General features: G+C 42.8%; 4 protein-coding genes and 1 long non-coding RNA gene across 5 annotated transcripts; 3 read left to right on the forward strand and 2 right to left on the reverse strand.

Moving 5' to 3' along the window:
- Positions 1–2,755: 2,755 nt before the first annotated feature.
- Positions 2,756–4,726, reverse strand: LOC144711978 (uncharacterized). Its single transcript, XR_013583699.1, has 2 exons — positions 3,576–4,726; positions 2,756–3,114 (listed from the first exon to the last, which is right to left on the reverse strand). It is a non-coding gene; the product is annotated as an uncharacterized LOC144711978 (long non-coding RNA).
- A 20,729-nt stretch (positions 4,727–25,455) lies between these two features.
- On the forward strand, positions 25,456–30,178 carry LOC144712025 (putative LRR receptor-like serine/threonine-protein kinase At1g05700). Its single transcript, XM_078586201.1, has 13 exons — positions 25,456–25,708; positions 25,781–26,309; positions 26,629–27,116; positions 27,462–27,600; positions 27,824–27,895; positions 28,010–28,081; positions 28,164–28,244; positions 28,526–28,671; positions 28,781–29,010; positions 29,138–29,264; positions 29,334–29,402; positions 29,479–29,668; positions 29,770–30,178. Exons 1-13 carry the CDS (start codon positions 25,558–25,560, stop codon positions 30,176–30,178), a joined length of 2,703 nt encoding a protein of 900 aa, XP_078442327.1. The 5' UTR covers positions 25,456–25,557.
- Positions 30,179–41,588: 11,410 nt separating this feature from the next.
- LOC144712290 (Adenine nucleotide alpha hydrolases-like superfamily protein) lies at positions 41,589–47,640 on the reverse strand. The gene is made up of 8 exons (XM_078586524.1): positions 47,321–47,640; positions 45,688–46,030; positions 45,523–45,609; positions 44,256–44,377; positions 44,086–44,164; positions 42,021–42,391; positions 41,818–41,879; positions 41,589–41,750 (listed from the first exon to the last, which is right to left on the reverse strand). Exons 1-7 carry the CDS (start codon positions 47,611–47,613, stop codon positions 41,822–41,824), a joined length of 1,353 nt encoding a protein of 450 aa, XP_078442650.1. The 5' UTR covers positions 47,614–47,640; the 3' UTR covers positions 41,589–41,750; positions 41,818–41,821.
- A 1,353-nt stretch (positions 47,641–48,993) lies between these two features.
- LOC144711944 (protein FAR1-RELATED SEQUENCE 11-like) lies at positions 48,994–53,989 on the forward strand. Its single transcript, XM_078586106.1, has 4 exons — positions 48,994–49,130; positions 49,889–50,030; positions 51,394–53,758; positions 53,845–53,989. Exon 3 carries the CDS (start codon positions 51,395–51,397, stop codon positions 53,597–53,599), a length of 2,205 nt encoding a protein of 734 aa, XP_078442232.1. The 5' UTR covers positions 48,994–49,130; positions 49,889–50,030; position 51,394; the 3' UTR covers positions 53,600–53,758; positions 53,845–53,989.
- A 2,207-nt stretch (positions 53,990–56,196) lies between these two features.
- On the forward strand, positions 56,197–56,942 carry LOC144712297 (zinc finger protein 1-like). The gene has a single exon (XM_078586532.1). The coding sequence runs from the start codon at positions 56,242–56,244 to the stop codon at positions 56,803–56,805; it is 564 nt and encodes a 187-aa protein (XP_078442658.1). The 5' UTR covers positions 56,197–56,241; the 3' UTR covers positions 56,806–56,942.
- Positions 56,943–71,549: the final 14,607 nt, after the last annotated feature.

Below are 71,549 nucleotides of genomic sequence, written 5' to 3' on the forward strand. Positions count from 1 at the left end.
TTGATCAGATATAATCTTATCAACAAATTTAATATTTTCAGAAAGATCCATACTATGTGAGTATTTGTAACCCTGAACATGCATCACAGATTCATCAAACTCATATGATTTTGAAATATCCTTCTCATGTTTATACTCATCAATCTTATCAAGTGAAACTGAAATTAAGTATTATCCTTAATCTGTTTTTCTTAGATTTGTTGAAACCCTAAACCATCCTTCCTATAGGATCAACTTTGAGCATATAAGATCATATTCAAGGTTTTCTGGCTTCCTAACAATCTCTCAAAATCATTCTTAAGATTTTCAATTTCCTTTTGTAATTCACAGTTGACTATGACAGCCATGGAATGGAATAATCATTTGATTCTTCAGCTTTCATTTTTAGTGAAGAATTTTCTAAATGCAATGATGAATTCTTATTTAATAATTCATCATTATTATCTGAAAGTAATTTTACTTTTTCATTAATTTCATTCATAATTTTAGAGCTATCAGCATTTAAGTTTCTATAACTTTCAATCTCATCATTAATCAAAGACAGTTTTTATTTCATGTGAAATTTCTTCCTTATATTTCCTAGCTTTAGTTTTTTTCTTCTTGTACTTCTCAAGTAATTCGGCATCATCATCATCATAAATCATACCTTGTCTTGTTTTTGCCATCATACATAGGTTTGACTTTTCCTCTTCTTTTTCTGATGAACTGACCTCACTTGATTCACTCCAATTTGCCTTAAATGCTTTCTTATTTCTCTGTTTGTTCTTTGAATTCTTCTGCACTTTTCCCTTTCTTCTCTCATTTGCTGCTCGTTCAGGACATTCATCTCTGAAATGACCTGGCCTGTTGATCTCATAGCAAACTTTAGTATTCTTTTGATTGAAAATTTTCTTCCTTATTAATATTGCAATCATCCTAAATATCATATCTATTTCTTCATCATCTGATCAAGAGTTATCATCTTTAGGAGCTTGAGTTGATCCCTTTAGGTTGATCAACTTATTTTAACTCTTACATAATTCATTAAGGCTATCATTATTTGACCCATTTGATCCGGACTTCAGAGTTTTTGAACAATTTTCATAGGAAGAAGTGGATGCCAATTTATTCTTGCTTCATTCAGTCCATTATTAAGCAGGGATCCAACAATTTCACTTAAGGATGTTGTCCTTAAATTCTTGGATTCCTCAATAGCTATTACTTTCATTTTCCACTCACTAGAAAGTGAATTCAGTGATTTGCTATTCATTTCTAGTAATGAATAGTCTTTATCCAAACCCGTTAATCCATTGATTAATGCATTAAAGTGACCAACTAGGTCATGAATATTTTCTCCTTGCTTTTGTCTGAATGGTTAAAAATCATTCACCAAAATGCTCAGCTGAGTATCTCTCACATGTGATGTCCCTTCATGGCCAATTTGAATTTTGTCCATAGTTCCTTGGCCCTCTCACAGCTTGAAATCTGATGAAAAATATTAGTATTCACAGCACCGAATATAAGATATCTAGCTGCACCATTATGTTCTAATTCCTCTACAGTATATGAATCAAATGGTTTCTTAATTCCCTTCACCATCATACTCCATACTGCATGCTTCTTTCCCATAGCATACACCTCCATCCTAACTTTCCAAATAGCATAGTTAATGCCATCTAATGTAGGTGGGAATAAAGTAAAATGATCACCTCCCATCTCTATAGGACTTGCTGACTACTAATAGTTAATAATACAAGTACTAACTTTGATACCAATTAATGACTAAGAGGGGGGTGAACTAGTCTACTTTTGTATTTATGTTAGCTAATTGTCTTCTTAAGATTCCTTATTTAATATTTTCTCTCAACCACTCCTCTCACCTAACCACAGTATTTTACCCTGCTTGGGGGCACAATAGTGCCGTTAATGCAGCCGGGGGAGATTGTCTAGATCTCAGGACAGAGGAGGAATGGATAAAGTCCATTTTTTAAAATTCTTGAGGTCTTGGGTTCAACACCCAAACAATCCTACATATATATTTAATATTTTTAAACCAATTTTATATTGAGAAAAATTATTATTATTTATAAGATCAAATGATAGTAATCTTTTAACTACTTTAGTAACCTGCATCAAAAATGATTAATTACTCATTATATTCAAAATGTTAATAAAAGATTAAAACTTACGTGATCAAAGTTTTTCTCATGAAGATCCAAAAAGGTGAAGATAAGTGACCTAGAGAGATGTTTATATATGGTAAGAATTTAGGATTGAGTTTAAGAGAGATCGAGAGAGGAGAAGAAGGAATTATCTAATTTATAATATCACTATGTTGCTAGATAGGAAGAGAGAGAAAAAGAGAGAGATTAAAATCAAATAAAAAGATTAAAAAGATTAGAGATATATGATATATATGAATATATATGTTTAATTAGGAAGAGTGATTAGAATGGTTATATATGATTATAGTGGAAGGATATGGCTTATATTGGTTTAGTAGTTATTATATAATTATATGTATGTATTTATGTTTTTTAATATTTTTCTATAATTCTTATGAGTGAAAATAGGCATAAATTGATGAACTTCTGTCTACACCAAGAGGTCTTCGACAGAATGCCTCTGTGAGGCCGAGGTAGGAGTCAATTCAATATTTATGTATATTTTTAGATTTTTTAAGGTAGAATTTATTGAAACTTAGAGAAATCGACGACTTACTTTGAATGCAGTCTAGGTGCTTGACGGAATGCCTGAATGAAATCATAATACCAAATTTTGAACAAATCAAGCTTGATAATTGATGGAAATGACTTGAATCAAACTTATAGTATTCTAGTTCTAATTATCAACTTGACCAAGCAAATGGAGTACTGGATCTGCCCTTATTTGATGAGCAAGAGTGGTGACGCAAGTTTCCCTTGTCAAACTTTGGTATGCAGTCTCTCTCACTCTTCTCCTCCGTGCTGCCACAGATCTGAGCTCCCATCGCTCTTCCCTCAAGCCTCTTTGAGCCATATGCACTCTATCGGAGCTGTCACAACACCGCCATATGCTTCAAAGCTCTTTGAGCTCCCTTCATTCGTTCTCTCTCGATCCAATGACTTTTTCAAGCCGTTGGATAACCTTATGATCCTACCCGTCGCCGGCCACCGTCGGCCAGCCAACGGGGACGATGGTCAGGTGACGGGACAAAAATTTGAGGTCATAAAACACAAATTTACGCGTCAAAGTAAAACATGACTCAGAAAAATGAATGAAGAAAACTCAATATAGTGATGAGTCGAGGTCGAATCCATGGGGAAATAGGGATTTTCATATAAGATCTTCACGTACGAGCAACAATTCCATAGAATCAAATGACAATCTGAGAGAAGAATGATGAATAAACGGTGAAAACACGAAGAGAGACGCGATATCTATCCGACGGATCCAAAATTATCAGAATAAGATTAGTATCGGATGAGAGATCGTGAATATAGCAAGTCCGAATGAGATTTCAAGAGTTTTTTTGTGATTTTTGAAGTATAATTCAAAAGTAAAACAAAATTAAACCTACCTAAGCGACGATATTGACAAAACACGTTGGAACTAACCTTGAACGTGCGAATCGGTCGATCAGAACGTGTCGGATCGAGATATTCCTCACTGCGAAATCCCCGATTCAAGTCCTGGCATTTCATCGAGCACGTGGCGTCCGGTACTCTCCCGTCGATTTTCCGCGGTGGATCTCACCGTCGACGTGTACTCGTGGCTCCTCGGCAGTGGATCTCACTGCCAGGGACACACTCGATGACCGGGACCTCTCTTCCCCTCCAAAATCGCCCAGCACAACCCTCGTGAAAGGACGTTTTTTCCAAAAGAAAGATCGATCCCTGGTTTTGTTGGTTTGCCCCTATTAAGGGTAATCGTGGCCTCTCTTGGCCGTCCGATTGCCCTTAAGTGGGGGGCGATCGGCTAGGATTAGACCACGTCACCCCCGAACAAAAACGGGAAAGAGAGGAGAGAGAAATCAAGAGAGAAAATTAGGGTGGAAGAGAGAAAGAAGAGCCGCCGCCCGCCGCTGCCTGCCGACGCCCGCCGCCGCCGCCTGCGGCCTGCCGACGACCGCCGCCGATGCCTGCAGCCGCTCGTCACCGTGCCTGCCATCATGGAAGCGGTCACCGTCGCGTCGCACGGCCGCCGCCGCTGCTACGTCGCGCGGCAGCCGTCGTTGTGTCGCGAGGCAGCGGCCGCGTCGAGCCGTCGAGGCCTTGCGGCCGCCATAGCGGCCACCTCCGCCGGCGCTTGGACCGTCGCCGCCTCCTCCGCTGCCGCCGCTGCCGGCGCCTCCTCGGTACGTGGGGACTCTGCTTGTGAAGCTGAGGCCGGCTCGACCCAGGGCTGATCGTGCAGCTCTGCCCGGCCGCGGGGCTGAGTGCGCAGCTTGGCCCGAGAGTGAGCGCGTGGCTCTGCCCGCCCGCGGGGCTGAGCGCATGGCTCTGCCCTGCGGGGGTGAGCGCGCAGCTTAGCCCAAGGCTGAGTGCGTGGCTCTGCCCGCCTGCGGGGCTGACCACACGGCTCGCCCGCGTAGCTGAGCGCGCAGCTTGGCCCGGGCTCAGCGCGTAGCTCTGCCCGCCCGCGGGGCTGACCGCACAGTTCCCCCCGCCCGTGGGGCTGAGCGCGCGGCTCGGCCCGCCTGGTTGAAAGAGGGGTTCTGCCTGCTAGGCTGAGCACGCGGCTCTGTCCGCGGGGCTGAGCTTCCGTCATTGGCACTCCTATGTCGGAGTTGTTCATAGTGTCTTTTTTCGCATGATGTCGTCTCGAGCAAAGTCCGACGACTTGACATACTAGTATTGCCATGGTGTCATGCTCGACATAAAATGACCGAGAGGCGTTTAATGACTTAACCTGCTCCTTGCAACCATTAAACTCCAAGAAAAATGATTAATTCACAAAGGTTTGACCTTGAGAACGGAAAAAATTGTAAATCGCATCATATTAATGATAAATTCACGAATATAGGTAAATAGGTGATGAAATAGAATGAATGCTAAAATGATAAGAGTGTCGGAGAACATGCATCAAATTCATACAAATAATGCGTTAATATTGGTTATAAATGGAATTAATGCATATCATGATAGCATGTTATCATCAGGGTGGTGAAAGATGCCCTTGCCCCCGACCATTCAATCTCCATATTGATGGGTTGATGGTTGTGATTAAATTGCAGCTGTGGACCCATCTTGACTGGTATACCCCCTTTGTCCATGCCAACTTGCCCTGTCAGCATGCCCCGTAATTGTTGGCCCTCGTGATTCATCCGTTTGGTGCCCCCTTGTCCTGGTCACTGGCGGCCTCAAATCAGATGGCCTGAAAAAGAAATAAAACAAATCATTACATATTGGAAACATATCTAACTGTCCGATCTTCCTTAAGAAAATTGGATGGTTGAGATCATGTCCGTCCACTTAAAAATGGCTTGACAAGAGAGACCTAGCAAAAGATTGCGAGAAAGAGAAAGAAACAAGGAGAAGCGGATAGAGAGAGAGATGAGGAACAAAGGGGACAGAGAGAGAGAGAGAGGGAGAGCGAAGGGGAGAGAGAAAGAGAGGGTGAGCAAAGGGGAAAGTGAGAGTAATGGCGAGCAAGTTAAGAGAGAGAGAGAGAGTGGGCGACCTAAGGGTAGGGAGAGGGGAAGCGAAGGGGAGAGAGCGAAAGAGTGGCTTGGATTAAATATCCGTTTAAAGATAGATGGTCATGATTAAATTTAGATAGAAAATAATCTACCTGCTAAGATCAAAGATAGATAGAGAATAATCCAATGGTCTAAATTTGTCTTAACATAGCTGTTATACTTCGTTATAATGGCTATGATTAAGTGTCACACGGTCAAATTGGGAGCTAGGAAAAATTCTCGAACTTGGCGCCAGCCGGCCTCATTGGTTCGAGCAAAACACTGAGCAGCCTTGAACTCTTGCAGCATAAGTCTTCGCAGTAGATTAAGTACACATAGAAGGGGTTAGAGGAGAGTGTGGGAATGCAGGCCCATCGCGAAATAAGGTCATTGCATTAATATCATGAGGAGGTTACATCATAGTCATGGACAATACATGGGGGAAGATGATGTATAATATCGAAGTAATGAGACGAGGCGTCGCGTGCCTAGGTAGTGCCATCCTAGCACCTTGAGGCCCGCTGATTTGCACGTGCTCCCGCTGGCCCAGCTAACACAAGCGTGCCCGCCAACACAAGCGGCCTGCCGGACTAGGCATCGCATGCCCATGGGCATGGCACTCGGCCCTCTGCCAATCATCCCACCCTTGAAGCTCCACACCCCACAAGCAATGTGATCCGCCCAGACACCACCGTGCTCGGTGCCTCAAGCTAGGCGATGCGCGCCCAGCACTACCCACGTGGGCACCAAGCGCCCGCGCCATCTGGGCTCTCTCTGCGCCCCAATGCCTTAGTCTCATGGAGGAATGTAGCATCGCACTAATGCCTTAGGCTCTAGGCTCTCTCTGCGCGCCAATGCCTTAGTCTCATGGAGGAATGTAGCATCGCACTAATGCCTTAGGCTCTAGGCTCTAGGCTCTAGGCTCTCTCTGTGCACCAATGCCTTAGGCTCTCTCTGCCCGCACCTCGCACACGCGATGCAAGAGCGATGGCCTAAAAGATCAATGTCAGCCGTCAACGCCCATAGTGTGTGTTGTAGCATCGCACTAAAGGACTTAGTCTCCAAATCGTGAGTCCTGCACACAGACATGTCCCCATAGTTAGCATGCATGCCTCTGCGCAAGAATGTCGCATACTTTGGGGACTTACATTAAGTTTTAGAAACTAACTATTGAACTTTTATTAGCTAATAGGATAAATACAAACCAACGTTAATGGATGTGTTTATGGATTAATAACGATCATTGGCCAAGGCACATAACTACTCTTTAACTCTGTCTCTACTCCTCTTCTCTCTTCTTCTTGTTCTTGCACAAGATCTCTAGTTCTTTTATGGTATAGAGCCAAGAGCGAGCACCAACATGACGGGGAAAATTCATCCGTGACAATCCCATCTTCCTCGAATAAGCTATGCACGGCAGGCATGGGACAACTCCCACACTTCATCTCAACTAGGGCTATGGTGCTCACAAAGCTCACTGTCACCAATTGCTGCATCTGGAAAAGCGCAATGTTACCACTCCTTAATGGGTATGATCTTATATAATTCATTGAAGAATTTTTCCTCCACCATTTTCAATTATAGACAATCAGGGGAACATAATCGAGAATACATCATTCAAGAAGTGGTGGAGAACTGACCAACATATGCTTGGGTTTCTCCATCAAACCATATCCGAATATGTCGCCAGATGTATCAACAAAGCAAGATGTACAAAGGAAGCCCGGGAAAGAATAGAAACTGTGTTTACTAGACGGGATCAAGATCGAATAATGGAATTACAACACCAATTTCACAACATGAAGAAAGGTACAACGAGTACTGATGAGTATGTGAAGCATTTCAGGTCTGTAATGGAGGCCTTGGAAGCAGCTGGCCAGCCTCCATATGGGCTATAGCCAGCACATTCTTAAGAGGTTTGGGTGCAGCATATGCCCATTTTTTGTTGAGCATAAATGCTAACTTAGCTCACTTGAAGTTTGAAGAAATTTTCACCAATCTTAAGGCACACGATGCCTTCCGCTTGTTCTCACAAGAAGATGATAACAGTAAATTCCCTCCAGTTGCAAACAATGCCCAAAAACAGATCTCAGCCATCAAATACCTATCTAAGAAGGGAATAGAATCAAAGTCAAGGATCCTTCCAGAATCGTGGATGAGAAAGGAGAAAAAATAAGATATTTCAACTCTGTTGTCAACAATGCTCACAATGCGGGCAAAGGGCTAGAGAGTGCCCGGATCTTCAAAAAAGTTTTGAAGGCTGGAAATCCTTAATTTTTTTATAAAGAAGCTACACATCAGATCCTCCTCAGAGGAACAGTTAGAGAAGATGGCCTCTACTATCTTTAGCCACATCTTTGGAATAAGGCTGCACTAGTTGGTAAAAAGAGTCTACAGTTTCCTGGCATAGCAGGCTTGGACATCCACAACTAGGAATTTTACTTTCTATAAATAGGAAGTATAGGCTACCGACACTCACTCAAAGAAGAATTTTGTATGTGATTCTTGCGATACTTTAAATTCACACAAACTTTCTTTTTCACCCACCAATCATACATCTACAAAATGTTTTGAAATCATTGATTCCAATCTATGGGGTCCAGCCCCTGTTCTTTCACATTTTAGGACATTTGTAGTATGTAGTGTTTATAGACAATTTTAGTAAAAATATATGGCTATATCATCTAAAGAAGAAAAGTGATCTACTTCAAATATTAAGAGATTTTAAAACTCATGTCAAAAATCAGTTTAATTCAAAAATACTTAACCTCCAATCCAACGGGGGTGGAGAATACCAAGCTCTTCACTCATACTTAAAAACTAATGGAGTTTTTCATAGAGTATCATGCCCTCCTACTCCAGAAAAAAATGGAACTATAGAAAGAAAACATAGACATTTCATAGAAACAGCACTATCTTTACTCAAAACAGCTCATATGCCTTCTAAGTTTTGGGATGAAGCTGTCTCTATTTCAGCTTTCCTTATAAATTGAATGATGACACCTATAGTTGAGAATAAGTCTCCTTATGAAGTTTTATTCAAAACAACACCCGATTATTACTTTCTACGGACCTTTGGATGCTGGTGTTATCGTTACTTATGACCATACTCTGTGAATGAGTTTGGCTCCAGATCAGAAAGATGTGTGTTCATGGGCTACATATCCTTACACATGGGATATAGATGTCTCTCCCTGCATTCAGGTAAGTCTTTTATTTCCAGACATGCTATTTTTTATGAACAGAATTTTCCATTTCTTTTTACTTTACATAATAAAAACCAAAGTATACTTGGAGCATGTCCAATAATCTTTCACGCTAATCATAATTCAAACCGTGGAATTGAATTCCATTCTAAAACATGTGAAATTTTACTTATTGACCAGTCTAAATAAGTTGAAGCTGAAGGGTCGAACACTTCAGACATCTCTGATAATCTCACATTAAAAAATAACACATCCAATTTTACTCCATCCATTGTGAAAATCAAATCTGATAGGTTGTTAGATAAATTTCCTGAAATAACACCCACTTTAGACCACACATCTGAAATGGAGTTATAATGAATACTAAAACGCTTCATAATATCTATCAGTCGGATGGTCAAGACCCCAATGAAGAATGTGTTAACCACGGTCCTCAACCTCTTAATGTATATTCTATAAGATGTCCTCTGTCCAAATGTTTTGTATCCAATGTTAAAGAACTAATTGAACCCACCTCATTCACAACTACATCCAAGAACATACATTGTATACAAGCAATGAATACTGAATACCAGGCTTTACCATCCAATAATGCCTAGACACTGGTACCCAGAAATACCAATTTTCATGTCATTGGATGTAAATGGGTGTATAAATCAAAAAATAAACCTACTAGAGAAACATACAAGTATAAAGCAAGATTAGTTGCAAAAGGATACAACCAAAGGAGGAATTTGACTTTCATGAAATTGTTATCATTAGCTATAAGGAGTGGTTGGAAAATTCACCAACTAGACGTATCAATGTGATGCAGGACAACGTCAGTGACGTCGTCTCGAGGGTACCAATTTGATGCTCGGATATCAGGGTGATAATGGATGTCGTCGAAAACATCGTCCCTCAGGTATGGATCTACAGAGATGCGATTATGTGATGCGAAGACTCCTGGGCGGATGTACGTGCAGGCCACAACTCGTGGGTTTGCCAAGCTCCAGGCTCCGGGGCGGGCAACCGATCATGGTAACGGTGACCTCCTGACCCTCGTCGGAGCGACAATGGTGTCTTTGGCACTGAACGGACTATGTCTGTGGGTGCTCTCACGTAACGGACGGGCTCGGCCCGTACCTAGGGAAGATGCTTGGTAGATTCTCTCGTGTCTGTTTATTCTCTCACCTATTCTAACCCGAGAGCGGTGGAGTGCAATCGAGAAGGTATACAACAAAAGATAATGTAACTAGCGGGCTAGTGGAGCGAGGTACCTCTTCGGTGACGTCGTCCCGGAGTCGAGGGGCTTGTCGATGTAGGAACTGGTGGGCTGAGTCGGTGGAGTTGTGCCGGAGGCGGGCACGACATCGCTCGACTGGTGACTATGTCGCAGCGCAGGAGAACTGACGCTGGAAGAGGGTGGGGGATGAAGGCAGGCCTAGGGTGCGCGGGCAGGGCACAGAGCATGACACCATGGGCGGTTCGGAGACAGGTGTCAGCGGTGGCTCGGCGGTAGTCGGCGGTGGCAGTTTGGCAGTGGCTTGACGGCGGCTCCGCAACGGCTCAGGTATGGCTCGACGGCGGCTTGATGGCAGTCGGCGGCAATCGATGGCGGGTCGCCGGTGTTTGGCAGCGGCTCGACGACGGCTTGACGGCGGCTCGACAGCGCTCAGCGGTGGCTCGACAGCCGCATGGGCGCAGCAATGGCGACGGCCCGGCGCGCGGTAATAAGGCAGCTGCGGTGTGACACTAGTAGGTCCCAACGACCGCAGGCAGCGGTTGGGTGTGATCGCCAGCTGCCATGGTCTCGGCCGCATGAAGCAGCTAGTTGCACCTGCTGGTTGCGTTCGGTCACGCCCGAGCGATGCGAATGGTCATGGCCACAAGTCGCAACTGGTCGCGGCTGCTGGCTGCGACAGTCGCGGTCACTGTTCGTGGCCCCAGGCTGCGGCCGGTCACGATCACAGGCCGCCATTGGTCGCGAACGTGGGTTGTGACCCGGTCGAGGTCACTAATCATGGCCGTGGCGATGTCGACCACGGCTGGTCGCTGCAGTCGCGACAGCCGCGACTGTTCATGGCGGCCATAGGCAGTGACTAGACGCGCCTCTTGGCAGCAGCTGGTCGCGGTGGCGGTTGCGACAGCCGCGGCTGAATGTGGCTGCAGTTGCCGCAGCCGCGGTTGCTCAACGGCGGTGGCGGCTGAGGCACCCACGGGGGGGCGCAGGCGCAGGTGAGGCCGTGATGGGAAGAACAACGGCGGTGGCGGCGGAGCGGGGAGCCGATTGTGGTGAGTCAGCAGATCTGGCGGCAACGCCGACAGTAGTCTTCTTCTTCCCTCTCCTTCCCTTCCCTTCCTTCTCCCTCTCTTCCTTCTTCCTTCTTCTCCTCCTTCCTCTCACTTGATCGTGGAGTAGTGGGTCCCTTTCAAAAATTAACTTTGACTTTTTGATCTTGACCGAGTTGCTAGGGCGCCCACTCCATCACATATATGGGGATGGTAATGGGCCTCTTTAATAGAGGTCCACAAGAAGGGGTCCATTAGACATAGGGGGCCCCCTTAAAACAAACAAATAAAACAAGATGAAAACAGAGGTTCGAAAATAAAAGAAGGGGTTGTGCTCATGGATATGGCCCAAAACTTAAGAGCGAGGGTGTACCTTCGCCTCCGCCTAGGCGTGCTGATCTGGCTGGACCCGAGCCGACGGCTGTCACCATCAACGACATGGGCTTCGGTGTCCTCCTTGATGGAGGGGGATCCTGCTCCATCACAATGTCTTTTTGCATGGAGATCTAAATGAGAAGATCTACATGGAGAAGCCTCCAGGATTCTGAAGTAAACTATATCCGCATCACGTGTTTTATTTGCGCAAATCACTATATGGGCTTAAGAAATCTCCCAAAGCATGGTTTACCAAACTCACCATGTGTCTTTCAGCACTCATATTTATTGCTTCCAAATTTAACACTTATTTATTCTATAAATTAAAAAATAATTACATATTTATACTAATCCCATCATATAATTTAAGATATACGTTGATGATATCTTAATGATATGTCCAAATATCTCTGAAATCTATACAATCATGCATCATTTAAACTATCAATTTGCCATTGGGACTTGGGTTGATTAAACATGAAAATGGATACGTTTTATCTCAATCAAAATATATAGCATCAATTTTACATAGTGCAAGCAGGGAACATTGTAAATCTTCTTCTACACTTTGTGATGTCTCTCCTATTTTGGACAATGATAAATCATTCAATAATGTTACATTATGTTGACAAATAGTTGGCTCTCTTAAGTATCTTACTCTTATCCAATTTTACATTGCTTTTGCGGTTAATAAAGCATGTCAAAAGATGCATTCACCATCTTCTAGTAACTGGTAGGCTCTGAAGCCCCTTATATAATACTTAAAGGGAAGCATTCTATGTGGATTTTCCATACATCGTAACTCAAAACTTCACGATCAATGATTTTAATGATTCAGATTGGGCAAGTAACAGCACTAACAAGCGATATACTGGAGCTTTCTTACTGTGCATTGGAATAACCTCTTGACTCGGAGCTCTAAGAAGGAGCCAACAATTTGCTTATTCAAGTACAGAAGAAGAATACAAGGATCTAGCAAACTGAGCCTCAGAAGTTATCAAGGTACAATCACTCCTAAAAGATATTCAAGTCTTTACATAAGATCGTCCTATACTATGGTGCGACAATATTGGTGCTACACATCTCGCTGCCCAACCCATTTTCCACGCAATAACCAAGCACATTGAGACTGACTTCCACTTCATACGAGAACAAGTGTCCAGCAGAAACATAGAAATCAGGTTTGTTGGAAGTGATGGTCAATTGGCAGATGTCCTAACCAAGCCATTACCCAAAGCCAGATTCCAGATGCTGAGGAGCAAGTTCAACGTTTATTTGACTCTGCTGTTGGGCTTGACGGGGGGTGATAACGGAGTACAAAACTCGTAACAACTTCACCTCCAACTCAGCATCAAGACGATTAGGACTTAAGATAAAAGATTAGCTAGTAAAAATAAGCCACATACCCTATACTCGTCATGAGAAATTAGTGGCTTGGATTAAATCTAAGTTCAAAGATATATGGTCATGAATAAACTTAAATAGGAAATAATCTAATGGCTAGGATCAAAGATAGATAGGGGATAATCCAACCATCACGATTTGTTTTAACATAGCCATTATACTAATAGGATAAATACGAACCCATGTTAATGGATTTGTTTGTGGATTAACAACTATCATTGGCCAAGGTTCTGACTATTCTCTCTCTCTCCTGATCTCTATGTGAAGATTCGTAGATCTTGGGCAGTAAGGGAAATTGCAAGAATGATACGAATGAGAGATAGAAGAGAGGAGAAGAGGAAGAAAGGGAGAGTAGACAAGACGATAGGAGAAAGATTGTTGTATTTCCCACAAAGTTTTATGTTTAACAATGGTTTGTATTTATAGTATCAAATAGTATACCAATAATTGAAATTTTCTTGTTTTAATCATAGCCGTTATAACGAGTATAACGGCTATGTAGTAACAACTTGGTTTCCCATTTACGTTTTAATCATAGTCATTATAACTAGTATAATGACTATGTAGTAACAGATCCTAATTGTTAGATCCAGCGACTATGTTTACTATCCACGGTTCAATCCTGGCCATCTATCTTTGATCCTATCAATCTTTGAACCTAGATTTAATCCTGACCATTAGATCTCTTAACGAGTATAGGGTACGTATAAGTTTATTAATAGCTAATCTTATTGAAATCCTATCTGATCTTGTTTCTGTCATGGTGAGTTGATGGACTCTTTCGTCGAGTTGCCTGTTGACTCCTCAATACTCCCCCTCAAGCTCAACTACGAGGGAGGAAATTGAGCTTGCAGCGGAGAAGGTCGAATCGGCAGGAGGAAGAGGTTTTGTGAGTATGTTTGCAAGCTGTCCTTTACTGTTGACGAACTGAATTTGAAGTAATCTGGCTGAAACCTGTTCCACAATGAAATGGAAATCTATTTTGATGTGCTTCGTACGAGCATGAAAGACCGGGTTGGCGGCGAGATATGTAGCTCCTAAGTTATCACACCAGAGAATAGGAGCTGTTGTGGATGTTGAAATTGAGCTCCTTAAGAAGAGAATTGATCTTGAGCACTTCTCCAGTTGCATTTGCTAAAGCCTCATATTCGGACTGTATGTTGGATATAGCAACTGTTGGTTGCTTTTTGGAGCTCCAGGAAATGAGATTTTGTCCAGGAAATCCTCATGTAGATCGTCTGTTGATGAGTCATAAATCAGGCATGTAAATCAACATTCATTAGGAGTTTAAGAAGTCATAAAATGAAAGAATTATGCATTTTTATGTTAAATCCCACCTTTATGCAATTTTTCAGTCATTATGTAAAACGTCATAATTTTAATGGGTTTTTGCGTTTATAAGCATAGTATGAAGTTTGATGATCAAATAAAAAGGAAATAAACAAATTAAAAAATAATTAAAGAAAAAGAATACTAATAATATAAATAGAGTAAATTAAAAAATGTGCCTTAAGAACTGCCAAGGCCAACCAAGCAATCAAGGGCCAGGCACACCGCACGCGCCACCCGCAGCCGTAGCAGCAGGCGGCACGCGCAGCGCAAGCCCAGCCCAAATCAAGCCTCAAAGCAGTCCATGGAATATCAGAGTTAGTGCCCAAGGTAAGCCTGCGTTTCTAAATTCACTATAGATCGAATTGCAAAAATTATATACCGTTTAGAATTTTTAAAACAAATATGGGATTGCAAAATCCCATATCTCAGCTGGGAGCGGGCGGGGCCTGAGATCCGATGGGATTAATCCTGACCCATCGGGCCACGATCTTAAGTGAAATAGAAGAAAGCTAGAGTGGGCTGTGCGCCAACCCGGCCCGAAGCCCATGTCATTTCGGGCTTTCATTAAAAGCACGATTGCAAAATCCTTCGGAAGATCGAACGGTCAAGATCATCCTTATATTTTATCTCTTTTCTTTTATTTTCAGGTCGACAGCTCAGCGCAGAGCGCAATCCTGGACAAATCAAAAGAAGGCACGTGGACAGCCGATGCTGACGCGGCCGGAGCTGACGGAGCATGGTCCATCGGAACTTAAAAGGGTCCACGGTTACAATTTAATCGTAGCCGTTGAACGCTTTAAACAGACGATCGAATGGTCAGAAAGCTCATCGGTCGTCTTCTTCATCCTGCCTCCATTTACGTCGCCGGTGACGTCAATCTGGCGATGAGAAGGCAGATTTCCGTCGAGTCGACGCCGGAGACTATGCCGGAGATATTCCATACCGGTCAGGAAGGTCTTCGGACCACGCCTGACCTATAAAATAGCCATAAGTCATGAAAAACCTATCTTTCGCCGTCGAACTCAAACATTTTTTTGAAATAAAATTACGGAGAAAGATCCTCCTTGTTTGTCATTTTCTTCTGATTCTCTCGATCGACGGCAGTGACAATGCTGCGACCTGAAGGGAAAACGCGAAGAGAGTGATAGAAGAAGAGAGAATTAAGAAAAGCTTACCTGAAGGACGAAGCGGCCGGAGTGGGGTATGGAGCCGTCAGCAACTCCAAGTTGGCGTAGAAATCCAGTAAGTACTTTGGTTTACATTTATTTTAATTCCTAATTCATTTAGTTTCAAGAAAGAACGAATCATCTCATCAAACGTTTTCCTCAAAATCGAATGAAATCGATTTCGAGTAAAACCAAAAAAAACTTCCAAAAACTCTCAGACATTTCTTCAAGCACTTGAATGCAAGTTATTTGAGTTCGATCTTTTTAAAAATCTTTTAAATACTTTTCGACCAATTAAAAATCTCTAAAAAATATAATACAATATGGAAAGATGTTTTTCCTACTTTACCTATATCTTAAGATAAAGGACTTAAAAATTATATCTCGCTCCTTCTAAAAATCCATAAAAAAGGGATATTTTCTGTTAGGCATTTCAACAAACATTTAAAATTCAATATTGTCCTTTGTATTTTCTCACATTATTCGACCTTTAAAAATTCTAGAAATTTTTCCTAAAATTACTAATCTTCTTCCCTTGCCTGTATACAAAATCTGAGGTCGAAATAAAATGTTTAGAGAGGACTTCCTTTATAAATCATCATTAAATTCTTCTTTACATTTCTTTAGAGATGAAAACAAACACCTAGTGATGTTTGTTGACCATCCTACTCATTAGTGAATTCTATCTCCAAGTGCCAATCCCTGTGGAGACGACTTGCTCATCTCTATAAGATTTTGATTAAGTTTGCGTATACAAAATTTTATTTGATCGAAGAGAAAATAACAACGACAAATTAAAACCCCATTTTCGCCTTCATCATCTGTCATCTTGGTCTTCTTCCCAACCTGCGTCACTAAAAACATTTAATGAAAAGTTAGAGTTTTGTGTATTTTTAAACCATATAAAGAGGTTCCTATAAGATATCGAAGGAAATGTTTTAGGAACTTCCGATCTTTAACATTTGGTGAATGCATTTTATGACAAACCTTATTAAGTACAAATGCTATGTCAGGCCTAGTTAACGTAAGATACTGAATTCATCCAACGATTTTCCTGTATAGAGTATGATCAGAGAATGACTTGTATGATGAACATGGAGCTGATAAAGGTTTACATTTTTCTAAATTTGAGGAATGAAGAATATGAGAAAGACTATTTGACTGAGATAGGCATCCATCATTCGTTTTAATTAGTTTGATGCCCAAAAAATAATGAGCTGATCCAAGATTTTTGATTGCGAATTCGGATTGTAGCTGGCTACCAAGAGTTGAAATTTCAGATGAATTTGGGGATATAATAAGAATGCCATCAACATATATAAAACAAAGATGGGTATGTTTTGGGATTTCTTGAAGAATAAAGATGTATCAGTTTTTGATCATATGAAATTAACAGAGCTACAAAATTAAGTTGATTTAACTCGACAAAAGAGTCTGTCAACTTGCCATGTCAGCAGCCAGATTGGATTGGACTTTAATTAGATTAGCTAGTAATAAACTTACACGTACCCTATACTCGTTAAGAGATCTAGCGATCAGGATTAAATCTAGGTTCAAAGATAGATAGGATCAAAGATAGATGACCAGGATTAAACCGTACATGGGAAACACAGTCGTTGGATCTAACGGTTATGATCTGTTACTACATAGCCATTATACTAGTTATAACGGCTATGATTAAAACGTAAATGGGAAACCAAGCTGTTAGATCTAACGGCTGAGATTGATTACTACATAGCCGTTGGATCTAACAACTTTGTTTTAACTAGACGAAAGAGTCTGTCAACTCGCCGTGTCAGCAGCAAGATAAGACAGGATTTTATTAAGATTAACCAGTAATAAACTTACACGTACCCTATACTCGTTAAGAGATCTAGCGATCAGGATTAAATCTAGGTTCAAAGATAGATAGGATCAAAGATAGATGACCAGGATTAAACCGTACATGGGAAACACAGTCGTTGGATATAACGGTTATGATCTGTTACTACATAGCCGTTGTACTAGTTATAACAGCTATGATTAAAATTCTGGTTTCCCACTTACGTTTTAATCATAGCCGTTATAACTAGTATAACGGCTATGTAGTAACAGATCCTAACCGTTAGATCCAACGACTGTGTTTCCCATCTACGTTTTAATCCTGGCCATCTATCTTTGATCCTATCTATCTTTGAACCTAGATTTTATCACGCTAGATCTCTTAACGAGCATAGGGTACGTGTAAGTTTGTTAATTGCTAATCTTATTAAAATCTTATCCGATCTTGCTGCTGACATGGCGACCTGACGGACTCTTACGTCTAATTGGCTGTTGACTCCTCAATACTCTCTTCTTTTTCCTGCGCAAGATCTCGAGTTCTTGCAAAGCGAAGGGGAGAGTGAGAGTAATGGCGAGAGAATGTAGAGAGAGAGAGAGATGGGGAGTGAAGGAGAGACAGAGAGTAATGGCGAGCGAATGGAAGGAGAGAGAGAGATGGGAAGTGAAGGGAAGAGAGAAAGAGAGGACGGGCGTAGGGGAGAGTGAGAGTAATGGCGAGCGAATGGAAGAAGAGAGAGAGAGAGATGGGGAGTGTTAGTGAGATAGGCTAATGGGTCCTGTTCTATTAGCCCATTAGCCTTACCCATCTTCTCTCTCCTAGGGTACAAAGACCCTTCTCGTGTAACCTCTCAGGTATCTGATTCTTGTTCTTCTTCTCCCTCTGGTTTCAGATCTCCTTCCTCCTAACCTAACCTAGGTTAGGATTCCACATGGTATCAGAGCCACATCTCTTGATCCTCCTTCCATCCTTGGCCCTGCTGCCACTGTCTGCTTCGCAGACTCACCAGCCAGCCAACGGATCTGCCATCTCTTTTTTCTTTCTTCTTTCTTGCACCTTCCTTGCACCTTTCTTGCATCTTTCCGTCCACCACTGCCGCAGGTGCCGTTTCACGCCGTCGGTCTCCGCCTGCACTCCGCAGGCGACGCCCGTGAACCCCGGCTGCAGCCCGCGACCGCAGGCACAGCCTGCACGTCGCAGACAGCCCCCGCAGTCCGCAAGCCGCCGCCCACACGCGTAGGCGTCTCTTGCGCCTAGAGGACGCCGCCACCGCCCGGAGGACGCCGCCACCACCTGCAGGACGCCGCCCGCAGCCCGCAGGCGCCGCCCACGCCCGCAAGACGCCATCCTCGCCCGCAGGACACCCCCCGTGTTCGTAGGACGCCGCCCGCGTTCGCAGACGCCGCTGCGCCGCGCGCCGCCTGCGCCCGCAGGCCGCCGCCGCGCCCGCAGGCGCCGCTGCGCCGCAGGCCGCCGTCGCAGCCAATAGGCACCGCCACGCGCCGCGCCGCAGCCGCCACCTGCGTGCTGGTCGCGCCTACAGCCCGTAGCGCCGCCGCACCGTAGGCCGTCGCCACGCCCGCAGGCCACCCCGCAGCCCGCCAGCGCCGCCCGCGCCCGCAGGCCTTCTCCCACATGCGCTGGCTGCGCCTGCAGCCCGCAGGCCGCCCGGCACCGTAAAGGCCGCCGCCGCACCCGCAGCGCCGTCCACGCCGCAGCCGCGCCGCAGCCCGCTGCGCCGCCGAGCCCGCAGGCTGCCGCCGCAGCCCGCGGCGCCGCCGCAGCCTGCAGCGCCGCCGCGTCGCAGTGCCGCCGCGCCGCAGCGCCGCCGCATGCACTGGTCGCTGCTGCAGCCGCAGGCCGCCGCCGCACCCGCACCGCAGGCCGCCGCCGCACCCGCAAGCCACAGCCCGCACCCGTAGGCCGCCGCCACGCCCGCGAGCCACCGCCCGCAGCCCGCCGGTGCCGCCGCGCCCGCAGCCTTCTCCCACATGCGCTGGCTGCGCCGCAGCCCGCAGGCCGCCGCCGCACCGCAGCCCGCCTGCGTCGCCGAGCCCGCAGGCCGCCGCCCGCAGCCCGCAGGCACCGCGCCCGCGTCGCGGTACGCCCGCCGCGCGCGCCGTCCGCACGCGCGGCCGCTGCCGCAGCCTACCGGGCGCCGCTCGCACCGCGAGCACCGCCTCTGGCCCGCCGGCCGCAGCCCGCCGCCCAGCGCAGCCCGCACGCCGTAGGGGTTGCCCCGCGATCGCCGGCCGCCACCCGCCCACAGGCCACAGCCGCAGCCAGCGCGCCGCAGCCCGCCGCCCCAGCGCCGCGCGCGCGCGCAGCTTGAATCCTGCAGTTCGTCGCCGTAGCCAACCGCCGCAGTCTCCGCCGGCCGCCAGCCCATCATGTCTACGGTTGACTCGGGGCCCTCTTCACATGGGACTCCCCCGGTGCAGCCTCCTATCTTCACTGCGGCTGACTTCGGGCGAGACCTTCCCTCTCCGAAGATCGGTCTTCCTCTCCCGCCTGCTCCCGACTGTTGTCGGTTGAGCGCTCCGCAACTGTTGGCCCTGATCAAGTTTGTGGAATCCACGCTGAAGGGCCGTTTTCTCCACAAGCACTTGATCTGCCCACCCCTGCCGGTGACTGACCCGCATTATGGTGCATTCGACGCCGAGCAGCACTTCGTCCACTCCTGGCTGTTGAACCACACACTCTCTCCCTCAGTCTATGACAAGTTTCTTCACTTGACTACTCCGAAGGAGATTTGGGATCATGCCCACAAGTATTGTGGCCACGATGCCGATCACTGGCGGATATTCTCGCTAGTGGAGCGCGCGGGTGCTCTACACCAAGGGACGCTGTCCATCATGGACTATAGCTTGGCCCACATTGCACTTTGGCGGGAGGTCGACTACTACATGCCCGTTGGTGATGCGAACGGTGTTGATCGCCGCCATGCTCTTCGCCTTCGGTTCCTGTCCTTCCTCGACCGCCTCAACTCGGAGTATGCCGAAGTTCGCCGCAGGACTCTGCACACCAAGGGCACTCTTCCAGAGTTTGATGCGGTGGTCAAGGAGTTGATCGAGATGGAGAGCAACCTTCGCCGCGATCGCTCTGCGGTGGTCCCGCCGGCTGACTCTACCGCCTTGATCTCCCGCTCGGGGGATCCCACTGGGTTGTTGCCGCGCCCCTCAGAGCCACATAGATCTTCTACCCCGGACCAGGCCTCCAACCCACGGGACACGCTCGTCTACACCTACTGCGGCAAGTGTCGTCACACGGCGAAGAGGTGCCGGAAAAAGCAGCTTGATCTTCAGGCTGCTAAGGATGCAAAAGCTCATGTCGCTGCCGTCTCTCCCGCCGCTGCAACTCCTCTACCCGGCGGCGCGGCAGTCTCCATGGAGCAGTTACAAGCCGATCTTGCCCGTTTATCTGCACAGTTGACTGCCTTGCAAACCCAGCCTATGGCCTCCTTCAGGACATTCGGTGCACTTCCTGACTCTTCCTCTTATCAGTGGTACTGTGGACATACGGCTCTCACCGCCCCTCTCGAGTCGGATACGACTTAGGTGCTTGATACGGGGGCCACGGAACACATCACCCCGTTCAATCACCGTTTCGTATCCTACGAGCGGCATAGTGGGACTCGGGCTGTCCTCACTGCCGGTGGTGGACGTCTCTGTGTGGCTGGCATCAGGACTATCCATGTGGACGGCCTCGGTCTCATCCACAATGTCCTCCATGTTCCGTCTCTCCGTGCTTTGCTTATGTCACCGCAGCGTCTTGTCGATGCGGTTCAGTGCTCCTTCCACATCCAACCTGACAGGATCTTCTTGTCTAACAAGGTGCGGAGGACTCAATCGATTAGGCGGGACCGGGGGTTGCTGTTGTTCGAGGATGGGAACCGATCGTGCTTTATGGTGCAGCGCAGTCTACACACCGCTGCTGAGTCTCGCCGTGACCATCTCCAACTTGCTCACCAACGCCTCGGGCACCCGCCGTTCTCTACTTTACAACGTCTGTTTCCGTCTTTATGTGTGGGCGTGGACCTTAAGACTGTTGTTTGTGAGGCATGCCAGTTAGCCAAACATCGACGTTCGTCTTTTTCTCCATCGGCTTCCCATACGACGGTACCGTTGTATCGGATCCACTGATGATGTCGGGGCGGCTCGCATGATCCAGCTTGAAGGGGCACCGCTGGTTTCTGATCTTCGTCGACGAGGCCACACGCTACACGTGGACGTACTTGCTTCCAGCCAAATCGGTTGCAGCGGGCACGGTTCAGCAGTTTTGTGCGATGGTTCAGACCCAGTTTGGCCGTCCTATTCAGCGGTTCCGCTCGGACAATGCTCGTGACTACGTCAACCACGAGTTGACATCCTACTTTGCCGCGCGGGGCGTTCTCCATGAGACGTCGTGCGTCGCCACCCCGGAGCAAAATGGCATGGCAGAATGTCATATTGGCTATGTGACGTCCACTGCCCGCACCTTGTTGTTGAATTACTCGGTTCCGTGGACGTATTGGGGTGAAGCCGTCTTGACGGCGACTCATCTCATCAACCGTCTGCCCTCTCAGCCTCTTCAGTTCAGCAGTCTGATTGATCGGATGTCCGCTGCATTTCCTGCCGTGACGCTGCGTACCAACCTTCTTCCCCGGGTCTTCAGGTGCACTGCGTATGTCCACGACACGGCTCCTACCTTGACGAAGCTTGACGCTCGGGCCCTCAAGTGCATCTTCGTCGGCTACTCCTCTCTCCAAAAAGGGTACAAATGCTATCACCCTTCTACTCGGCGATTTCTTATTTCTGCGAACGTCACCTTTGCCTAATTCCAACCCTTCTTTGGCTCCTCCTCTTCTTCCGGCCTTCCGCTGGGAGAGGCCTCGTCGTCTCCTTTTTTGGACTCCTTCCCTATTGTTGCACCCACAGCAACCTCTTCCCTGCCCATGGACGCCACCCGAGTTCCTCCTCCACCTCCGCATGACTCCTCTCCTATGGTGGCCTCCGACTCATCTCCGTCCACGGAGTCTCCACCTCCGGTGTCCTCTCCTTCGCCTCATGTCAATTCTTCTCCTTTGCTTTCACCATCTTCCGAGTCATCTGCCCCTGTTGTGACATCCTCTCCCACTTCCATCGCTTCCGCTACCCCCTCTCTTGGCCCTCCCTCCCCGTCAGCTTCCCCTGGCGCTGACGATGAATCCATCGACTGGCCGATTGCCCTTCGCAAAGGGGTTCGCTAGTGCACTCGCAACCCTTTGTATCCCCTTTCTCACTACCTTTCCTATGACCTCCTGAGTCCTCTGTACCATCTATTTTTGACCCGCATTGCTTCGGTCTCTGTTCCACGACGTCTCGCCGATGCTCTTGCCTGTCCTCATTGGAAGGTGGCCATGGACGAAGAAATGCATGCCTTGGTCAAGAATCACACTTGGGATGTGGTTCCTCTACCGCCGGGAAAGAAGGCCGTCGGGTGCAAGTGGGTTCATACCCCGAAGCACCGTGCGGATGGGTCCCTTGAACGTCGCAAGTCTCAGCTTGTTGCTCGAGGCTTTACGCAGTCCTATGGGATCGACTACTTTGAGACCTTCTCTCCCGTCGCGAAGATGGAATCAGTCCGTCTCCTCTTGGCTCTCGCTGCTCATCATGGGTGGCTGATTCGGCAATTTGATGTCAAGAACGCCTTTCTCCATGGCGATCTTGAGGAAGAGGTCTACATGAGCCACCCTCCCGGGTACCCTCTTGGCCCTCCGGGAACCGTCTGTCGATTGCGAAAGTCCTTGTACGGACTGAAGCAGTCGTCGCAGATGTGGTTTGGTCGCTTCTCCTCCGTCATGCGTGCTGAAGGCTAAACCCAGAGCAACGGGGATGCTACCATCTTTTTTCGGCATGGCCCGCCCGGGATAGCTATCCCGGTGGTCTACGTCGACGACATTCTGATTACTGGATCAGATACGGTTGAAGCCTCCCGCCTCGGTTGTGCTCTTGCTCAGGAATTTGAGATGAAGGCACTCGGCCCCCTTCGTTATTTTTTGGGCCTTGAGGTCGCCTACTCGTCTCGCGGCATCTTCGTCTCCCAGCAGAAGTACACTGTTGACCTGCTGACATTGACTGCTATGACCGACTGCTCTCCACTCCGGACGCCCATTAACCCCAATGTGAAGTTGGGTGAAGGGGGTGATTCTCCGCCGGTCAACCCCTATCAGTATCAACAGCTGGTGGGGAAGCTTCTGTATTTAACTCACACTCGCCCAGACATCAGCTTCGCCGTCAACCTACTCAGCCAGTTCATGCATGCTCCGCATGAGATTCATCGCCAGGCCGCCAATCGGGTTCTTGCATACCTGAAAGGCTGCCCCGGGAAGGGCCTCCTCTTCCCACGGAGCACGGACACCACTGTGAAGGTTTATACAGATGCTGATTTTTCCGGGTCCGTCGTCGACTACCGTTCCACCACCGGGTACTGTGCTTTTGTGTTTGGTGGTCTTGTCAGTTGGAAGAGCAGTAAGCAGGACAAGGTGTCCTGCTCTAGTGCCGAGGAGGAATTCTGGGCCCTTGCCGATGGGGCTTCGGAAGGCCAGTGGATCTACGGGATCTTTCGCGAACTTTGCGTCAAGTATTCCGGTCCGATTCACTTCTACTGCGACAACAAGTCAGCCATTGCCCTGGCCAGAAATCCTGGCCAGACCGGTCGGATCAAGCACATGGAGCGTGACCGCTACTTCTTCAAGGAGCGGATGGACGAGGGCATCTTCGACCTCAACTTTGTATCTTCCTCCGACCAGGCCGCCGACGTCCTCACCAAGGGCCTGTCTAACCCTCTTCTGGTACGTGCGGTCTCCAAGCTCGGCATGGACGACATCCATACATCGCTTGCGGGGGGCTGTTAGTGAGATAGGCTAATGGGTCCTGTTCTATTAGCCCATTAGCCTTACCCATCTTCTCTCTCCTAGGGTACAAAGACCCTTCTCGTGCAACCTCTCAGGTATCTGATTCTTGTTCTTCTTCTCCCTCTGGTTTCAGATCTCCTTCCTCCTAACCTAACCTAGGTTAGGATTCCACAGGGAGCGAAGGAGAGACTGAGAGTAATGGCGAGCGAATGGAAGGAGAGAGAGAGAGAGAGAGATGGGAAGCGAAGGGGAGAGAGAAAGAGAGGACGAGCGAAGGGGAGAGTGAGAGTAATGGCGAGCGAATGGAAAGAGAAAGAGAGAGAGAGAGAGATAGAGATGGAGAGCGAATGGAAGAGAGAGAAAGAGACGGTGAGCGAAGGGGGGAGTGAGAGTAATGGCGATCGAATGGAGAGAGAGAGAGAGAGAGAGAAACGGAGCGAGAAAGATGGAAAGCGAAAGGGAGAGAGATAAAGGGATAGAGAGACGGCGAGCGAAGAGGAGGGAGAGAGGAAGACGGCAAGAGAAAGAGAGAGACAAACAGACCTAGGGGGGTGAGAGATAAGAAGGAAAAAGAGAAAAAGAGAGGGACACAGAGAGAGAGGAACCGCAAGCGGTAGCACTGCGCCATCGTTTAAGCGACAGTGTCTGAACAGCCGCAAGTTTTTTCCCGCAGCCACCTCAAAACAGCCCACAAATTTCAAATCCAATTTCGAGTAGAAGTTTCCCAGCCGCTGAAGGCCTGAAGTTTCTCGTTAGAAGACCATCACAGCCAGCGGTACCAATCAAATGCGATCACCTCATATCCGTTCATCATGTCGTTTTCTCAAGGCCTCGAACACCGCTATTCGGCGAAACCAGCAAACCACTATCTTGCCGATGCGTAAGATAGAGACAAATAGACGAAAAATATTGAACGGGACATGGCCAGCCGCCAGCATAATCAACTGCACCCACTGAATGTTAAAAGAATAATTTGTTTCGACGAGTTTCCATCAGTGTCAATGGGATTAATAATCATAGATCCACACTTTAACGGAGTTTCACCTATGCTAGCGATGATCGTTATCCTTGAAGTGACCGTTGGCTTTGCGTGATAAATAAAAATGCAAGAAGGTCTCTTTCACTGCAGAACAGTCTGTCATGGCCTTCGAAAGTTAATAAACGGGTGACGATAATACTTCAATTCTAGTCAATCCTCTAGGACAGTGCATCTCATCTATTGGCTTAGCAGTAACGCACGGCTCTTGCATGCAGGACCCGTTCTCCACTGTCCTCATTGAATTCAAAGCAGTCTTTAAGTGAAACAGTGACTGCACTGGTAGTGAACAGAAGACTAATGACGGAGTCCGGGAATTATTCAGTGTGCCGCTCCTAGCTTCACTTCATGAATAGCTAGAATCCTCTGCTCTCTTCGCATGGTGTACATAAATAAGCCTTTCTTGTACAACGTTGTAAGGTGAACAGATTCCCGAATGTCGTTGATATATAGCTTTATGAGAATGTCTGGAACGAGGCCTTCCCTCCATCTTCTCTTCTACATCACCGGCTCATTCTTCATCTTCCTCTTCTTCCCATCGGTTGTAATCTTTGGAGCCCAGCTGGTCCGAGCTAGAGCGCAAGAAGGTAAGTGACGTTGTGTTCTCTCTTGAGGGAAACTTTGCCGAACTGTGGCTTAGAATATATGATTCCTGGCAGGTTTCATCAGCCTGGACTGCGGTTTAGAAGGAAGCTCCAGCTATCTGGACAAAATCTCGGGAATCAACTATGTTGGGGACTCGCAATACACGGTCTCAGGGAAGAGCCATGTCATATCCAATAACCCATTTGAGTTGCAATATGCAACTCTTCGAAGCTTTCCCAACGGGACTCGCAACTGTTACAGCCTATCGCCGGTGCAATCCGGCCAGAGGTACCTTGTCCGGGCTGGCTTTTACTACGGTAACTACGATGGCCGAAATGTCTTTCCCTCCTTCGACATCCGCGTTGGCGTCAACTTTTGGACTTCAGTCGGCATGTTAGCTGAGAGCCCTACAATTGTTGAGATCGTCACGGTTCCGCGTGCAAGTAAAATTGAAGTGTGCCTGGTTAACACCGAAGGGGGAACACCCTTCATATCACTGCTCGAGCTTAGGCCATTCCTACATTCGATGTATCCTTTTGCGGACGAGAACAAATCACTGCTCCGGAAGAAGCGCTGGAACTACGGAACACAAGGCCAACTAAGGTTGGTGATTTATTAGACTCCAGACGGTCCGGTCCTCGGCCGGATGATAGGAAATAAGTCATAAGTACGAAATATTCCTTTCAACATCATTATTGGTCCAGAAAATGTCCCATCTCATTCCCTATGTCCAGTAATTTGATGAGTGTTCATGGGGATAATGAACTTAGGATATGTAGTGGCATTAATCAATATTTTTAAGTGTTGATGATTATGATAGCTAAGGCATCATCGTAATAATCATCAGGGAGAAGACAAATCATCATTCTCTCGTCCTCATACGTTGTGTGAATAAACAGTAACGACTTGTTTTGCCATGCAGGTTTCCTAGTGACCCGTATGATCGTATTTGGGAAGGCGTAACAGGCTCTTTTGATCTTCTAAAAACGACGGAGCTCGTGCAGTCCGCGGTTGAAGATGCATTCCAGGTTCCCTCGGCCGTGCTCCAGACTGCCGTGACTGCCAATGAAACTGGCCATTATCTCGAAAGTCGACCAATCGAAGGTATTCCAGGAGAGATAGCGTATATCGTCATGCACTTTGCAGAGCTTGTCAAGCTGAACCCCGCTAATGAGTCGCGAGAATTAATCATCAATGGCGGGGACGATAAAACGCTCCTCTTTGCGGAGTACAGCCCGCCATACTTGACGGCCGACCATAAGGAGATACTCCATGCGGTTATCAATGATTCAGGTGTCTACGTCGTCACTATCGACAGCACTAAATCGTCCACGCACTGGTACATGATCAACGCGCTCGAGAGCTTCATTGTTAGGCCTATGAACGAGTCCCAAACGGAGGATCCAGATGGTGGGTTGAGAGTAATATTTTGACTTTGCCTCCTTGATAGTTGTGGTAAAGATGAATTCTCCATTTATAAGGAATATCGGTTTTATGATTAGTAATTGGTTAGGTTTATGATCTAAGCATGCTTCCTAATTGAATGATTTAAATGGGATAGTGTGACCTCTCCCACATGTTTGTTTAAACATCAATAATACCTCGTTTTCTAAAGAAATTTTCTCCTCCGGCGTGGAGAAGACTCTTCTGACACTCTCTACGTATGTTTGAATCACCCTTTTACTTGCTGATTTTTAGCTGTGCATTGATTTCAAAGTTCTCTACTGTTACATATTTTGCCAAGTGCTTCTGCAGTTGTTGCCATTGAAGATGTTAAGAAAGCATTTGGATTGACGAGGAATTGGGAATCAGATCCATGTTCCCCAAGGCAGTACATGTGGGAGGGAGTTGGCTGCAGCTATGAAGCTTCCGCAAGTGCTAGAATCACATCTCTGTGAGCATTCAGCATTTGAAACTCACACAAATAATGATTAGAGTTTACTGTTCAGGCTAAAGCTCTAATTCCCAGAAAGTTAATTTTCTTGTAATACATCAAGGATCATTTCATGAAGATAGTTTTAATTCTAAACCTCACATTTATGCATCTTTTGGCATTTAACTGCTTTTGCTTGATTTTAAACTCTAGACCTTAAGTTTTTATAACTCAACTTATGCAGAAACTTATCTTCGAGTGGTTTGGAAGGGGTGATTCCTTCGTCAATCGGTAATCTGAAAGCTTTAGAGACACTGTAAGCAATTTTTTTATTACCCGTAAAGTTATTCTTTTCATCCTGCAATCTTCCATCGTACTAGAGCCCAATGTATCATGTTCAATGAATCATAGCGAAACTACTCATCATCAGGGATCTGTCAAATAACAATCTGAATGGGCCGATTCCTGAGATATTGGGGGATATATCTTCTCTTAAGATATTGTAAGTTTTTCATTAAACTTATTTACTAATTCAGAATGATTTGATGAATATTTTCAAATATTTGGTTTTTTCTTCTTCATAGAAACCTTTTAGGCAATCAAGCCATTGGGAGCATTCCTGAAAGTCTCTGCGATAAAGTCTCTGAGGGTAGTCTTTCGATAAGGTGAGAGAGTCATCCACTATTTTCACTCTGGTGATACACTTTTGAAAGCACAATTCAGCATAATATTCCAACCTTGACATATCATCCCCGGTCTCTGGTTTTCCACATACATTTGATTTTGAATGACATTAAGACTACAAGTAAAACCTTTTTCTGATCTAAAACTTTGCCAACAATCCTCACTCGTCGTTTACTGTAATTATGAATCAAGGATCCACCGAATGGTTCAATAAAATAGCATGCCATTATTACCATTATTATCTGACTATCGCGCTGTTCAGTGGTGGGCAAGGGGAATGCCGGGTCTCGGGGAAGAGCAGCAATACAAAAATTATTTTTATTTCCGTTGCTGTTTGTGTAATCATCCTGGTTTTTGGTGCATTCACATATATATGCTACAGAAGATCAAAGTCATCTTCTTCAGAAGGTATTTTTTATACACTCCTTTTCTTCCTTACCAGTTTTCTGTAAGAAAAAAAATTCCACATTGATATGATAAGTCTCTCTTACGTTGTAATTGATATGAAATATTGAAGTTGAATTTCAAGCAAAAGAGAATGCACTTAGTGCAGAAGGAGCAAACGCCTGGAAAAAAGATGTTCAGTTCAAGTTTGCAAAAATTTCTAATATTACAAGAAATTTTAAACAAGAAATTGGCCTTGGAGGATTTGGAGTTGTCTACTACGGAATGCTGGATCAAACAAAGGTTGCTGTCAAAGTTATTTCATCATCGTCATCACAAGGATCTCGGGAGTTTGAAGCCGAGGTGATTCACCGAAGCTGCATCAAACGATTTTTTTTTTGAGTTGCTCTAGATTTATTCTGATTCATTCAACAACTTCCTCTCATTTTGGTCCTATTCACATTATTCATCAGTAGTTTTAATGTTACAGGTTTTACTACTGACGAGAGTTCATCATAAAAATTTAGTGCGTCTACTGGGATATTGTGATGAAAAACAACATTTGTCGCTTGTCTATGAATACATGGATAACGGAAACGTGAAGGATCACTTATCAGGTATTGATTTTTCAAGTTCTCTGACTAAAAATTTATATACCATATCAACAATGGTATCTTTGGCTGTAGATACGGTCTCCTTTGAGAATTTACTTAACTGGGAGCAAAGAGTCAGTATCGCTCTTCAAGCAGCACAAGGTATTGCCTGTGAAACACAAAAGAAACTTCTTAACTATTATCAGGTTTTATATTCATATTCATGCGTTAAATGCAGGCCTGGACTATCTGCATAATGGATGTAGACCGCCCATAATTCATAGAGATATTAAAAGCAGCAACATTCTACTCAACTCTAAGTTCGTGGCAAAGATTGGAGACTTTGGACTTTCGAGAGCCTTTTGCAATGATAGTGCAACACATATCAGTACTAGATTAGCTGGTACTCCAGGGTATCTTGATCCAGAGTACGCAGCCTTCCATTCAATTTGACTTTTATTATTTCCACATTCATCAATTACTTTCTTCAAATATTTTGGATGTTAAGTTGTTCATATCCCTTCTGCAGGTATTATCAAAGCTATAGACTAAATGAGAAAAGTGATGTGTATAGTTTTGGTGTTGTCCTTTTAGAGCTATTAACTGGTCAGCCACCATATAAAAAATCTGAACGCAAGACCCATATTGTTCAATGGGTTCGCACAAGAGTTGAAACTGGTGACATCAGTAATATTGTAGACCCAAGGTTGCAAAGAGCTTTCAATGTTGATGTTGCATGGCACTTGGTTGACGTAGCTTTATCTTCCACATCAACATCTTCAGCTGATAGGATTGTGATGGGTGATGCTCTGCAGCAGCTAAAACTTTGCATGGACAAAAATGGATCCTCTTACTATACGGATAAGGATTCCTTAAAGACTTCGCATCACCCATATGTGTCAGGAGAAACTTGCTTGTATTCTCCTTCTCCAAGATAACTATTGTATATGCGGCGTATTAATATGCTGATGCAAGGGTGTATGCCAATAAAGACCCCAAAGAAAGAAAAAAGCCCTGGAGATATATGTTAGGAGGACAGAGGAAATATCAAACTGTCTGCAAGGAGCTGAGCTCAGCGGCTGTGACGATCATCACAACAAGGTCTACCTGTTTGGCAGAAATCCTTGAAGTTAACACTTTCCTGATCATTTCGTAGGATGGATATGATGAGAGGTAAAGAAGAGATGAAGTTAGATTGATAGGAAGAAGATAGAAGAAAAGTGTAAATTACTGCTTTTATTGTGTGTTTATTTTACATGATATCGTGTGTTGACTGTTATTCTTCTGTGGTCAATTTTCATTGTTCATGTGTGTTTACTTATTTAACTGGATGTCTTTTCCTGCCGGTCAAACTCTTCTGGGGCATGTCCAGAATGAGGGAATAAAGAGAAAATGAGAGTCTTTATACATGGGGTTGTATTTCCTAAAGAGCTATTCTGACCTACTTTGATTTATCTTGGAGAAATTATGACATTGTTTCCCAATAGTCAAGAGCTCCTGTTTGGGACTTCAAATTTATCTCTCCTAAAGTGAAATCTTAAAACTCAATAACATGGTAAGCAGATTCTTTTAACTTCTTGAGATCCTACAGGAGTTCCCAACAAATGCGTTTAACCATCCTTGGCCGAAGAATCTCCAACGACTCATCTACAAGGTCCGGTATGTATCTCGAGACTACTTCCTAATTATGCACTCAAATTTCTTAATTACATAGAAAAATAAAATAAAATCCATCAAGTGGACTTAATCAATGACAAATTTCTTAATGAATTGCGTAATAATTATATAAATTCATGAAAATGTATCAATATTCTAGACTTGTTCTTAACACTAAAATATTTGGAGGAATAAAATTATGTAAAGATATATAAATAGTAGTGTAATTATCATGTTATCAAATAAAGCACTGAGCCAATAAGAAGAGAAAAGAACATTGGAAACTTTAGTATGAGGTTTGGTCATTTCATATTTTTTAGATCATCAATATTCAGAATGCTATTTATTCACTAGCACTATCATTCATGTCACATTAGAATTAAGATTTGATCTGATTACTCCCCTTTCATGATATGGCTAGAAATATGATGATCATGATCCACACCTAATAGCATTGTCAAAATCGTTCCAGCTTGAGCTGCACTCCAACTGACAATCTAAAGTGCGCAGTTTCTTGGTCTGAACTGTTCAATGATCTGAAATCAGGCCCATTGGCGTACCGTTCTGTGATCCCGACCTTGGCTCCATAGTCTTTCCCAATTGAACTCACATAATTCAATGTGAATAAAAAACTGAGATATTGGTAATATAAATTAAGGTGCCATATATATAATATAAAGGAATTATCTCCATTTTGACAATTCCACAAACATAAGCATCTTTGTAGTCCAAACTCTGATCTGATCTCTCTGGGAAATACAGCCTGGGATATGTTAAATGATATTAAATATTCTATAGATGTATCCGGATATAGAGAGCGAGCTTTTCGGGCCCTCTAAAACCAACAACATTCTGGAACCCTGCACGCAACAAGGCAATCAAAACAGCTCAACTTAGCAACACTGGAATCCAGACCCCCAATGTGATCAGACGCACATCAAAAAATTGGTAATGACTTAATACTTTATTTTGAAGCAAGAGAGGGTAATATTAAGTTATCCAAGAAATACAAATCATTAGGTTTTTCTTGATAGATGCATTAACTCCATAATCATTGGTATCAGATACATATTAGTTTTAATATTTTAGGAAAGAAATAATTGTTTGCACATGTATGATCATCATAATGAAATATAATATTGTATTGATCAATATTTAATCGAGATTATAAAACAAGAAGGAAAATTACAAAAAGAGTCTGGATTGTTTTACTTTTGGCAAGCTTAAGTAATTTATCTCTTAGTGTAAATTTGATGGCAACTATATTTAAAAATTTTGATAATATCATATATTATGATAACACTATTTATAATATTGATATTTTATTTTTATTTTTATTTTTTATGAATGGTACATTGTCAGATTGAATTATTCTATATTTGATACATTTCATTTATTACTTAAATCATTGATCACGTTTAAACATCATTTATATGAGAAATTTATTTGGATTTAGTTAAAAATCTAAACCAAAATTCATTTACTGGAGACGTTATATCTATGGGATATAAAGAATTTGATGGCTGTGTACAGAATCAAATTGAGCATTGTATCCGGAAATATATTACATTTCTTTTATATTTATTTTCTGAGAGAGACTTATACTGAGATCATTCAGGGTATCCAGTTAATTGGAACTCTTGCAGAAGGTTCCATTATCTGCATATGTACAGTTGGTCATAAAATGAGCGGTATTTATTTGGAGGGAGACTCACAACTCATATGTTAAAGCTATGAACATAACTAATGTGATAATGCAATGAAGATATGTTAAAGCTCATATGATGAAGAGATTTGATACTACCAGTCATTCTTCAATAATAGGTAAACCTTATTTGTATTACTGCTATATTTGAAGAGACTAAAGATGCTTAACCAGTTCTAGATATATTAGTATGTTTATGTGAAGTTGAGTTGAGAACCCAGTACATTGAACTTTTATCATGCAACCTTCAAGCCCATTTTTTAAGCTCCCACATTTCATCAAGACTCTGGCCAAATAATCAGGATTTCAAGTTAGAACGACTGCTTATTCCTGTTGAAAATAAACTGAACCTTTCCACCCTGAGTCTTTTAAATCTGCCAAACCCAACCCCAGGCCAACTCAACCCTCTCTCTCTCTCTCTCTCTCTCTCTCTCTCTCTCTCTCTCTCTCTCTCTCTCTCTCTCTCTCTCTCTCTCTCTCTCTCTCTCTCTCTCTCTCTCTCCCTCTCTCTCTCTCTCTCTCCCTCTCTCTCTCTCTCTCTCTCTCTCTCTCTCTCTCTCTCTCTCTCCCTCTCACACACACTCTCTCTCCCTCTCACGCTCTCTCTCCCTCTCACACACACTCTCTCTCCCTCTCACTCTCTCTCTCTGTCACACACACACACTCTCTCTCTCTCTCACACATTCTCCCTCTATCTCACTCTCTCTCTCACACACATTCTCCCTCTTATCTCACTCTCTCTCTCTTTCCCTCCCTTAATTTCTCTCCCCCTTCTTCTCCCTCCCTCTCCCTCAATAAGCAGATGTTATCACAAAGCCACTCGCTCAAGCCCAGTTTAGAGTCCTACAAAGCAAGCTCAACATTTTCTCTCTGCCGTTGCGCTTAAGCAAGAGTTATTCAGGAAGAAGTATAAAGAAAGAAGAAGCAGTAACTCGCCAACGTCATCAGCAGCAATGTCGACCAATAGGATTATGAATTACCATTACCTAGTAAGAACTTGACGCATATCATATACTCAATAAGAGAAGTAGCGACAATGATTAAATCAAAGTCCAAATACAGAAATTATCAAAGATAGAGAGTCAGTATTAATTCATTTATATGAAATAAATCAACACTCAAGACTCAATCAAATATTGCTGTTATAATTTGTTATAACAGCTGAGATTAAAATGACTAGAATTTTCTATTATTACACTGCTATAAATATGAACAAATCTAAAAAGATTAATTTTACATAATCAAATATCTTAACTACACATCTTGGTGTGTCTATCTCTACTTCCTTCTCTGTCTCTTTATCCTCTGTCTTCTATCTTGCTTATATTCAAGATCATTATGTCAAGAAGTTTTTACATGGTACTAGAGCAAACCTCCTTCTAGTATGGTCGAATGAAAGGTTGCCACCACCATTGTTAGCCCTCCTAGCATTATGAGCATAATAATCTTTGGGCAAGTACCTGTTGTAATTCCCCCCCAGAACGACAATTTTGATGGAGCTACATTCCAAAAAATATCAGACTGGGACAAGTACCATTCTTCTCATGTTAAATGTATATGATTTAAACATGTTTTTAGAAGGAATTCCAACCCCTATCTCCATTGCATTTCATCAGGGAAACATGGGTGATAAATCTTAATTAAAAACTTGGTGGAGAATTGACCAATAATTTCTGGGGTTTTGTCATTAAACCATCTCCAAATCGAACCTTCCTAGTGTTACTAAAGCAAGATATTCTATAAAAGCTTGGGAAAACTTGGGAAAAGCTTGAAAGTACCTTTGCGAGCAGAAATCTATCAAGAATTATTAAATTACACAAGTGATAAACTCAAAATAGGGGTAAAATTACATTTTTTATAAATTTGAGGTTCATAAAAAAGAATTATAAACCTTTACTCATGAATAATTCAAATAGATAGTAAGCAGCAAGGATCATCTCCACAAGGAATGGATCTTAGGGGGGTATCTCTCTGTATATGGTAAATTAAAGCGGGTAAGAAGAGACGTGTATAGCGTAAGATATAATGATAGGAAAAAGATAGTGATCAAAGATACAGATAGCATTTATTTAAGAAGACCAGGAAGAGTGTCATAAGAGTAGTGGATCATGTTAGAAGAGACTGAAACCAGAGAGTAGAATGAAGGAAGACATAAATTGGTGACACTGAGATGAGATGATGATTAATGATAAGAATTATCTGATTTAGATTTTAATAATTTTAGGTTTAATAAATTAGGCTTTAAAAAAATATAGGAGGGTGTGAAGGTGAGAGGGGCTGGAAGTGATGGTATAAAGTGTGGTGTTCAAGGGGTAGAAATAGGGTATTACTGTTATAGTACTCTACCTCTACATTATCAATGTGAAACATTAATTTTATATCAATGTTTTATTGATCTACATTATCACATTATCTAGCATATATTTTAACGAACAATTGAACCTGAATATCGAGTTGTTTGATCTTATTCGATAACATTATCATTATCTCTTAAATGATGCCAACATCCAATATCAATATCAATCTAAGGATATCTAGAGCCGCTATCTGTTAAGCAATACATAAAAATATTCGTTATCGATATCTGAATCTGATATTTTCCACATCCCTATTTGTTTTGAGCACAGATACTGCAATATTCGATTAAGGCACCATAACAAGTATCATTTGGTAAGATTGAAGCAACATAGGATTTCGTTCCACAACCCATCTGTTAGCACCGTTAGAGGTTTGGGGTAATAGAGTTAGCCTTTGCCCACTATTGTGATTGTCAGCTTCAGAATCAGAGTTGATGATGTGCACACTTGCGTCTTTTGGTTTCTTCGTGAGGCGTTGAAGGAGCGATCATGTACTCCGATGTGGTATGCGTCAAGGTTGGGCTGCCACTTCCTCAGGAGGCGGTATGGCACTTCTAATGTAGTACATGGCTTAGGTAAGATTTGATGTAAGACTCAAATAGAAAGTGAAAAGTTCTATTCTTGTTTGGGTTGATAAATATCACATATCCAACCAGTTGCAAACAATGTACTTACATTATCCAAGTAGTTACAAAATAGAATGTTTTTTCTTATTTGAAATCAAATTTTTTGACTGGTATTGCAACAGCATCACAACGCTTTGCAAACTACGTTGTAAGCCCATCGTCTGTAAGTCCTATTGCTCCAAAGCTACCTCAACATCTAAAATTAATACACCGTTACTTTAAAATCCATATTCTTAACATAAATCAAGATAAATTTGAATCATACATGATGTTTTTGGTTCGACATCAATTTCACCGCCAAGACGAATGCCGTACTATTTGTTTTTTTTCCTCGACACTAACACTTTGCTCAAACAAGTGCCTTGATACTCGGCCCTTGCAAATGTGATTGCTCGTAAGTGAAATCTGCTCTACTAGTAGAGAACAAATGTTCTGATGGAGCAGTTATTGCAAACATTGATAGAAATTCACGTGTAATATTTTATAGTGCTGCATTGACGAGAACACCCATACCCCCCACCAGACACATGTCGTATCTCCGCCCCCCTTGGAATTTAATTAATTAGAGAGACAGTAATAGTAGATGACGGGAGGACCTAATAAGAGTGTTTATAGTATTATATGGTAAGGGATAATTTATACTCAGAATATGTTTATATAATTTCAAATATTAATTTTATTTTTATATATTTCTTAAAATAAAAAATTGGGAAAACCAGATAAATCCGTCAGCATCCGATAGATGTTCTACTGAATACCTAAAAGAGCTTGTGCTATGAAAATATGATGAAATCACTTCCTCTTTGAATCAAATATGTTCATAACTAATTTCATCCAGATCAAGCCAAGAAGGGTACCAGATCTACCTGTATTTGAAGAACATGGGTGGGGATGCCCATTGCTACTCCCCATGATTTTGTGACTTCCCCCACACTTCCACTCTGTGCTGGCACAACTCCTCCCTAAGTCTTTTGTGGTGTCTATTGACCCTCCGAACACCTTCTGAGGATGTCATGTCTCCATTGTTTCAATTTCATCAATGAGAGATGCCTGAATTAGGCATAAAAATAAATAATTAACGGGTCAACAGACATTAACCTGCCCCAATCCTATGGCTCTCCCTAGCCATAGGATTGGTCTATGGTCCCCCCATCATTGGCCTTTGCCAGTCGGCTGATGAGACTTAATGGTTGGGGTGGAGAAGGACGGGTTTACCCATGGTCATTTGACCTCTATTGGAGGAATCCAACAGTTTAAATTCAGTCCTAACAATTGAACCACCTATTAAAATTGTACCCTTATGTGCCATATCGTTTGTCTTGTCAGCCACATTGTTAGTGGCCGGCACTCTAATGGGTTCATTGGGTAGCCCAATCATCCTCATTAGTGGCTGTCAACCAATAAAAAATCCACAAATGGGAAATAAAAGTTAAATATTTTCTTACTAAAATCTTGCAATCCAATCCTATGTAAGAGGATTGAATCACTAAGCCTAAGGCTATGAGAAGGGTTGGCTCAAAGCCCAACTAATGGTTTCTTCTTCTTTTGTTAACATCATGGCCTGTAGGGCACTATCATGTTCTCATTTGATCAAGGCGACCTAGTGTTGGGTTTTAGAGCCCTTGATCTGGAGAAACATAAAACTCCTTGTAGTGGAAGAGTTATAATGGAATTACAATAGCATCAATCAAACATTGAAACAAATTTCATGTGCATGGATAACATTGGTGATTTGTTGGATCCTGGAGCGAGATGAACCAAGATGCCCATGTGTGCAGCCTCTATAAGTATCCATGCGGTCCATAGCATGTTGGATCTCTTCCTTTGCATTGATAGGCTCCTCCTTTGCATAAATGAAATAATTTCCCACACACGCACATCCACGGGCCATGCTATCTATTGTAGGCTCTACTAGTAGGGCTATGTGGGTCCCTTGTGGGCTCTTTGTTGGTCTCCTTGGGATCTATAGGCAGTAGCGCTTGCCTACTGCAGGGGGCTTGAGCACTCCTGCTCTCGCCCGCATGCAGCTGTCTTGAGTGATGTTGTCTTTGGTGTTTAACTTCCTCTAAACAACATTTGTTTATCTTATTTATATTTTTATATTTGCATTCATCTCTATAATAAAATAAAAAACCAACGATAAGAATTGAACCCATTAAAATAACACATTAATAGTAATAAAACATGATTTGCTTGAAAATAATTGGTATTGTAAAATATGTAGGAGAAATACTAAAAAACTTGTATTAATATGAAGCTAATATCAATGAATGGATGCAAAAAATGGTTTAATATGTGTAAGTTTTCATGGCACATTTTGGGTTCATCAGCCATTATATACTCCTTCTACTTCATCAAACCTTTCATCTAGTAAAACTGATATTTCAGTGAGTACGTTATAAATAAAACTCTTTTTGTCTTCAATGTCCAATTCAAACACGACCTGAGATATCATTTGTAGTCAATTGAGCTTGTCAAAAGGTGCATTTACCAACTTATGATGATTGGAAATTCTTAAAATATCTGTTTTGCAATTTAAAACTAGCCATTCTCCTTGGATTACTTATTCATAAAAATTCTAATATTTCAATAGATTTTCTTAGCGATATGATGCCGAAGTCGTCGAAGATGTCGTCCGGTCGGTACCGAGTATGATGGCTTGGTACCTAGATAGTGATGTCGGACATCGACGGCATCGTCTTTCGACGGATGATACCCTATTTGGGTTGATGTAACTACAATGCAAGATGAATGTGTCCTACGTGTCATACTTTCAGGCCCCGATTTAGGAGAGATGACGAACTCCGAGCTTCGAAGGGGTTGCCGGGTGACTGCAATGGTGGTCTCTCAAGCCTCGTCGGAGGGGACATTGGCGACTACGGCGCCGAATGGAGTCAATCCATAAGGGCCCGCACATAATTGTCGGGCTCGTCCGTACCGGTAAAGACGCTCACTTATCGTAGTTCACACTCAACTCTTCCTTTCTCTCTCACCTATCTAGCCTGAACACAGTAGAGAAGATAATATAACGAGCATGGTAAAAAGTATACTGCAAAGGATAATATAATGAGCAAGTGGGAGGATAGCGTACCTCATCGGTGTGTGGCTCGTCGTGCAGTTTTGTCGTCAAGTGCGGCAGCTAGTACGGATGGCAAGTAGAGAGAAACCGGAGAGGTTCGGCGGCTCGACTGGCGACGTAGCGCAGGAGCAACAACGAGAAGAGCGGAGGCAAGGAGGAGGGGAAGAAGCGACACAGTCCTCACAGCGTCGCAAGTTCTTGCTGTTCGTGCGGAAGAGTACTGATGTTTCCCTCCTTGTGCGTCCACAATGACAGTGAGAAATTCCCGGTCGTGAACTCAGTCACCCACGTGAACGGTCATCTCTCCAGGGGGCTCCAGCCGTGTTTACTCGAGGGGACGGTCAGATCGACCCAAGGAACCAGCCTCAGTCATCCACAAGGGGAACGGTGGAGGGGTCAAAGCAGGCCACGGAACACTATCCCAATCATCCACAAGAGTGTGGTCAGGACAATCCGCGGCGGACTGCTTGACTGTCCACAATGGGCGGTCAAACTTCCTTTCGGCCCTAGCCGGATTCAGATGTCCAGCGATGGCCACCCACTCAGACGGTGTCGACAATGACCTCAGAAAGGAATTTCGCTTCCTCTCGGTTGTCCCCAAGAAGGTGGTCAGAATTCCCGACGTGCTGATCTGATCGGGCGAGGTGCGTTGCCCAGGTGCGAGGGGCTGCCACGGACCGTCGTGGACCCTCTTCATCGGTGCTAGGCCGGTGGATGAATGAGAAGGACAGGCGATCGTCGTCGGGCGATGCTGTCGGGGTAGCAATTCTTGGGGCGGAGATGTTATTCTCTGACTTCTCATAGAGTCTCCCCTCTTCCTGATTTACCTCATCTTTCCCATTTTCTTCTCGTTCTACCTTGATCTCCTCTTCCCTCTCCTTCTTCTCCTTCCTCTCCCCTCTTTTTTTTCTCTCCTTCTCTTGTTCTGATGAGACCTGGAATATGATGTGTAACCTCAAACAACTTGAAAATTCCAGATCTGATGAACGTGGTGCCCATCTTGGCTTTATATAGGGCCATGATGAGCCCCTTACAAAGAGTCCAACAAAGGGGGGAGAAGGGTGGTCCAACAAGAGGGGCCCTTATATAATGGGCCCCCATTACAACAAAATAAAAGGGGAACTAAACCATAAAAAGAAAGGGGAAAATCAAAGGGAGGGGGTCCTAATGACTAAGGACCCCTCCCCATGACGACGAAGACACGAAATGTGGATAAAATGACAAACACGAATACGACGACGGTGACTAGACGAAGGGGTGAAAGAAATCAAAACATGATAATTGAGCATAATTCACCCGGGCTGTCGGCGTCGGGTGTCTTTGTTGGCGCCTTGGCGTGCCGGTTGGCTGGGCGCGACGGCGGGCAGTCGACGACGGTGACAGCGGTTTGGATGACGGCTTTGACGGGTCCAGATGGCGTGCGCCATCACGATACAGACCGGGCAGGAGATAAACATGGTAGGCACTCGACTTTAGCTTTTGTAATAGATATCATTCAAAATTTGATCTTTTGGAGGGCTAAAAGGCAACAAATGGTTGCCAGATCCGGAAACAAAGCTGAATACAAGGCCTTGGTGAATGTGCAATCTGAAGTATTGTGGGTCCAATCTCTCCTCAAAGATTGTCAAATCCACACTTGACATGTCGATTCTATGGTGTGACAACAAAGAAGTCACATCTCTCCTAGCCACTACAGTCTTTCATGCCAAGACAAATCACGTAAAGATTTATTGTCACTTCGTCCCTGAACAGGTAAAATAAATATCCCTACAGATTTGGTTTTTCTCCTACAAAGGTCAACTAGCAGACGTACTAAAATAGCCGCTTTCTCAAAACCCATTTAGGTTCCTACGAAGCATGCTCAACATTTTTTTTCTGACGTTGTGCTTGAGGGGGAGGTATCCAAGAAGAAGAATCAAGAAAGAAGAGTCATCAACTCGCCAATGTGATCAGCAGCAGCGTCAACCTGTAGGGTTATAAATATTGACTGCCTAGTAAGAACTTCAGATGTATCATATACTCAATAAGAGTAGTTACAACAATGATTAAATTGAAGTCAATAAGAATAGTCCAATTACAGACGCGATCAAAGATGGAGAGTCAGGTTTAAACCATTGATATGAAATAAATCAAGGGCCAAAACTAGATTGAATCTTGCTGTTATAATCTGTTATAATAGCTAATATTCAAATAGCCATTTTTCTATTATTACACACAGATATGCAAAATTAGAAATTTGAACCAATGTACAAGGATTAATTTTCCAGAAGCAAAGATTTTAGCCATTCATCCAGGTGTATCTTTTCCTTTCTTTGTCTCCTCCTCTGTCACACTTTTTTGTATTGTTCAAGATCAGTGCATGCAGAAGATTTGAAATCCCTATCCCTCTACTCTCTCCTCTGACGCTCCATCTCTCTCTCTCTCTCTCTCTCTCTCTCTCTCTCTCTCTCTCTCTCTCTCTCTCTCTCTCTCTCTCTCTCTCTCTCTCTCTCTCTCTCTCTCTCTCTCTCTCTCTCTCTCTCTCTCTCTCTCTCTCTCTCTCTCTCTCTCTCTCTCTCTCTCTCTCTCTCTCTCTCTCTCTCTCTCTCTCTCTCTCTCTCTCTCTCTCTCTCTCTCTCTCTCTCTCTCTCTCTCTCTCTCTCTCTCTCTCTCTCTCTCTCTCTCTCTCTCTCTCTCTCTCTCTCTCTCTCTCTCTCTCTCTCTCTCTCTCTCTCTCTCTCTCTCTCTCTCTCTCTCTCTCTCTGTCTCCCTCTCTCTCTCTGTCTCCCTCTCTCTCTGTCTCCCTCTCTCTCTCTGTCTCCCTCTCTCTCTCTCTCCCTCTCCCTCTCTCTCTCTCTCGCTCTCCCTCTCTCTCTCTCTCCCCCTCTCCCTCCCTCCCGATCTCTCCCATAATTACATGATTTTAATGAATTTTAATAATTCATATTTATAATACCCAAATAATCATTGTTGTTTTCAATACTCTATATTTTTAGTCATTTGGCTGATAAGGTTAATGAAAAAATACAAAGAAGGCCACTAATATCTTTCAAAGTTACCTCCAGATTTGACGCGTGACACAGATTTTGAAGAAAACCAAAGGAAAAACTGCAAAATAGGAGGAAAAATCAAGCTGATGGTTTTGCCAATATAAAATGACAGCAAATCAACTCACAATATCACATGCCATCACACACTTCATCGTCAGACGACAGCAAAAGGTCTTCAATTTGTTTCCTGAATATAAAAAGCAGGTACCATATTGGAGGAATATCAAAAGGCAATTTTTATTACAGGTTATGATATAGTTTAATCAACAATGGAGGACTATAAAATGACCCTAAGTTGATGAAAAAAATTAAGGATGAGGGAGCTGACCTCAGACTCACTCTCTCTGTCATCGTTCTGGGCAAGAGAGAATGAAATTTCTCGAGAGAGGGCGGGTCCTTTGGGAGGATTTGGAAGCGGCAGCTCTGGCAGCAGTGTCCAGAAAATGCCACGTGGCCTGCTGACAACAGATAATCAGTGGATTTAACATTGATGACGTCAGATTCTGCCAGAGGGCCGCCGCAGATTGGGCATAGGACTTCTGATGGGGTTGATTCTGCCTCGGCTGCGGCCCGAAGTTTGCGCCGCACACGTGAGGGAATCATCTTGTGGGGAAGATTCTCGAAGAGTCTATTGAAATTGAAGGGCCGGAGCTTCTCTCCTGTTCTCAGGATTGTTCGGGGCCGAGACGGGTTCTCTTCCTGGATATGTTTCAGAAGAAGGCAATTGAATGTTCTAGACTGAATAATGAGTTTAAACTTGACAAAATTGAATTAAATAAATGCTAGAACTAGTTCGATTTTTTTATGTTCAACGGAGGAGGTTATCTGGATATCATGCCACGTGCTGTAAAAATTTAAGATCGAATCATTCTACCTAGATGGATATTTTTGACTTAATGGAATTAGTGGAATGCTATCACTACAACGAAATTTTTACCTTCAAACAGGGAGCTAATTGATTTAATGTCGCTATCAGCAGAAAATTTAGATTGAGACGTTTGATTTGGATGGGTGAAATTTGACTTTCTAGAATCAATGGAATGCTAGAACTGACTAGAAGTTTTTTACCACGAAAGTGGAGTTTATAGATCCGACGTTCGCATTCTGTAGATACATCACTTTGAATCACTCTATTTGGATGGGGATTTTTGACTTAATGGAGTAAAACAATTATTCAATAGAATTAATGGAATGCCGAAAGCTTTCTTCAAAAAAAAAATGGAATCCCAGACGCAGATCGAAAATTTTTAAGTTGAAAACTGGGGTTGATCCCATGTCACAGTCAGTAGAAAATTATGATTGACTCATGCTACTAGGGTGCTGATATGATCCTTGATCTAGGCTTGTTTTAGAGGGGAGTAGAGGGTGAGGCAAGGTAGAAGTACCCCGGGTAGAGAGGAGAAACGGGAATAATCCAAGGGAAGATCGAACTGATGAGGCAGGGATCGACCGGGGACGAGCCGCCTGAAGATGCGGTGAGGTAGAGACGACCACGAGGGACGCCGATCGTAGAGTGATAAGGAATTTACGAAAAAAAGCGCGCTCACATCACTCATGCAACAACCGCTTCGGGTCAGACGCTGCAAGGGACGAGGGTGACGAACAACATATAAGGCACCAAGGCGCCTGAAGAAAGAGGAGGATAACAAGTTGTGAGCTGTGTTCCTGGGAGCCAGCGGAAGAGGGTGGGAGATCCTCTCGCCATCTGCTGGAGACGTTGCTGATCCGGCCATTTATCTTTTCTTCGTTGCTACAATTACCTCTTGGGAACTTCGTATCCCTTTCATCGATTGTCCCTCGGAACAGTTTATCTTCTAGGGAACGGATTTCTTTTGAATCGAGTTATCTATTTTTCTATTGAACGCTCAGTGCGGAAGCCACTTCTATAATTGTTGTTACATTTCTGAAGATGCGGTGAGGTAGAGACGATCACGAGGGACAGGGATCGTAGAGGGAGAGACAGGTCCTAGACAAGGAGAGGGGAGACAAGAGACCTTACTTCATTCTTCTTGGTGGTCCTCCTAAAGGGAGGGCATCCTTATTTAAAGGAAATACATAATGACCAAATGATTCAAATGTCCTTGTGGGCTATCATAATGAGACTACCCCTAGAAAGGTTGAGGATCCTATCCAGGATCCTATCAGGTGCCTAGTTTTTTCTACAATGGTATTTATAAATATATTGAAATTTCTCAGCAGGATGCTGCCACCACCTTGTTGGGGAAATTACTTGGGAAAATATCTCTTCAAATCATTATTAAAAGGTTAAAATTGGCGTAAAATATGTGGCGGATCTTAACGAAGAAGAATAAGCCTTCATGGATGATCATGTATTGAATGAATACGTTTCAAAGCGAAAAATGACAAATAAATGTAAAAAGTAGTTATCGCACCTGCACACGTGCAATAAATGATGAAACTAGAGAGTTGATATTCGGAGATGCTTGAGCATAATCTTGATGAATCTGATGGCTACGGATGAAACGAGAATTTCAATGAATAACTGCCAATACAGTTCACGAGAGACACAAAAAATAATATATTTCATGATTTTATAGCTAACCCATCAAGGTGGCAGAGCATTGTGAGCTCCCCTGCAAGGCAATCACGAAGAGGCAAAACAATAGGAATCTCCCATCTTGAATCTACGTACTGTATGTCTGCAGGTAAAGAATATCCTTGACCCTGGAATAAACAATAACTAATAAAGAATAAATATAATAAATTATTCGTCTCCGTGAAAATGTTTCATGAAGAAATAAAAATAAATAATGCAGATGATCTGCCAGCCCCCATACTGGAAGAACATGATTTCCTTTTACTAACATAGAAATGAGAGAAAAGGGTTAAATAATTGAGTGGGTAACTTATCCCTATACATGTGTCGTGAATGGACTTTCTTTGAACAAAAGATCTTGTACATGGATCCCCAGTCTGGAAGGGGTTTAACCTTGGGCAGTATTTGCATACACTATGACCAAGTAAACAAAAAAAAGAGCTTCTTAGCAGAAGTCCATAACTTGAACCATGTCGCATTAAGGCTCGGATATATGGTCAGATTAGATCAAATCTGATGAAATCTCTTCTGATTAAAACTCTGCTAATCGAAAGATTTGATCGAAATCACAATCAAAAGATTCCCTTTATTGCACGGACAGGCACCAAATCAGGCCGAACTGGCTGATCAGATCAATTGGCCTGTCTGCCAATATATCACCAATCAAATCGAACTGCTCTGTCAATTCAGTTCAACCGCACATTTCACAGAATGGGTATGTCCCTCCAATCTAAGGCTGCCAAGCGCCACTCCTGGGAAGTAGGATCCAGAGATTTGATCATATCAGATTGAATAGGATCAAGTAGGATCTGATTAATAGACTGGATCAATCTGATGACCTTGGCCGAAATCGATCTAATTATTTGATTGATCACATAGACTAGAACTTGCTTGAGCCCAATGCGCTGCTTCAATCAATAAACTTTCCAACGATCTATCTGGTCAATCATTCAACCAATCTGATCAAATCTCTAAGCCCAAGTCTCATTCCATACGAGAGGTGGGACAAATGGTGCAATTCTGTCCCGGTTTCTCTCAGAAAAATAAAGACAAATCAAGGGTTTGGGATTCAAATTTTCTCATGAAGACTTTAAATAATTAAGATGTGCATCTAATGCTTCGGATATCATGAAAAATCACTGTTACAATATCTTCTAAAAGAATCCACTGTTCTGGCCCCACCCCTCGTTAATAACCATTTGACAGGGAATCCTTCATTGTTACAAATAATCCTTTCCACATAATCAAAGAAAGCTTATAGTTGATTCCACACCTTCACAGCCGCAGATAACACGTGGCATGCCAAGGTTGTCGTGCAAGAACCAAGTACTAGTTTAGAATATCCGTTTTCCAAAGCAACCTGGAGGCAACAAAAAAACACGGTTAAATAATCACTTTCATAAAGCGCCGACAACAGCAGCATAAGCAAGATATTTACCTTTTGCAAGGATTTCATTCTCAAATACCTCAAAAGATCTTCTTTACCAGTAGCATCAGTTACAGTCTCCAGCAATGAACTAAGATCACTCTCGTTCTTTGGATTCCCAAACAAGATGTTTTCAATGGATGTAACGTGAAACAGTTTTTCAGGCGGCGATAACCCTGAAACATGGCATCTCATCTCCTCAATGGCTTTCTGAGCAGCTTCAGATTGCCCATGGGATGCGCTTTCAATAATAAAGACAGCGCCTACACTGAACACTGGCAAAGACTGGTCTTTACTTGCATCCCAACTCTTTTTTGCTTTCAATTGCATCTCGTGGACAAATTCCAGGGCTACTCTGTCACAAAAATTAGAAATATGAAACCATGTGAGAGAGAATAGGGCTGGATAATTTCAGAAAGAAGGGCAAAAAGTTTGAAACAATAAAATTATTGTAGAACCTCTCGGGGAAATGATTTTTGAAATCGATCAAGGACAGGAAAATAACAAAAATTGCGACTGTCGCAGAAAAACAGAGGGGTTAGTAGGGATAAGAAAGCAAATAGTAAGCAAGAGAAATAGTGTCCTCGAGAATAAATTGCAGTGAAAACATCCCGCGACTTGGAATCGTGTAAGATTCTTCAAAAAGAGCTTTATCCAAAGTGTGGAGCAGCTGACGTCTTTTTTCAGTGATTTCCATCACAAAAAATTGCACTATGCGAAAAGGCTTTAAATGGCAACGAAATGTTGGGAGAGTCCAGATTTCAATGAAGAGCATAAGCTTTATACAATTGAAGATATATGGAGAGAAGAGGAAACGAATCGAGCTTTATGCATGAAATAAGCTGACTCTTTCCTAGGCAAACAAAAGCCAAAAAATCCATTCTTTCCTATGCAATTATAAAATAATCGAGCTCCTTACGTCCATTCACCGCATTTCAAGGAATCCAATGATGGAATGAGACATAAAGGCAGAAGAAATTTTATTAAACCTGGAACTCCCCAATATGCATGAAATAAGCTGACTCTTCCCCGCGCGAACTAAAGCCAAAAAAATCATTCTTTCATATGCAATTAAAAAAAATTTGAACTCCTTTCATCCATTCACGAGATGTCAAGGAAGCCAACGATGGAATGCGACATATACACACAAGAAAAATAATTAAACCCGGAGCCTCCGAACAAGAATGAAACAAGAGCCAAACAATTTATTCTTTTTAGAAAATCGAATCAAATTGAGCCCCATCCAGCCATTCACCGCATGTCGAGGAATAAAAATATGCAATGCGACATAAATACCGAAGAAAAAATCTTAAACCTGGAGTCCCCGAATACGCATGAAATAAGCAAACTGTATCCTGCGAAACCTAAAGACAAAAAAACCATTCTTTCCAATGCAATTAAAAAAAATGAGCTCCTTCCATTCATTAAACTCATGTCAAGGAAGCCAACGATGGAATTCGACATATAAAAAAAGAAAATTAATTAAGCAAGAAATAAGCTAACTCTTTTCCCGAGCAAATTAAAGCCCAAAAATCCATTCTTTTCTATAAATTCGAATCAAATAGAGCTCCATCCAGCCATTCACGGCACGTCCAGGAATTCAAATATGCAATGCGACACAGATACAAAAGAAAATTTCTTAAACCTGGATCCGGGGCCGCCGGAGAGCGCAACGAGGACCTTGTCCGTCGGCGAAATCATGCCATTCGACGTGACAGTGGCTTTAAATTTCCCGTACAATGAGAAACGGAAGCATCCAGGGCAAAGTTTGTTGTACACTGCGGCGATCTCGCGGCACTTGAAACAGCGATCATCATGATCATCATCCTGCTTACAGCTTCCATTAACAGCGGAGATCTTGACATTGCACGCCCGATCGGCTCCATCTTCTTCCTCTTCTCGTTGGCAGCCGCTTTGCCCCCCTCCGCAAGAACTCATCCTGTTCTTCGCGCGCTCAGGCAGAAAGAAAAAATAGAATATATATGGGGGAAGATCTGATATAATCCTATACGTTCAGTTTCAATCCGACGGTTAGGATTATCCTCAGCTCAACGGTGAGAAATATCCACTTGGCACGCCAATGACGTGGATGCCATGTCGGAGTGTAACGCTGACGTGGCGGCCTATATAAAAAATATGAGGCTCTTATTCTGACATTCTCCTATCAATATGCACTTAAACCATACCTTAACATTTAAAATTGATACAAATGAATCCAGTTAAAAAGAAACCTTAATGAAGGTAATTGTGAAAGAGATCAACGGATGTAATGGGACGGATGATGAGTGGTGACGGGACGGAGTGTGGTTGGTAGTTCATTAAGTCTCCAATCACGACATGCATCCCTGAAATTTAGAAAAATGAGTCAAAGTTCAAAAGACATTGTGTGATGTCATATCATGTCATCCTTACATCATTTGGCCTTTTTGTTGCTAATAAAAAACTTGTATACTATCAATTAAGGGTATATTTAGGTCTTTTGAGAACCAAGTTTGTGCCATTTGTCCTCTCTCTCTATCTATTTATCAGACTGTTTGTCATTTTGTCAGTCTATATATCTGTGTGTGTGTGTTTCTCTCTATCCATCTCTCTCTGTCAATATATATCTCTATCCATATGTCTCTATCTATCAATCTCCCTATCCATCTCTCTATCTCTCTATCCATCTCTCTATCTATATATTTATCCATCTCTGTCTATCCATCTCTCTATCTATATATTTATCCATCTCTGTCTATCCATCTCTCTCTATCTATATATCTATCCATACCTCTCTATCTATCCTTCTATCTCTCTATCCATCTCTCTATCTATCCATCTCTATGTATCTCTCTATATCTCTGTCCATCTCTATCCATCTCTCTGTCTCTATCTCTCTCTCTATCCATCTCTCTGTACCTATCCATCTCTCTGTATCTATCTCTCTATCCATCTCTCTGTATCTATCTCTCTATCCATCTCTCTGTATCTATCTATCTATCTATCTATCTATCTATCTATCCATCTCTCTGTATCTATCTATCTCTCTATCCATCTCTATCTCTCTATCTATCTCTCTATCCATCTCTCTATCCATCTCTCTATCTCTCTATCTCTCTATCCATCTCTCTGTATCTATCTATCTCTCTAGGCCATGAAAAAATCTCCATTCTTTCTGGGTAAATATATATCTCTCCTCCCTGCTAATTAATGGAATTAAAAAAAAAAGGACACCGCTACGTGGGCAACCGGTTGCCCCTGTGGAATCTCGGGCAACCAGTACACGTCGGAAAAAAACAAAACAAATGCCCTCATTTCTCATTTTTGAAAAAAAATTTGGCGCTCCTTCGAGCTCTCTCTCGCCCTTTGGGGCAAGCTCTCTCCCCGGCAACCTCCGGCGATCCCCTGCAGGAACGGAGGGAGCATTTTCAAAAACGGCGGTGGCTACCTTGGAGAGGAACGCCGAACTCTTGCAGGTCTGTGTGGGGATTTTTTTTTGCTTGTACAATAATCACATCCTCCTTTCCTACTACAATGTGTTTTCTAGCGAAAATTAATCATGATTTGATCAGGCCATGTCATGTACAATAATTCTTCCTTTCTGATTCCACTTGCCATGTCTAACAAAATCCATTGCATATGTCCCTTGAAAAGTAGTCTGCGCACTATCGAAGTAGGTTCAGTAAAAAAATCAAGGCCATGAACATTATTATTCTTTTTCATCCTCATTTTTCCCCCTTGTAAAAATCAAATTTGTGTAGATTGGTACGGCTATCTCTGGATCTTTTTTTATTTGATGCGCTTGTGTTCTCTTTCTTTTTGGCACCTTCAATCATATCCAGAGTTCTTAATGTAGAAAACAGGGTTATGATTACCACTCTTCTGTTTGATCCTCGTTCTTTCCTGCTTTATAATATGAAATTACGGCAGCTAACATGGAAATCCCAGTGTTTGCTGTTATGTGCCAGTTGACTTCTTCTGTTTATTTCATCTTCTTATTTCATTTCTCTGTTTCTTGATTATGAAATTAGGCTCCACCAATCATCCTTCGCTTTCATCTTCATTCTTCTCTTTCCTTTTAATGTGCAGCTGGTTGCCTTTTTATCTTATTTCACTTGTTTCTTTCTTGAGGCAGAAATCTAGGCTATGATAATTATTATTCCTTTTTCCTGACGTACAAAAATAAGTTGCATCAGTTAACATGAAAATCTCCAATTCACTGATTTGATTACAGATCTCTGGGCTATGGTGGTCATTCCGAGAAGAAACCGTCTCATCTAGAGCTGGTGTCAGTTCAGGCCACAGCAAGGACAGTGGCTGGTGCATGCTCCTCTATGATAACTACTCCAATTGACACCATAAAGACAAGGCTTCAGGTCTCCAATTTCTTCACTCACTTTTGGATTTCCAGCAATTTCTTAGGTTATGACAAGTTGGGTATCTGAAAGGATCCCAAACCCCCTTGTAAGTGGTATTTCTGATATTTTCCCTTTGAGTATGTCGGATATAAGATGTACATTGCTATGTCTAAAGGGTTAATTACTGTGGGGCCCACTACCTGATTTAAATTGGGTTTATAACGGCTAGTAAAACTAGCCGTTATAGACGGTCAAATTAGCTGTTAATCGGCATGTATAAAATACCCACTATGTGTAAATGAGACAGAACCTTTTCTTCTTTCAATTCTGCTACTTCTACCTTGTACTTATTCATCTCTCTCGTTCACCCCGGCCTCAAGGTAGTTAGGCCAAATCGACAGAGTAGTTCCCATTTAAATTCCTTTTTTCGTTCCCTAAGGAGGGCAGTCAAGAAGTTGAATTTGGACTTGTGAGATCCTTAAGTAGACATTGTTTTCTTAAAGGTATCTGTCATTCCCCATAGGGAAGCCCTCCCCCAAGTAGGTCAGTTAAAGTTTTTGGATTGGGTGCCAAAAAAATGTTTCTGAAGGGACACAGGTGTTGATCCTTGCCATCGTTATCGTTGGGCCATTTCCATTTTGGGCCTTTACTGTGGTTTCCCTTTAAATGCTTGTAGCCCTCCTCCAAGGAGGGCAACGGAGACATTAGAAACTCAACTGGTAAGGGGGGCATGGGTACCGATCATTACTTGTAGCCATTTCTATTCCTAGGGTATTTGCGTCATTTGATATGCTGAAATGGTATCAAGGACTTTGGAATGATCTTTCTCGAAAAAGGATAAGTGATTAGGTAGAACTACAATTCGACAGGTATTCTCTAATGTATTTCATACAGAACGCTAGGATAGAAAAGAATCAAAAGACGAACTGAGGACCTCCACTCTACTCCAGCCTCTTTGTCACTCCTTAAAAAAATATGTTGCTAACTTCTTGAATGATTTTATAATCATTTAAATGAATGATTTTATACTCTGATGATTAAGTTATCGCCTGAGTCCCATGATCCTGGATAAGTATCTGGCCATCAATGCAATTTAATGAATGGTTTTATACTTTGATGATTGGGTAATCGCCTGAATCCCATGCTCCTGGATAAGTATCCGGCGATCAAGGCAATTTCCTGAAAATGATGAGAAATTTTCATTAAATATTGTGCTGCATTTTATTCTTTATCTGAAAATTTGCTTTTCCTGCCTTTGTATCTTTACCATGCTCGCCTTTTTCTTCAAGTAGAAGAATGTATATGTGGAAAGAGATAATTTGGTGAAATGGGGCTACAATCTTAGGCAAACATGATTAAAAATCAGTACATAAACTTGCAGCATGAAGGGTGCTGAAGTTGGGGTTGCTACGATATCAGAAGATACAAGTGCTGGCACGAGAGTATTAGATATTGCTCCCGTCGACGAATCATCAATTGCTCGTGCGTGGCCTGCATCGTCTAGTGGTGTTCCAAGTACTCATAAAGTATCCATTGGAGATGTATTTGAAACACTCGATCAGGCACGTGAGAAGTGTACCGAGTACGCCAACTGCCCCCTTGGGCAGAAGAGTTCCAAGCACTTGAAATTCATTAGGTTTCTTTGTTTTCACGGTGGTCAGGCATCGACGAAGCAGTTCTCAGTTTCTACAGAGATCCAAAGGGAGAAGAGGACATTGAAATGTCAATGTCCATTTGTAATTAAGCTGTGGTTAAATCAAGCCTCGGGCGTCTATGAAGTGTATCACATGAATAATCAGCACAATCACGATCTGTTTACTGAAGCCGAATTGGCTCAAATGCCGCAAAATCGCTTCATTCCGGACAAAGTGAAAACAAAAATGCTGGAGTTAAATGAACTTGGCATGCTCAGTTGCTCTCAAATCAAGACATTGATAGAGCAGGAGCATTTCCCAGATGTTCCAGTAACGTGGACAATAAGAGACATTCAGAATTTATTACAAAAATCTTATAGCAGAGCTTGCGAGACTAACGACTTTGTCAAATTATTGAAAGAGAAGTCCAATCATGGTTGGTCCTTCAATTTCCAATTGAACGATGACACGCTTCGCCTGGAGAGAGTTTTCTGGATTTCACCTAATGGCAAAGAGAAGTATGTGCAGTTCAACGATGTTTTAGAAATCGATACTACAAACAAGACGAATCGCTTTGGCATGCCTCTGGTGTTGTTCACAGTGATCGATAACCACGGTTTAACAGTATTGACTGCTGGTTGTCTTTTGTCCAATGAGCAATTTGAGTCCTACACGTGGGCTCTTCAACAATTTCGATCCTATACGAATCTCGATCCCATCGTCTTGTTTACAGATGGCGATATGGAATTGGCCCGAGCTATTAAGGACATTTGGCCCAATGCAATCCATCTACTGTGCAGATTCCACATTTCCCAGAATATCACTCGTGCTCTAGCTAGCTCTTTGAGGGCCAATCTCAGCGAATTCATGACTGAATTCTGGAGGGTCGGCTCCATTGAAGATGTTGATGAATTCGAGATGGAATTTTCGACATTGAAGTCAAAATGGCAAGCGGTAGAATCTTATCTTCGAGTTCTCGAGGGAAAAAAGAAGCAGTGGGCATTCGCCTACACCCATAACAACTTCGTTGCAGGTGTGTCTTCTACGCAACGCCAAGAGATGGTCAACTGTCAGATCAAATCCACGTTATTGTCGAATTTGTCTCTATTGCGCATTATTGATGGTTTTGATGCAGTCGAAACACGATCGCGAGAGAAATTGTCCCAAGCTAGGCTTTCCACCAATTTCGCCGCAGCATCAATGGATCCTCTAATTAATGACGCTCTTCATATACTGACAAATTATGCCCAGGTTCTTCTCAAAGCTAAATCAGGAATGTCGCTTTCATATACCTGTGTTGCAGATGATTCCAAAGATGAGGGATATTTCCTGATCAGTCACAAAGATTTTCCAAACAAATTTCGTGTTGTGAGGATATCCATTGGCTTCGTTGAGCAAAGTACATGCTCTTGTAGGAAGGCGATTTGGCTCGGTATTGTATGCAGACACATGTTGTGTTGTTTTTGCCACAATAACATATTATCATGCCCTGTCTCAATGTTTAATCGTCGCTGGAAAAAGGTATGTGAAACTGTGGATATTCAGTCTATCTTCATCGATACTGCACTGGCTACGCGACCCAACTCTGAATTCAGGGCTACACAAGGTATGACCGAAGATCAACGTCTGTCTGAACTAACGGCTCTAACGAAGCCTATTTTACACCGTTCAATTGGAAGCGAGAGCACATTTCAGTTTTACAAGGCATCACTGATTGTTTTAGGTGAAACTATTGAAATAAACCTACAGACATTGCACCGTGCGTTATCTGATTTAGAGGAAGAGATTGTTAGAAATCCGTTGACAGCTCGCTGCAAAGGACGACCCAAAATAGGGAACAAGCGCTACATAAGCATGGCCGAGCAGCTGCAAAGTAAAAAGAAGCAAAGGGGTGTCACTTGCTCTAGCTGCAGGCAGCATGGGCACAACGCCAGAACGTGTAAAACAGTTTGATCGTCTCCTGGTCAACTCTGTCGACACCTATCATGTAGGTAGTTCAAGAGCAGTCTCGCCTTTCTCAGGATAGCCACGAAGTCTTGAAGTTGCGGGCCCATGATAGTGATTACTGGAAAGATGAAATCGAAAAGCTATTTTAAAGCCAAATAGAGCGAGGTAATGTTTGTTATTTTTCTATTTCTTCATCCATCTTATTGCATCCATGCATCTTTGAAACTATCCATCCATGTTGGGTTACGCAGATTCTGGTGTTGGGCATCTGCACAGACATTTGCGTGCTGGATTTCGTCGCGACGACGCTGGCAGCGCGCAACGTCGGCCTGGCGGCGCCGCTCGAGGACATCGTCGTCTACTCCAGAGGCTGCGCCACCTTCGGCCTCCCCGGCCATCCCCAGGTCTATTCTAATGATCTCTCTCTATCCTAATCGTGTTTATTAACCCCAAGTTTAGATAAATAAACACGCAACAGCATGGTTAACGGGTAGTAGTTTTTGGAATGTTCAGGATCTAATGCACCATGTGGGTCTCTACATCGCCGAAGGAAGAGGAGCCAAGATAGCACACCGAGTCTCCTTCTCCCACTAGCTCTACCACCATCGTCGTAATAATTGTATGTTCTGTATGTTTGCCTGTTGATAAGCTCAAATATTGCTTTATCGTTCTCTTTTTGAGTGGGACTAGTTGAGGGGAGAACGGAGACTTGTATAAAGAACAAATATTTACAGAGATAACAAGATTAGCCCCACAGGCCGGCATCGATTTACAAAAATAATTTGAGCCTTCAACAGCGTAAGGGACAATGATCGGAGAGGAGATGCTCAACATAGAGGTTAGTGATCTCAAAATTCCAATCCCTTCAACAGCGTAAGAGACAATGCTGGAGGCGACAACGAAGAAGATGACTCTTCCCACTGAGCGAGCCCAAAATCCGCCAGCTGAACAATAATAATACTCATCTTTATCTTCAATTATCATGACCAGCATCATCATCAGATGAAATTGATACCCGAGGTTCATAGTCGTCGGCTTGCATGATCATTGTCTTGAAAGGAACTTTATTCCTAAATTACGTAGTCAACTTTTTTCGTCGGAATCATTCTTATTTCTTACTTGTAATCATTATTTATAATTTTGAATCTCAATCAACATCTACGAGGCAGCTGGCCAGATTTATGAATCCGCCAAATAGATTTATCTTTTTGGAGCCGCAATAATTTTTTAATATTACAGAATTGCAGAATAAATTGGACAACTCCAGGAATTGTAGTTTCCATACTTTTCTCAGTTCCCACGCCACCTGAGTCGCGTTGTTTCTGTCTTTTTGACCCAGGCTACTAACTCTTTCAGTCGATGCAGGACAATGGAATCAGAGAGAGACATACGCTCGGAAGGTGCAATTAGAGACTAAACAGCATCACAAGATGGTGATGATGAATTATGAAGATAAGGGGAAAAATCGGGTAAGTAAATATATACAACGATAAATGAGGAAAGCAATGGCTCTTCAAAAGAGAAAAACAGAATACATATTTCAATCTGGTGAATGTTTAACTGATTCCTAGAAAAAGGCTGTCTGCCGTGCGCCATCCCAGCTTCAGCTCCAGCTCTATTTCTCTCTGCCCTTCCGTCGCCGAATATCTCATGGAATCAGATGCGATCTCGCTATTCCCCGGATTCTCTTTGCCGCGGACGGGCTCTCTACTCGGCCTTCTCCAATGCTCATCCCCATCCTCGTCGACAGAAGACTGTAACGCGGATAGCTCTGTGTTAACATGTTTCCCTGACCTGTGAAAACGACCTCTTCTCGAACTCTTGCGCCTGTCGGAGACGTGCCGGATGTCGTAGCACAGTGCTTTGTGGGCCGAACCAGGCCTCGGGTTTTTGCTATCGTCTGAGAGAGAGAGCGCAACCCGCCAACCCGCCGCCGCCACCACCGAGTACAGAGAGAGAGAGAGAGCGCAACCAGGCCCCCCCCCAACCCGCCGCCGCCACCACCGAGTACAGAGAGAGAGAGAGCGTCCAATGAGGGCAAGCCATGTGTTTTTTTCCGACGTGTACCGCTTGTCCAAGATTCCTTTGGGGCAACCGGTTGCCCGCGTAGCAGGGTCCAAAAAGGTTGACGTTTTTATTTTTATTTTTACTTTTATTTTTCCTCGGCCAATTATTCCAACAATTTCCGCGCGTTTTAAACGTTTGACGCGCTCACGTTGACCGAAAACGAGTGAACACGTTCGGAACAACCGACCAGCCCACCCCGGTGCGCTCCACTCCAGAGCACGCTAACCGGGACCCGCGAACTCACTCTCAACGAATCAACAAACGACACGTGTCAAGCCTCCTCACAACTTAACCTACTCCAAAGGCCCAGCAGAAGCAACCCGGCCTCCAGACTGAGCTGGGCAGGCCGTCTGCGACGTGTTCGACTCTTTGACTGCCCTCACCAAACTCCTCTCTTTCTCTCTCTAACCCGGGTCAGTCTCTCTCTAGAGAAGAACCCGTGGCGGGCTCTCCAGCCTTAAACCGGCAGCCGAACGTTGACCCGCTTCCTCTTTCCTCCGTTGATAAATACCGACGCGGGCTGCTCGATTTCCTTCATCTTCTTCTGAATTCTAAGTCCGACCGAGCTTGGAGAGGCGATAATGGCGAGGGGGGACGTGGAGGCGTGGTGGAGGGACACGTGGGCGAAGGGGAAGAGGACGAGGCGAGGAGGGGGGGAGACGGAGGAGGAGTACCTGGCGGGGTGCCTGGTGATGCTGGCGAGAGGAGGGGAGAGGAGGGAGCAGGATAAGGTGGGGGAGGGCCGCGAGTGCAACGTATGCGGGAAGAGGTTCGGGACGTACCAGGCGCTGGGGGGGCACAAGGCGAGCCACCGGCGGCCGGTGGAGGCGGCGGGGGAGAGGGTGGCGGCGGCGGTGGTGGCGGCGCCGCCGGGGGGGGGGAGGGTGCACCAGTGCGCGATTTGTGGGCGGTGTTTTCCGTCGGGGCAGGCGCTGGGCGGGCACAAGAGGCTGCACTACGACGGAGGGGCGTCGTCGTCAACGTCGTCCGTTCAGAGGGGGTTCGATTTGAACTTGCCGGCGCTGCCGGAGATGGGCGGCGGCGGCGGCGACGGCGGCGCGTTCCGGCGGTGCGTGGCGGCGGAGGAGGAGGAAGTGCAGAGCCCGCTCGCCTTCAAGAAGCCCCGCCTCTTGATCCCTGCTTAATTATTCTTTCTCGAGATGGAGAAAGGGTGGGTTTGGTGTTGTGGGGTTTATTCTTTTTAGTTGATGGGGGTGGTGATTCTTTGGGAAATTGTAAGATGGAATTCTTTCAATAAAGGAAACTCGTTGTTGCGATCTCAGAGTTGCTCTCTCGATCGTTCTTGCTTTTTTTTTTGTTTGGGTTTTTTGCCATTATTCGAGAAGAGGATAATTATTCTTTCTCGAGATGGAGAAATGGTGGGTTTGGTGTTCTGAGGTTTATTCGTTTTAGTTTAGGGGGGTGGTGATTCTTTGGGAAATTGTAAGATGGAATTCTTTCAATAAAGGAAAGTCGTCGTTTCGATCCTTGCTTAATGTTCTGGACTTTATTCTTTTTAGTTTATGGGATGGTGATTATTTGGGACGCTGTAAAATGGAATTCTTTCAATTAAGGAAACTTGTTGTTGCGACCTCAAAGTTGCTCTCTCGATCTTTCTTGCTCTTTTTTTGTTTGGGCTTTTTGCTATTATTCGAGTAGAGGCTGATTATTCTTTCTCGCAATGGAGAAATGGTGGGCTTGGGTATGGTGTTCAGGGTTTTATTCTTTTTAGCTCCCCGGAGTAATATGTCTACCTCCTCCCCGAGGAGGTAGAGATATTTCCTGCGTGTATGTGTAGATATCAACTACCTCCCCGAGCTTATGAGCTTATGGACTTTATTCTTTTTAGTTTATGGGCTGGTGATTCTTTGGGAAATTGTATGATGGAATTCTTTCAATAAAGGAAACTCGTTGTTGCGATCTCAGGCTTGCTCTCTCGCTCGCTCTTGCTTTTTTTGTTTGGGTTTTTTTGCTATTATTCGAGTATATGGCGGTGATTCTTTGGGAAGTTGTAAGATGGAATTCTTTCAATAAATGAAACTCCTTGTTTCGATCTCAGAGTTGCTCTTCTCTCGCTTGTTCTTGCTTTTTTCTTGTTTGGGTTTTGGCTGTTATTCGAGTTCGGGGTGGTGATTCTTTGGGAAATTGTAAGATGGAGTTCTTTCAATAAAGGAAACTCGTTGTTTCGATCTCAGAGTTGTTCTTCTCTCTCTTGTTCTTGCTTTTTTTGTGTTTGAGTTTTGGCTGTTATTCGAAGATAGGGTGGTGATTCTTTGGGAAATTGTAAGATGGAATTCTTTCAATAAATGAAACTTGTTGCTTAAGAGTTTATCGTCGCTTCACTCTAATCGTCTAAGAGTTGCTCTCTCGCTCGGTCTTGCCTTTTTTGTTTGGTTTTTGGCTACTATTCAAGGATGGGGAGGTGATTCTTTGAGAAGTTGTAAGGAATTCTTTTAATTAGTTAAACTCGGAAATTCTCGCTCTTTGCCAAAGAATTGCTCTCTCCCACGTTCCTCACTCTTCTTCTGTTCGGTTTTTGTCCATTATTCGAGGATAGGGTGGTGATTTTTGGGGAAATTGTAAGCTGAAATTCTTTCGATACATGAAACTCGTTAATTCCCTCTATTTTTCTGAGACTTGCTCTCTCCCTCGTTCTTTATTTTTTTTGTTCGGGTTTTGGCTACTATCCAAGTATAGGGTGGTGATTCTTTGGGAAACTGTGAGATGAAATTCTTTCAATAAATTAAGCTCGTTAATTCTCTCTCTTTGCCTAAGAGTCGATCTCTCCCTCGTTCGTTCCTTAGTCATTTTCCGTTCGGTTTTTGTCTATTCAAGAAACTGGGTTACTATTCGAGTCTAAAATGGTGATTCTCTGAGAAATTTTAAGACGAAACTCTACTAATAAATCAACCTCGTTGTTTCCCTATCTTTGGCAGATAGAGAGAAGAAAGATAGTTTCGATATTTGCCCAAGTGTTTTCCACTCCCTCATCCGTGCTTCACTCTTTTTCTGTTCAGTTCTAGTTCATTCAAGAAAGTGGGTTATTCTTCTCCCAAAATAAACTGAAATTGGGGTAAGAGTTTTTATTATTTGTCGGGTGTTTTTCTCACAGAGAGAGAGAGAGAGAGAGAGAGAGTGGGAGAGAGAGAAGAGAGTCATAGACACGCCGTAGACTTGTTCTCCCCTCATTGCTTATCCACTCTTTCCCTCTCAGAAAATGTTCCGAATTCATTCTAAATAGGTATCTTGCTCGTAAAGAAAGAATCCCCAAATAACTGTTTCCACTATCGTTTACCATTTCTTCTCTCTCAAGATAAACGATAGCCCCACGTTCAAATACTTGTCTTTATCCAAGAACATGGAATTTCTTTATTGACGAGCTAAAATCATGAATCTGAACGCTTTTCAAAAACTGGGTGTCCACGACTCCTCCCAATGAATAGAATGCTTCACTTATTTATCTTTATCTTCTCCTAATCGTTATCTTCGCACGCAGAGAGAGAAAGAGAGAAGAAAGTTGGTGATACGTTGAGTGAGAAACGAGGATAGACTGAGCTACACGGCAAGCGAGAGAGAGAGAGAGAAAGAGAGAGATGGAGTTCGAGACAGGGGGTTATCTAATGTGGCTGAAGAACGATTATTAGTTGACTAGCTTTGTTTTCTCCTGCTTTCTACATTTCTTTTGATCAGATGAAGTGCGTAGAGAGCGAGAGAGAGAGAAAGAGAGAGAGAGAGAGAGTGAAAAGAAAAGTTAAAAGGAAGCTTCTTAGTGGCTGCAGGAACTGGCCAAAAGGAGTCTGATCTTATCCCTCTCTCAACGGGTGAGAGGTCAGAATCAGCTAGCGAAGAGAACGAGCAAACCGCGTTGACCTTTTTACTGCTCACAAGAAGGTGCCCTCTAGAAGACAAAAATGTTGACCTTCTCCTTATTATCTCGCTTTGTGAGTCCCCATCAAACATCTCACCCCATGTTGACTATGAAACCTAGTCCTAATTCAACAAGCTTGGTCTTTTTTGCCAACTCATGGGAGGTGGGCCTCTGGATACCAGCTTGCCATCAGTATGCTTTACTTGTGGCATGCTGACCTAGTTAGGTCAATGATGGCTACTCAAATCCACCAAGGGTCAGTGAGAATAAGCGATAGAAATAGGAGGAAGTCCTTTCACCCCATTATAGGTTTCATTCCACTGTTTTAATCCTTCTTAAGACGGCACCAACAAGTTTCTGTGTATTGCTTAAATCCATATTATAATCATTATAGGTTTCAGTCCCAGCTCGGAGAAATGCATATTCACAATGGCACTGATTGTATTCCAAATTGAGCCTCCCCTAACTCAACTGCGTACAGCTGTTTGCCAATCTGGATGTCAACAATGGATTCTCTTATGGGGATAAATGCTGAACCAGTTGTCTAGAGGGCCAAAACAGATACTCCCCTTGGCCAATATCCTGATATCGGATGATACTATAGGATATTTTATAGTACCGATATCCAATTTTGGCATCTGTCCCAGTATTGGCATCCACCTTCATATCAAGGGTTGAATGATGATATCTTATGTTGGTTGTATATATTGGTGTTTTCTGATATCTGACTTCAAATTCTGAATAAAATTTAAATAATCGTTGTATTGGTAAGAAATTAGTTAATTAATATGTTAATTACCATTATACCTAATTTTATGTATGAATAAAGTTAATTGTCTTTGTCTCTGGGCTAGTTATAAATTAATATTAGTTAGTAAAAGAATATCATATATTAAACAATATAAGTTAGAGTACTAATACTTTTGGAAAACATATTACTCACTGTAATCATTATCAATCAAATATCATCATCTGAAATATTTAACATGTGACTGACCCCTCCCTTGTGTTTCAAATATTTAATATTAATCTGATATTTGACATCATCATCTGACATCCTCTTCATTTTCTTTTTGTGCTTTGACCTTGTTGATTAGCTCCTTGTTAGGGTATTTTCATATTTTCCATCATCGAGAATTTCTCATTAGGGCTCTAACTTTATAAAAGAAGAACATATTAGGGCTCACAACATCTTGTTTTGAGCTACTTACATAGTCTTCAAAGTACTTGAGTCATAGAGGGAGACACATGCTTGCTGCAGCCATTCTATTGCCAGCACGCCATATCCTAGTAGTGAGTTGACCTTATTATGTTGTCATAGTACCTACAAGTATGCTCCTATATCCATCAAGTGATATCAAAGCAATTGTTACTTCTAGATGGGATCTTGATTGTGAAAATGAAAGGAAGTGTAATTTCACATATAATTGATAAGATACAATATTAGTAGGTTAACATGATGATATTTACATCTTTATTCACATTAAATTGTTTATATATGCATTATCAAACTTAAAATGATTAAATACATTTTTAAATTGATGTTTTTAATTTTGTGCATTTTACATATTTTTGGATTTTTTTAACAACATATTCTGAATTAAAATATTTTTTTGAGCAACAATATGATTTTCTTGAATTTTTCTAAGTTGAGATATACATTTATTTATATTTTCTGGATTTATATTTAATTTTATATGATTTTTAATACATTTTTTGGGTTTTATTCCTGCCATGCCACGTGCCATTGTTCCATTTGTCTAATGACAACAAACCAGTGGTAACGAGTAGTGATTGGCAACAACCAATCATTAAACCTCATTAATCATTAGTGTCAGTCAATCATTAAAATCAAACTGTTATAGCAGTCAATAACTAACAATTTATCTCTCTTCTTTTTCTTTTCTCAAGATGATGTAGCCCAACGAAAAAAAGATGTGTTTTTTGCAATGATTGCAACGCGGAAGCCGAGGCTCAAAACTTTTAAATATTGATTTTAAAATAGTTTGACTCTTAAAAAATAACGATGTCTCCAACGTCTCACGAGGCACCAGATGCTTTGTTAATCCAATTGGTTTGTTAATCCATCTTTACACACTTTCTCAATTTAATCCAACGCACATGATCACATGGCACACGTGTGTCTCTCTTTTACTGGATTTAAATGAAATGAGCTGATGTGGCATGTGCTGACGTGCTGCCACATCAGATGCGTAAGATCTAACCAATATATTATAACATTGAAGAGGCAATCCTTTCTTTTTGTCTTTTTTCCAGAATGTGACATGTGGCACAACAGGATTCGTTAATAGTGAATGATGAGGACTTATCTGGGACAATGATCGCATTAAATTCTAGGATGAGATAAAAACCTGACAAAATAACATAATGGTAGGGAGGGGGATGAAGAGAGAAATATTCATATTTAATCAATAGCTAAGAAGAAACCAATTCCAGGATTGATATCTAACGATCTAGAACTCCGATTGAGATGAAAATTTAAGGGTAATTTTGTCTTTATCTCTTCTATCCATCCATATACTTGGATATATAAATTGACTCCCAATCATTGTAAAAAATATCTTTAATATCACTTATTCATAGAGAGATAGATTAAAAGAAAGTGAAGTTTTGAAGGTCCATCAAGAGTCTTCTTGGTATCTTGTGTATTTGAAGAGGATCAACTGAGAAGTGGGGATGATGATCTTCATCAGGGAGATTCCTTAATCCTAGACAATGTACGGAACTAATGTTATTATCTTGCCTTACATTTATTATTCTTCAACATGCTCATTTAGGTAGATCATCCATCATCCATATTGGGAAGGACACAGTTTGACCAAACTTTGGTCAGACCGGACCGAACCGGATCGTCGGTCAGCCATTTTGGGGCTGATCGAACCATTTTGACCGGGTCCGGTTCGCAAGTCAAACCAGACCGAGGACCATTCCTAAATAAATTTTAATAGTATTACTTTCAAAATAAGAAAAATGGAGGAAGAGGAGCTGGTCAATCCCCCGTTCCTCTCTCCTCCATCAATCCAGTCCCTCCCCCCTTGATGGTTCCTCTTATCCTCTCCCAGACTCGAAGCCACCCCTGATCATCGTCGCCACCGCCACCATGTTCTACCAACTCTCATTACCACCTTAAACCCTTTTGCTCTCTCCACCTCTCACGGTCTTCCTCTCCCTCTCTCCCTCTCTCACCCTCTGATTCCCTCCCTCTCACGCTCATGATAACATGCATTTCTAGTGCCTTATATTATCATATTTACGTGCTTTTATGCATTAAATTACTCATATTTGCATGTTATCAAGCTTAAAAATATTAAATCTATTTTTATAATAAATTTCTGAATTTTATGTATTTTTAGGATTCTTCTAGCAATATATTCTAAAAGAATATAACTTTTGAGGCAGAATATGATTTTTCTGGAATCGTTTGATGTTAAATTTGGAAAGATATGATTTTTCTGAGTCAAAATATACATTTATAAGTATTTTTGGGCTTTTATTTTATTTAATATGAAATTTTAAGTATTTTGGTTTTTTTATGGCATAGGGTGACGTGGCGCACTGATGCGCCGCCACGTCAGCGTCGAGAAAGAGATTTTTTCCTTTGTTTTTTTTCCTTTTGTCATGTACATGTGGCACGTAATGTGAAAAGCCATGGAATACGAAAAGACACGGAATACGAAAAGCCACAGAATATGAAAAGCCATGGAATACAAAAAGCCACAGAATATGAAAAGCCACGGAATACAAAAAGCCACAAAATACAAAAAGCCATAGAATACCAAGTGCTTTGACTTCTTAATAGGCACAAATCGATGACATTGATGAGGAGAGAGAAGAAATTAAAGGCTAGGATTGCTTCAACTTCCAACGGCCATAACTTTTGATCTTCCCCTCCTCTTTCTATCCATACCCTCAGATCTATAAATAAAGGCCTGGATCATTGTAAAAATCATCTTGAACTTTCTTCCTACTTTTGTGGGCTGATTGAAAGAGAGTGAGTTTTGAGATCCTTCAAGAGTGTTCTTGGTGTCTTGGGTGTGTGGGAAGAGACAAAACAGAAGAGGGGGAGCTTACCGGCACTCGCAAATCGCCGTGATCCTGGAGGAACGTAAGGATCTAAGGTAAGTGTCTTCGCCTTACGTTGTTTCTCTCCCAACATCATCGTTATCATAATTATAGTATTTTTGTCAACATTTCATTTATCACTTCACTTACTTACGTCCCCATTCTCTCATCTCTCCATCCTTGCCATCATATCACTCCACATCCAACCATTATCCTCGTTCATACCATCGTTCATCGTCATATCCATCACAATCACTTACTCTTTTATTTAAGTTAAATTAGCTTATAATTACGTATCTTTTATCGATATCACTAGCTCACGTCCTCAAATATTGCTTTTGTTGATCCTCTTGCACATCATCACTAGTATAAGAAAGTAATTCCTTAATCATCGTTCCTCGTGGAGACGATCCGTACTCATCACTAACTAAGTATTTTCAAGTACGGTTAAACATATTTTTATTGAATAATCTCAATCACCAACAACAAATTTTAACCCTAAAATTGAGATTATCAGCTCTCCCACTCTTGCTCTCCCTTCCACTTTCATTCCGTCCCTCTCGAACTCTCCCACTCACCCTTTCACTCTCTCGTCCTCTTGCCCTCTCCCCTTCTCACACTCTCCCTCTCTTCCTCTCTCCCCCTATATTGCTCTCATTGCCTCCTCACACTCTCCCTCTCTCCCCCTGCCTCACTCTTCTTCTCCCCCACTCCCTCTTGTTAAAGGAAGAGTTTTACTCACAGTGTAAGCTTGCGGAGAAGGCTGGTAAGTAGCTTTGCTCCCACTCTGCAGCCGTGTAAATTCTTGGCATTCTAGGGCTCTATGCCCAAATTGAGAGCAAATCTGACACCTGAGTTGAATTTTGTTGTTCATGCCTCTTCCTCTTCCTCGATTGTAGTTTGTTCCCTTTAAGTGATAGTTGTCTCTCTATTGATTTTGAGCGGAATTCTTCTGGAATTGGGTATTGTTAGCTATTGTGGGATACCACTTGAGCTTGTCTTATCTTGATATTCAAGATATACCTCATGTGACTTGAGGTTAGTCACGATTTCTTCAAACTTCATATGATCAAGGTTAGCGTTAACACAAAGAACATATTGACTGTATTCAATTCCTAGTTCTCTAAGGAACAACTAATTCTTTGTGTCATCATCAATTTTGGCCCCAGCTGACTCTAGTGATTCCACGACAAATATAAAATGCTTCAAATATTCATCTATAGTTTTGTACCTTTCATCATATTGTGAAATTGCCGATGAAGATCCATGACTCTAGCTTTGATCCTGCTAGAGAATGTGCTTTTAAGTAAATTTCAGGCTTCCTTTGTTGTTCTGGCTCTACAGATATAGGGAACCACTGATTCGGACAGAGTGAAGAGAAGGAATCCAAGCACCTTTTGATCATTCCTCCTCCAAGGTTTGTAATCTGGATTCTCCACTGAATTACCATGTGAATCTATTATAGAAGAGAGAAGTGGATCATCTTGAACAAACGAAATTATTTCATATCCATTTAATATTAGGACGACGAAGCTCTTCCGGACTTGGTAATTTTCATCCTTGAGCCTCACTAGTACCCAGGCTCCCGGTGGAATATTCACCGGGACTTGTCCAACGGTGACAGCGGATCTTGGAATAGCGGGCGAACCCGAGGTTGACCCTCCAACGGAAGCATCTTCAGCCCTGATGACCGAAAGCTCTAATACCATGTTGAGATTGCTCGTGCCTCGTGTGCGGAGAATAAAGAGGATAAATAATGGAGGAAGAAGAAATGGAGAAGAAGACGCAAGAGGAGGCCGTTGAGATTGTTGTATTTCACAAATAATTCGATACATGTTGGTTATTATTTATATGATAGAAATGATACTAAAAATAGGTAGTTATGTTTCATATTTAATCCTGACCATTATAACAAAATATAAAGGATACATGAGATTGCATCTCCACCGTCTAATTTAAACATGTCTAGATTTTATCCTAAAGTCTATCTTTCTCCTATCTAGATATAATCATATCCGTCTATTCTCCTATATTGAATCCTAGCCGCTAATTCCTCTAACGAGTATAAGGGTACGTGTTCATTTATAATTAGTATAATGTTATTAAAAACCCTATTGGCCGGCTCCCAATGATGTGGCTTGTCCAAGTAAAACTCTTCCTTTAACGCCTCTCACCCCTCCAACGCTCCTCCTCTCCCCCACTTTCTCTCTCCCTCTCTCATTCTCTTCCTCTCATCGTCTTCCTCTTCCTCTCGTGCACTTCCTATCCCCCTCACCCTCTCGCCCCCTCCATGAACTTCCTCTCCCCCGCACCTCTCTCCTTCTCCATTCTCATCCTCTCCCCGCCACCCTTACTCCCCCTCCATCCTCTTACTCTCCCCCGCACCCTCTCTCCCCCTCCATGACCTTCCTCTCCCTCTCTCTATATCTCCCTCACCCCCTCCTCCTCTCCCACTATCTCCCTCTCTCTCTCTATCTCCTTCTTCCTCTCTCCTTATCTCCCTTTCTCCCTCTCTGCTCTCTCCTTCAACCCCTATTTAACTCTCCCCTCCATGCTTCTCATTAGCTCCCTCACTCCTCTCACTCTCTCCCTTTTCACCTATTTCACTCTCTCCCTCTCTCAATATCTCACGCTCCCATTATTTCACTCTATCCTTCTCTCCCTCTCTCTTCTCTGGCTCTCTCCCTTTTCCCCCATTTCACTCTCTCTCCCTCTCTCACTATCTCACGCTCCCATTATTTCACTCTCTCCTTCTCCCCCTATTTCACTCTTACTCTCCCTTTCTCCTTCTCTCCTTATCTGCCTCTTACTTTCTCATTAGCTCCCTTTCACCCTCTCTCCCTCTCTCCATCTCCTACTATCTCCCTCTTACTTTCTCATTAGCTCCCTTTCTCCCTCTCTCCCTCTCCCCCTATTTCACTCTTTTCCTCTCTCCTCTCACTATCTCCTCTTCCTTTCTCATTAGCTCCCTCTCTCCCTCTCTCCGTCTCTCACTATCTCCCTCTTACTTTCTCATTAGCTCCCTTTCTCCCTCTCTCCCTTTCTCCCTCTCCCCCTATTTCACTCTCTCAATCTCTCCTTCTCTCACTATCTCCCTATTGCTCTCTCATTCTCTCTCTCTCTCTCTCTCTCTCTCTCTCTCTCTCTCTCTCTCTCTCTCTCTCTCTCTCTCTCTCTCTCTCTCTCTCTCTCTCTCTCTCTCTCTCCCTCTCCCCTTATTTGACTATATTCCTCTCTCTCTCTCTCTCCCCCTCTCCCCTTATTTGACTATATTCCTCTCTCTCTCTCTTTCTCGCTCTCTTCCTCTCCCCTTATTTCACTATATTCCTCTCTCCCTCTCTCCCTCCCTCACTATATTCCTCTCTCCCTCTCTCCCTCCCTCACTGTATTCCTCTCTCCCTCTCTCCCTCTCTCCCTCCCGCACTCTCTCCCTCTTCCTTTCTCATTAGCTCCATTTATTACTCTCTCACTCTCTCCCTCTCCTCATATTTCATTATCTCCTCTCTCCTTTTGTCTCTATCTCCCTCTTCCTCTCTCACTTTCTCTCTTCCTCCCTCTCTCTCTATCTCCCTCTTCATCTCTCATTTTCTCCCTTTCTCTCCCTCTCCTTCTCTCACTATCTGTCTCTTCCTTTCTCATTAGCTCCCTCTCTCCCTCTCTCACTATTCGCCTCTCCCTCTCATATTCTCCCCCTTACTTTCTTTTACTCTCTTCCTCAAAGTCAAAGTGATGCTATTACTCTCTTCTTTTCCCCCTATATCTTCTCACTCTTTCCCTTTCTTACCATCTCTCTCCCCCTTTCTCACTATATTTCTCTCTCTCTCTCTCTCCCTCTCTCTCACACACACACTTTCCCATTACCTTTCTTCTGTTCCTTCTTACAGTCAATTTTCCTCTGTGACCCCCCATTCTTTCACGCTCTCCGTCCTTCCTCTCACTCTTCAATTCTATCCTTATTTCATCTCACTCTCTCACTCTCATTCTCACTCCTTAATTATCTCCCTCTCTCACACTGGCAATATCATTCTCATTACTAGTCTATGAAACAGAACCTGCTTAGAATAAATGGATTTTGATAAAGATGAGGTATTCTTCTGTTTAATTTATTTTATGATATTTAATTTGAATTATTTATTTTATGATATTTTATGATATTTACACTTGTTTCCATGAATAAATTATTTACATTATATGGGTGATGTGACTATGAAGGGAACAGAGGTTTGTCAATGTAGAAAACCCTCACTTGTGATAGAGTACTTTACCACAAGTACTAATGGAGACTATAAATGCAAGTTTTGCAAAAGAAAAGAGGGGATGGTGAAACGTGAAAAAACTGGTAGCACAATGAAGTTGTGGAACCACTTACAAAATTCTCATATTGAAGTTCATAGGAACCACGTGAAAACTGTTTCACGTTATTTTTCCAAGGCACCAAAATTTCCTTGCAGAACTGCAGAATGAATGAAAGAAGAATTGTTGGATCTGACTGTAAGCACAGATATGTCATTCTCAATTATAGATCACTCTAAGCTTAAAAAATTCTGTGAATTCATGGCCCAAGAAAATGTAACAATTCCACCTGATTGGACCGAAGGCTGTACCAAACGGAGACTGAGACCGTACCGAACCTTAGGTCTAGGTTTAGGTTTTTCTTAAAATCGGATCGTGATCGTACCGTGTCCTTCCCTACATCCATACCGGTCATCCATATCCATCAACATCTAGCATCCATCCCTATCTATCGTCATCTACCATGCACCTCACGTGTCACCTATACTTGCTTCTGGCGACTAGCTTCTGCCGCTTCAATGAATAAATAGCTAAAGCTACCTTGTCAATGAGTAAATGATTCGGAACCCCTATGTGAGGACAGGTTGGCTTGAGGCGCGAGTTTACGAGCAGGCACGAAAGCGGGACCAAGGTGGTCTAGATTCTGGGGCAGAGCCGTATGATGTGAGAGTGTCACATACAGTTCCTTTGAGAGGGGTGTGATACCACCACCTATCAGGGCCGACGAGCGGCCTACAAAGCTGCATCCCTACTCACCTGGTCCATGCACATCGCTCTCTCCAGGAGGTTGGCCGCCTATCCTAGATATTTCCATTTCCAATAAGATCACATGCTCGATCCGGTATAGTATCAAGGTGATTCTCTTTCTGTTCCTATATATATGGGTCCGTGCATCATTTCCACTTATGATCAATCAATAGGACCTGGCTGGAAAGTGTTATTGCCTCTATCATTAGCTCAAGTAGTCCCTGTTTTTGGTGTTTCAATCACCTTTTGATGACTCCCCTAATATATGTGCCAGGAAATTTCTGAAGAAGCGGGCTATTCCCCAAAATGGCATGCCCATAGGTTTATTTGTCGTTGGGGTGCTAGCTCATTTTATTTTATTATTGTTGTTATTATTATTTTAATTTTTTATTTCTTATTTGTTTTATTTTTATTTTTTATTTTTTATTTTTTATTTTTTATTTTTTATTTTTTATTTTTTATTTTTATTTTTTATTTTTTATTTTTTATTTTTTATTTTTTATTTTTTATTTTTTATTTTTTATTTTTTATTTTTTATTTTTTATTTTTCATTTTTTTATTTTTTATTTTTCATTTTCATTTTGCATTTTTCATTTTTTTATTTTCTTATTTTTTATTTTATTTACAAGTTTTTACGTTTTATAAATTGGCTATGCCTCAAACCTTGTGCAGATGTTTTATTTTTTTCATTCGGCTCTACCTAACACCCTAGGACTAGTGGGGGTAATCATTTATTTTACTGGCTTTTACGTTCTCACTCATTGATGCCTAATTTTTTTCTTTTAAGCCTCACACCAAGGAAAATACACTTAATAGAACAAAATTAGGCATCGATGAGTGAGAACGTAAAAGTCAGTAAATAATTGATATACCCCCACTAGTCCGAGGGTGTTAGGTAGAGCCGAATGAGAACAAAATAAAACTTATGTACAAGGTTTGAGGCATAGCCAATTTATAAAACTTAATAGCTTGTAAATAAAATAAAAAATAAAAAATAATGAAAAATTAACTAAAATTAGAAAATAAAAAATTAAAATAATAATAATAAAATTCAATGAGCTTACAAGTCTTGTGTGTGAGGCTTTGTTGATAAAATACACATCAATCCTTAGGTGTGAGGCTTCGCCGATTGAGAACTCCTCAATCCGTTAAGGCTTCGCCGATTTAGAACTCCTTAGCTTAGTCCTTGGAGCCTTCGCTGAATGATAATGCCTCTGTCCTTGGGTGAGTGTGAGGTTTCGCCGATTAAGAACACCTCAGTCCTTGGAAGCTTCGCCAATTGAGAACACCTCAGTCCTAGGAGGCTTCACCGATTGAGAACACCTCAGTCTTAGGAGGCTTAGCCAATTGAGAACACCTTAGTGAGGCTTCACCGATTGAGAACAACTCAGTCCTTGGGTGTGAGGCCTTTCTTGTTTGGTTATGATTGCCCTTGTAAAAATAAGGGTTTTGCTTAACCCAGAGTAAACGAGCTTGAGGTAGTGCTTCCAAACAATAAAGGCCTCACACCCAAGGACCGAGGTGTTCTCAATCGGCGAAGCCTCACTAAGATGTTCTCAATCGGCAAAGCCTCCTAGGACTGAAGTGTTCTAAATCGATAAAGCCTCCAAGGACTTAGGCGTTCTCAATCAGCGAAGCCTCACACCGACCCAAGGACAGAGGTGTTCTTAATCGGCAAAAGCTCCAAGGTGTTCTCAATTGGCGAATCCTCCAAGGACTGAGCTGAGGAGTTCTCAATTGGCGAAGCCCAATGAACTGAGGAGTTCTCAATTGGTGAAGCCTCACACCCAAGGGCTAATGTGTATTTTATCAGAGTTGTTCTCAATCGGTGAAGCCTCACGCCCAAGACTTGCTAGCTCATTTATTTTATTTTATTATTATTTTAATTTTTTGTTTTTAATTTTTGTTATTTTTTATTTTTTTACTTTTAGTTATTTTTTATTTATTTACAAGCTTTTACGTTTTATAAATCGACTATGCCTCAAACCTTGTAAAAATATTTTATTTTTTTCTCATTCGGGTCTCCCTAACACCCTAGGACTAGTGGGGATATATCACACGATCTCACCACGTGTCTCCCTCTCCCTTTGTCTAAGAAAGCTTAGATATTATGTTCCTCCATTTCACCATCATTCTTTTCCACTACCTTAATCATTGTGTTTCATACCATATTTTTTATCATGTCTCACCTTTACACCCTCCAATCTTTTTTTAAACCCTGAGTTATGAAAACCTAAATCATTAAACCTAAATTATTAAACCCTTCCGCAACACTCATTACACAAGACATGGAAGCATATGTGAGCGCGTCATGAAAGTTAGTGACATCATTAGGTAAACGGTTGAGCTTCACATACACATGCCAAAGAAATATGTGGTTCACGAGATCTTACTGTTGGGTTCTAAAGGACTTGACATGGATGAAGAAATCAAAATATTCCACAACAAAAGACTTGAGCAGAATCAAAACAGCATCGATAAAATCATGAAACAAGGTACCTTTGCACGGATCGCATCCGTGACTTCTTAGATTACGGAGCAAGTCGGGTCGAGCTGCTCAAGTGTGCAGCCTTGAGACCTATCCACGTGATCCTTGGCACGTCGAATCTCCTCCTCGTTGACGAGCCCCGTTCTTCCTCTATTGTCGTCGTTACGTCATCCCGATTGCATCGGGGTTGGAGAGGGGGTGTAGGGAGAAGGGAGAAGAAGGGGAAAGGCCCCTGAACAATTCTGGCCTGGGTGAATTTCGTTCAGGGCCTTCGCCTATTTATACTAGGTTGGTATTTTTCATAAAAACCCACAAAACTTAAGTATATCTTCTGATGTCCAAAAGACCATTTGTGTGTGACCCTCCAGGCTCATGTATCAGTCTAGTTAACGACTCTAGTGGCCCAATAA

This window comes from Wolffia australiana, chromosome 14, assembly GCF_029677425.1.
Source record: "Wolffia australiana isolate 7733 chromosome 14, ASM2967742v1".
In the NCBI taxonomy this organism is placed as follows: domain Eukaryota; kingdom Viridiplantae; phylum Streptophyta; class Magnoliopsida; order Alismatales; family Araceae; genus Wolffia; species Wolffia australiana.

What these genes read in the sequence shown, in the direction of transcription:
- LOC144712025 (XM_078586201.1), top strand. Translation starts at nt 25,558, where the DNA reads ATGTCGTTGATATATAGCTTTATGAGAATGTCTGGAACGAGGCCTTCC. An exon ending in CCGAGCTAGAGCGCAAGAAG is followed by an intron (nt 25,709 to 25,780) that starts GTAAGTGACGTT and finishes GATTCCTGGCAG; the next exon opens with GTTTCATCAGCCTGGACTGC. An exon ending in ATATCTTCTCTTAAGATATT is followed by an intron (nt 28,082 to 28,163) that starts GTAAGTTTTTCA and finishes TCTTCTTCATAG; the next exon opens with AAACCTTTTAGGCAATCAAG.
- LOC144711944 (XM_078586106.1), top strand. Translation starts at nt 51,395, where the DNA reads ATGAAGGGTGCTGAAGTTGGGGTTGCTACGATATCAGAAGATACAAGT.
- LOC144712297 (XM_078586532.1), top strand. Translation starts at nt 56,242, where the DNA reads ATGGCGAGGGGGGACGTGGAGGCGTGGTGGAGGGACACGTGGGCGAAG.
- LOC144712290 (XM_078586524.1), bottom strand. Translation starts at nt 47,613, where the DNA reads ATGAGTTCTTGCGGAGGGGGGCAAAGCGGCTGCCAACGAGAAGAGGAA. An exon ending in GAATGAAATCCTTGCAAAAG is followed by an intron (nt 45,610 to 45,687) that starts GTAAATATCTTG and finishes TGTTGCCTCCAG; the next exon opens with GTTGCTTTGGAAAACGGATA. An exon ending in CATTTATTGCACGTGTGCAG is followed by an intron (nt 42,392 to 44,085) that starts GTGCGATAACTA and finishes AAACATATCCAG; the next exon opens with GAAGAGAACCCGTCTCGGCC.